The sequence below is a fragment of the Strix uralensis genome, chromosome 9 (assembly GCF_047716275.1).
Source record: "Strix uralensis isolate ZFMK-TIS-50842 chromosome 9, bStrUra1, whole genome shotgun sequence".
In the NCBI taxonomy this organism is placed as follows: Eukaryota; Metazoa; Chordata; class Aves; order Strigiformes; family Strigidae; genus Strix; species Strix uralensis.
Window position 1 is genome coordinate 21,087,844 of NC_133980.1, and position 72,089 is coordinate 21,159,932.

Below are 72,089 nucleotides of genomic sequence, written 5' to 3' on the forward strand. Positions count from 1 at the left end.
TCTCTCTCCTGGGAACATTTAGTAATTTCCCAGTTTTCACTGGCACCTCAGAAGGCAGGTGAAAATTACTCAACTATTTCATCCCAAAAAAGAAACATTTCTACCACTGGCTCCCCAGCACAAAGAAAAGGCTACCTATCACCTATCATCTGGTCCCCTAGATTGCTGAGTGCAGGCAAATCCACTTTATACCTATAATTTCCCAGGGAAAGACCTTTCATCCGCTCTTGCCTGCAGGAGAACTTTTAAAATGGGAGGGCAGCATGCCTCCCTCCCCCTGGTTACAGCTGGCTGGGGTGCCCCGCTGCAGCCACCTGCTCCATAAAGCAGCATCGAAACCACTATGATGTGATGGCACGCAAGAACAGGTACAGGCGTAGAGGTGTAGCACAGGCCTTGTTCTTGGTTTTAATGCCAAGATAGAAATTGTATATACACAGAAATATTAAATGATTTTCACAAATATTATTCCTAAGTATTATAATTTTTTTTTTTTAATCACTCACTTTTTCAGCTATTTGGGTACTCCCTTTCCCCGCTGGCTCCCCTAGGTTCTTCTAGTGTAGACAACAATAGCAACTCAGGACTTCACTTTTTATTTGTAATTTTATTGTATCTATTATTTTGGATCCTATGCCTCCCTAATGGTTTCCTTAACATATTTCCTGAAAACTAAGGCTTCTAAAATGGCTACGTTTATCCTTTCTGAAATTAGTTGCTATAATAAATTACCTACTATAATAGTTCAGAACTTGTTTACTTCTCTTTATTAAAGTGCCCCCCTAAAGACATTTTAGCAGCTGTGGATGCCTGGGGGGGTGGGGGGGGTGGGGGTGGTGAATCAATTAAAGTGTGTCATATTATCCTAAATGAATGTGAAATAAAAAGTTTTCAATCTTAAACAGTAGTTTTGAAGGAAAGAAAACAAACAACTACTTCAAATATAACTGAAAACCTGGAGGAAGTTGGAGCCTTCTCATGGCTGATTAAAGGGATAAAAATAAAGATCAGCTATGCAGCGGGGAAGGCTTGACATTTAGCCAGCACTATGGCCCTAGGCATCTGGGGAACCTGTAAATAGAGACCCCCAAAAAAGAAGAAAGAGGCATCTGTCAAGTTGAGATGTTTCCAGGTTGGATGGTTATTACCAGCAACGGTTTGTGAGCTTGTAATCAAACCCTGAAATTTAAGTGCTCAAGATCTCTTAAGAAGTCCAATTGCAAGCATCTAACATCTCTTTGGCATCTGACCCTTCAGCCCACAAACTTAAGTAAAATTAAGCACTAAATGTAAGTCCTAGAACACCTGGATGGTAAAAAAAAAAGTCAGAAGCTTAACAGTTTTACATCAGGTATTACCACAGCCAGTGCCCTTAAAAAAGGGTAAATGGCAGATCATATGCAAATAAAATACACAAAGCAGGATGGTAATTTTCCTATAGTGGAAAAGCAGACTTGCCGGATAACTAGTGTGCCTGCATTCACCTTGAAACTGTCACATTTGTTTTGACTATCTGACAAGACTTGAAATTACAGTTTCAAAGACGCAAGTTGGCTAAATTCTCACTACATTAGGTATCAATCACTTTTACTCCTGACCTGGCAAGCCTTGCACATAAGGGTGATATTCCAGATATATAAACTCACTACCAGCTATATTAACGTACAGAAAAAAATACATCAGCAGTATCTGTATAGCACAAATGGCTGAGCAGTCATCCAGAATATTCACTACCCTCAAAGCACAAGCACACGGCTATTAACATAGAAAACTGTCAAGATACCAAACACAAGCAATGCAGGGATGGAGCCTTTTGCACAAGGTTACCAGCAATGCAAGGCAGGGAGCAAAGTGAAAGGACGGGCCCACCACCAAATGGGTTTCCCTGGTACAAAACGTTTTGAACCATCCTAATCCACTACCCTTCTTTAACAGCCACATACTCAACTAACATGATTTAAGTTCACTAATTTACAACCATAAATTATCTAGGCTCAGACAGATAAAATTGAAATGCTACTTAAAAAACTGGACATACGGGGCCTGATTTGTGAAATTAATTTTATTTCTGAAACATGATATCCAATTACAAATAAATAATTCATACAATATAACTCAATTAGGATATACAATGTTCAGGCAGTTCAGAGTAACAACCAAGATCACATTGAAAATGAGCTTACATTAAATAACCAATTACAATAATATACAATTGGTCATTCAATTAACGTTTCAGCCTGGTCCTGGGTGTATGCAAGCTGAAGATTGTTCCTCTTACCAGTAAAGAAACAGATGTATGCAATTTTATACCGAGTCCGAAGTAGTTAATACATCACATTAATAAAAATTAAAAATGCTGCATTGCCTAAGTGTAGTTTTAGTACAGAATAAAAGCTTGTGAATTTTAGCAGGATAAAGGTTATTGCAAAGGAGTATTACGTCCTATAGCAATTTCTGCATAAACTTACAAGCTTTACAGGACATTTTTAATGCATGGTTTCAATTCCATAACCTTCTCTGCACACGATCTATAAAACTGGTAGGACATAGGTATGCATTATATTCTCAGTTTCAGTTGTACATTGTTCTTCATTTCAGCAAAATATTCTACTGCTAAGATACGGCTTCCCATTGAGGTATGGTCCTGCTTTGTGTAAACTGCAGTAGCAGCAGCAGCGAACTTACACTGTCTCTTCTGACATGTAATTTTTAAATTTCCTAGCCTACTCCAGAAACACCATTCTCTGCAAAGAACACTTATGACATCTAGATTGAATTTAGCCTAAAGTCCTGAAATATTTTTAAATAATGGTAGGAATTTAAAGGAGATTGACAGCATCCTTGGTATTTCTTGGTCAGTCATTTTTTATAATGAAATATGTAGATTTTCACAACAGAATAAGTAGTTACAATTTCCAATGAATCAGAGTCCTGGGCAGTTCATATTTACAAAGGCTTTGTTAAAAATCCCCCCCTTTTGGGGGCCCCTCAGGTGAGGTATATGCACCTTGTTCTCAGTTTGAACTCAGCAAGACTGTTTGAAAGTTACAGCTCTTTCCATTACAAAATTCCCCACATGGAAGCCGTTACTTCCAACCATGTGCTTTTCCTAATTTACTCTACAACTGTCCGCAGCCTTTAGGACATGCACAATACATTCCAGCAGGTACTTTTGTTCCTTCTTACACTGGGCATGGGAAGACAGAAAAAGAAAAAAAAAAAGAAAAAAAGATAAAGACCAGGTAAATTCCTGGCTGGCATGTAGTGCATCTACACAGGGTTTCAAACTCCCCTGGAGTTGTCTTTCTGCTCAGCAATGCAAGAGCACAGGGTGAGAACATGGTGGCAGCCAAAAGTATCTGACAGGCATAGGAGGCTACAGGGCTAAGACCTAAGACTGCCAGAGCAAGGAAGCCCTACACCTGAGCAGCAGCTGTGACTTACCATCCCATTACAGCCCTGCTCAACTAATGAAAAGCGTGGGCACCCACAGGCCAGGTGGCCTCAATAGGACATGGAAGTACTCAGAATCTAGCAGTATTAAAGTCTGTCTTTTGTTATAAATCAAAAGAAAAAAACACCATACTCATCACAAAGATTTTAAGCCCATACAAATATTTTAAAAGTCTTTCTATCTCCAATGCTGAGACTAAAATCAGTGAACTGCTTTTATTTTCACATTCTGTAGAAGAAATAAATGTGCACAATGAATCTGATGTCTAAAGGAGGAGGAACTATATATATCAACATCCATTTTAAATAAAAAAAAACCTGAACTGTAAAATCAAATCCAGTTACACTGCAACCCAATCTTGGGACTGGATTAGAAGAAAAATTAAAACTATTTCCAAACCATTTTAAGTTTCATTTATGCAATTTATCCAAAAGTGGATTTAAACCCTTAGCAGAACAAAATACTAACTTCAGATTTCTTCTGAATCAATCAAAAGCAGATTTTCTTAAATCTGCACAATGCACCAAGTGATATACATAGTACTTCAGCAACTTATTAATTTCCACTAAAAATCACAAAAAAATATTTGAGCAATGTACATCCTTTGCTGAGCACAAACTATTTAAGAACTTGTTGATGGAGCACAAATACATATTTAAGTATTAACAATATCTAATATATGGTGTGACACTTCCCTACAGACTTGGCAATTCCCACATTTGCCTTCTTCAGTCATTTTCCAACGTTAGTCTTATTTCTATTTGCCAGAAGGTTTTAATTTATGATCTAGATATCTGAAGGCATTAATCTCATAAATGCGGTTTTGATTTATTTTTGTTGCTTGTATTTCCATTTGACTAGATACACCAAAATTCAAATGGTAACAGGTTTTCATAGACACCAGCAAGGGAAGTCCATGAATAGTGGGAGAGATGGCAACATAACATAAAATACAGCACAAATCTTCTCACTGTTTCATCAAAACTCAAGTACAGAGAACCTACTTGATAACTTTCAGCTCCTATGAAACTGCTTTCTATAATCAATGGAAAGTGTTCATTTAAATAATATTTCAGATTTTTTTAAAATGAGAATTTGTATATCAAACATCTCCCAAAACTCCCATGTCACAAATGCTAACGATCAGGAACTCCCTCCCCCAAACAACGCTTCTGCCTTTCAGAACTGCTATATGCTACCATAGTAGGGTACCAAGTGAGCATCAGGACCTTGATTTTTAGTACTACAAGTAAATGATACACGAGAGAATGATCTCCAAATTAAAGCCATTTTAATATTTGCTCCATCACAAAGTTGACTGATTTATGTCTTTTCACATTCTCATGTAACCCTGATGAAAATACTCTTTCCAGAAATATTTTGAAAATAAAATTCACATCTGAAACAAATCTAAGCACTCCTGCTGAAGAAGAAAGGAGCCCCCATAGTTCTTCCAGCAATATTCACATATCTATAGTAAAACAGAAATTGAGTCTCCTTCCCAAAGTAAGAACTGGGTGTAACAAGCCAAGCAACATAAATAACTCTGGCTGAGAAATAATTCAAATATCTGTTTTTAAAGCAAAAAATGCTAAACAAAAGAACACAATTAATGGGAGATTTTTAACGGCACAAAGGGCAGCTAGGCACTGTGTGAGCTGAGAACATAACTGTCATCATGACTTTAAAAATCCCCTCTGTAAGATTTGGGTTGCAGCGAGGGCAGAACAGGGGTCTTGCCAGACTTTGACAAACAACTAAAGAGCAAACCCAGTGTAATGTCCAAACGTAATGAGAAAAGACAAAAGTTGTTACAGTCTCTCTGCTAAAAGGACACTGTCAAACTTACAAAGTTTTAAGTGAAATTAAAGCTGAGAGTTCTTATTAGCTCTACACAATTCAACTACTGGATGAAATGGTCATGAGCTATTTAAAAAAGGAGTTTCTGTATTTGAGAGATTATCCTTAGTTTTAACTTCTGCTGTGTTAATAGCATCTTTTCTATTAAATGAGCTTTAACTAACACCTGCAAGAGTACCTGCCTTTATGCAGAGCTGTGTCATGACCATCTTTTCATTTTCAGATAAAAATAAAAGTAACCATTAGGCACATATTGAAGGTGTATTACACAAGCTGGAATGTCAAACATTTTCTCCCTCAGATTTACACAGAAAAACAACACAGCAGCAAATAACCTGGTCCTCTGTTCAACAATGATCTTGTTACAAGCATTTTCAATGTACACAATGTCACAACATCAATACCTCCTTATCTTTAAATAATTAGGTAAAAAAAGGCCCCCAGTATAACCATTTCTTATATAGCCAAGTTCTCTCTATATACATCCAAATTTTAAAGATACAAATAAAACTATACAGAATTTATAAATGTTTAAAAACTTGAGGCTTCAGAATCATGGTTTCCCAAAAAGACTCTGGAAAATCCACAGACTGACAAGGTAGCAGAGAAAACTGGAAAAAAGGAGACAGACACAAGTTTGCTGCCATAACATTTTACTAAACTTGCCAGTCATCATGGTGATGTTATCAGAAATAACAGTTTAAGCTGCAAATGAGGAATGGTGGTTTTGTGTGTTGATCTCAAGTGTTGAGACAGGCAATTCAAGTATTTCCTATTTGATCCAAGCTCATTGTAGCAAAGTGGTGCAGAAAAAAGAATTATTTTACATTTTTTCCATACATTCGATCAATGTCCATTTGATAGTATGCCGTAAGCTCTTTGCGTTTTAGTTTGAATGCATCTGTCACTAGACCAGTCTCAGGGGTCCAAGGATCAGGGCTCAAACGAATTTTTACTGGTATTTCAAACTTCTCCAAATTAGCTGTAAAAATAAACATTTTCAATACAAAATGTAAATGTAACCATTTTTCTACAATTAAGCACAAAAGGAGAAACTGTATTCTCACACAGAAAAGCACATGACATAAATGAAGAAATGCTCCTCAAACCCCCCATATTTGCTTTGAAAACCAGAGTGACAGGATCCACCAGTAACTGTTCTTCAGTTTCCACAGAAACATGAAATAAGCCCCAGCTGTTTGGGTATCTGTGCTGCTCCCTAACTTCAGAAAAGCCTCAGTGCATGGAAGTGACATCCTCAAAGTATACACTGTTGTATCGGTGTTATGATACTCATCTGCTGGAGAGAAAGTCTTAAAATCCATACTACTTAAGCTTGAGAAACGGGGGGCGGGGGGTTGTGTTTTTTCCTGATAGTCCTAAATTGTTCAAGGGAAGTCAGTTCATATGGTAGCTGTTCCCCTTACTGAAACAGAACAGTGCTCTGCATGTTATACCTCTAGCACAAAACACTATCATTTGCAAGAGCTTCTGCTATGGTTTCAGGCATAAGAGAAGAAAAACAACTAAAAAAAGTAATCAACAGATGGGCAATGTTAAAAAAATTAATTTATTTTCAGGTTAAATAAAAAATAATACACAAATGTATAATTATGCTGCGCAACCTGCCATTTTTAGATTTTCCTGTGCCTTTTATTCCCCTTGACATTAAATCACTGGGTTTGGGTTGTTTTTGGGTTTTTTTGCAATTTAGCACTAAAAATCATAATATTACTTTAAAAGTAAAGCCTATGATACTAAAGTGAAAAACAAAAACAAATATAAAAATAACATCAAAATGTGTAGAAATGCCTCAGGATTAAATGAAATGTTCCATTTCATCAATTTTAACAGCATATTTAATTCTCTTTAGAACAGTTAGTGCTGCACAAAAAAGAAAAGCAACTTTCACATGCTCTCCATTGCAGCAGCTTCTTAGAATGACTTTGCCCCTATGCTCCAGGCAGTGAACAAAAATGGACTACGAGACATGGGGCAAGGAAAAATGTCTGCTGCAGTACTGAGACTGCACACATCCTAAGAGTATGCTCCTGTAACAGAAGTCTGCAAATCTACTAATCAGAGTTTAATATATTGACAAGTAATATGTAGAAGAGACAAAGATTAACAAGACAAAGATTGTCAGAAGCATAAAGTTATCCAGGGTAGAAAAGGCGAGGACAAATTGCAAAGATGTGTAGAAGGGACATCATGATACTAAGCAATTGCAAAACAGCAAAAAACATTAATTGCAGAAAAGTATAAAAGACAATGCTATGAAAAACAAATTTAACATCCACAAAGACCATTTAAAAAACATTCTGTTGTCATAACTGACAGCTTTATGAAAAAAGCTCATTGCTTAGTAATGGTCAAAAGCAAAAACAAGGCAGAAGTTATTATGGAAGAACAAAATATCACTGTGCCACTGTTTAATTCTGCACCAGAATAGCTAAATAGATTACAACCAATTAACACAAAAGGATACAGCTGAAGGGGAAGTATAATAGACACTGAAAAAAGTCATGACTGCCATTGTGAGCATTCACTGCCTCTTCCCATACAAGAGCTCGGCAGAACCAAACTGAACTAGCAGATGGCAGGGTAAAAACAAACGAGGCATTTCTTCATATGAACATAGCTGAGCTATGCAACTCTGCCACAAGATAGTATGGTTACTGAGGCAGAATATTTACATAACTTCAAAAGGCAACTAGAAGAGTTAATGGAAGAAAAGTCTACTGAAAATTATTAACTACAAAGACCCTGCTTTCATGTTTAGGAAATCCCTCAGGTGCAAGTCACTGGAAGCTAGGAGAGCCCCTGTCACCATGGGCTTATTTCAACTATGCATAGATATGCAGCACGGGAGACTGTATGATATCCAACACACATATCATGGATCTACAGATGACCCACATTCTTTTGGACCAGCAGCTAAGGCCAAAAGATGCTACAGGATATCATAAAGAGAGCCACACATACACAAATATATATAGGGAACTGAACTGAGTTTGTTAAGTTTGGCCTGGTTTTATATTCTTTCCTCAGCTCTTGGCCATGGTAAAAAAAAAGTTACGTGAACCAAAAGGACTGACCCAAGTCATGTTTTGTTGTTCGTTTTTTTTGCATGAAAATTTCACTTTCTACAGATTCTATGGAATATATACACTCAAGGGCATATTTTTATCTGTTTCACAGACATTACAGTCCACAAAGTTAGTACTATCTACCCAGCTACTTACCTGCCATGGCAGCCTCAGCTAGCACCTTCAGTACCTCTTTTTCCATCTCAGGACTATTACAGATCTCTTCCCAGGTTCCTTTAAATCCTTTCTTTCGAGCTAGGTCTGCGAGCTCCTTTTGATTTGGCACAACAAATCCAATGACATAAGAATGGAAACTGAGAAGTATAATGTACTTTAGTATGAATTTTGTAAAGTTAACAAGTCTTCAAAAATAACATTTCAAGTTGAGGGGTTTGCACTTCACACAGAGATATTGCTCTTAACAGTTGGCTTTTGTTCACCTGATAATCTTTCTGAAATAGTACACAAATTACATTTGCCTGCTTAAAAATAAGTAGAAAGAGAAGCTACTTACCTTACAGCAACTGGATTGCTTCAAGGTGTGCTGTCCATATGCATATTCCACTGTGTCTCATGCTCAAAGCTTTGGGGAAGCAGTACCCATACGATGTCAATGCGCCCTGCCTCTCCTCATGTTTTGCTTCCCGGTATGAAGACTGGTGTGCGGCTTCCCTACCTCAGTTTCCTCTCAACTGCAGAATCCAGTTACTGTAGAGGAGCAGAGGACTGCAGTGAAGAGGGGTTGGAGAGCAGGTTGTGGAATGAGCATATGCACAACACATCTCAAAGGACGCCTGCTTCTGTAAGGGAAGTGGCTTCTCTTTCTCTTTCAAGTGATTGTCCATACGCTCACTCTACTGCTGTCAATCTTTGTCTGCTCCTGATATGCCCAAAACATACGAAGCTGTGATCTCAAAGTCTTTGGAAAACACTGAAGCGCAATTCGCTCTGAAACAGCTATTGAAGATTTTTCAGATGGTGTAAACCTTAGGGAAAACATGAACAGAACCTCACGTGGCAACTCTACACATTCTAACAAAGCAGATCACAGCATCAGAGAGCTGAAAGCAATCTCAGATGATCATCTAATTCACTCACCTGCCTTGAAGCAAGGTCAGCTACATCTAACAGATGTTTGTCTAACCTGTTCTTAAACATTAGGCAAACGTTAATGCAAATGCTTCATTATTCTTAGCACTGGTAAGCTGTTTCTGACGACTATTCCTGACTCTTTCTCTCTGCAGTTTGCATTAGCTGTATTTTCATATAGCCATTAGTCAGATGTTCCTCTCCTTTCCACAGAAGCCATTGATTTGTTCACAGACTGTTACTATTTTTTTTTTCTTCTCACCTTTCTAGTCTTCCTTCCTTTCTTAAATTTCTTTAGGAATTTAAGCATTGTCCTTTCCTCCTAAGTCATGCGTCAGAGATCTCTGACCAGGTGTTCCCATTTTTCTCCTGGACTCTTCTGAAGAGGTCCACCTTTTCTGAGGCATTGCATGTGGAACTCAGACCCTTTAATGCTTGGTAGAGCAAAGAGATCACTGTGCATATCATAGGCTGTACATCTGACTATGCCATATTATTTACCTTCTTATAACAGCATGGCACTTGTTGACTCATGTCAGCTTCTACAGAACTGCTACCAGCTGGTGGTCCCCATCCTGTAGTTTTGCAGTTTATTTAGGTGTAATTCTATCTCCCCCCTTTAAACTGACTGCTGTTTTCAAGCAAATCTCTATCGAGTCAAGCTTGCTCTGAATTCTAATCCTGTCCTCCACTGTACCTTTGGTCCTGTACCACCTTAACCGTCCAGAGATTTATTAGATCTTTTCAACTCTCACCAGACAGATCAGTAATGCAAAAATATAGAACCTTAACCCTGGTATGGAGATAACTTTAGTTTATCCTTGAAAGTTTCCAAGATAATTTCAAAATACTAACTTTAAAATACCCTTTTGGTTACTGTACATCACAATTTTCTCCTTTGTTACTGGTATGAATTATAATGGGCATCTGACAGCAGCTGCAAAGACTGTCCATTACAAATACAGGCTCACCCGGCATCATCTGTCAACAAGCTTTGCCTATTGGCTGACTTGGAACCATTCTCATTTTCCTCTTACTAAGAATGTACGTACAGAAAGACTTCAGATCAACCCCAGTATCACTTACGGCTTGCATCTCACCCTCTGTCTTTGCCTCTCTCTGATATACAGCATATACAAGTAATCAGTTGGCTGGGTAAGCCTCAAACTTTTGATTCATCTAAAATTCAGCCTCTTGAGTAGAAGCATACTTCCTTTGGACAAAAGGGTTCATCCAACTATGTTTTTTTCCTAGAAAGAGCACCTTAGAACTTACAGCTCCTGGAACGTGTAGCTTTTCATTCTGTACCACTAAGTTATATCTTCACTTGTTGCAGTTCAAATGCTAAAGCACTGTTTGTCTTGAGAAGTATCTTGAAGACTGGATCTTCTCTCTGGAGCAGCTACTTCCCGTCGCTGCTACTATTTCTTCTGCAGATCTTCTGAACTTGCTAGCTTCTTCATAATAGCAGTAAGAAGGAAGACATTTTCAGAATTTGGACATGAGGACCTCTCCTTATTCATCTCCTCCATGCTAAGAAATATTGCTGAAATGTGTCTCTTGCACTAGGCATCCTCACTCCCTTGTTGTGCTTGAGATCCTACCCAAGTATGGCCCTCAGACCTATGGTAAGAGACACATATAGTGGCACTACATGTCTGTATCACCATTTCTATTCTGTAAAGCCTGGTCCTTATCAGCTCTCCTTGAGCCTCCTGCTGAGAACTCCCTTGGTTTCTTTGCCATGTTTGCTCATTCCTCAGGTAACTGAACTACTCATTTTCCTGATGTGATGCTTGAGACCCCCTGAATGCATTTTGGACGGGTGAAGTGCTGATAAAGCAGTAGGAGTCTCCTCTGAAGGAGCTCTGATCATGATTCCTTTCAGCAAACATTTTATTCCTTATCTCACTGAGCATTTTGTTTGAAGTGGTCAATTTAAATGGTTTTTGAAGCAGTGATATCGTTCAAACACTTTTGATTCCCTACTACCATGTTCAGAGGAGCTTTGCACCCCAAAATCTAAGCTCACAGATATAACCCCTTTGTAAAAGTCTTCCCTCCTTGTCCTTTTACACATGGAAGATAAAAAAGCTACGAACGAATGAAGGACTCCTCTTGCATATGAGACCACCAAGGCAAAATATAAGGAGAGACAGGATATAAGAAAGGTCATAGGCACTGCTAACAAAAAGTCTCCGAGCTCACGCTGCTGAGTACATACCCACAATGAAATGTGCATATGGACAATCATTCAGAGAATCTGTATTACATGGCTACTTATGTCAAATTACACACATGAAAGTATTAAGAAGAAATACAGCAGCAGCATAAAAACCAATCTGGATCGTACTTGGACTCTGTTTGTAAACTGCTCATAGGTTTTCCTATTTTTATGTAACAGACAAGACACAGACTATGAGAGTCAAGTGCCTGTCTGACAAGTGCATTTTAGCCTCCGATGTTATGCTGACCTGGCAAAATTAACACAGAATTTGATAGTACAATTCCAATAGTGAACTTCAATCCTAGAACAGCAGAAATCACCATCTGTAGGAACCTATTTTCTCCACAGACTACAGAGGGTGCTCAGAACAGGCACATAACCTCAGACAGTCAAAGCAAGCAAAGATGAGACTTGCCCAACAGGTCAAAACCACAAATAAAGCTTAATATAACGGAAGTTTTCTCAGCAGTGGCATACCCAATGCATGTTAGCCTATTAATCCAAAACTGTCAAAAGTGAAGCTACAGGATTACTACCATTAGTTAACACACAAAAATACCACAGAGAACCAGGTGAACAAACCAAAAGTTAACTTTTTATTTATTACCACTGAGCAATTCTCTGGTATGCTTGTCTTGGCCTTTTTCAAAGTTATCAAGTCGGGCTTTTTTTGGCTGTACTGGAAATCAGAGTATTTCTGATTGTTCAGAAGCTCCAAAATGACTTTCCAAACATCAAAAATGACAACAGGAAACAAAGACCACCGGAATTATATTTATACATGTAAGTCTATATTATGCATGGGTAAGAAATTCTAGAAATAGAAACTTAAGACACGTTTGAGCCCTGATATACCTAATTCACTAGTACATGTGGAAAGCTAATAAAAAGGACATTTGACCATCATTTATTAATTGTGTGTTTGCATAAAATTTACTCAGTGTTTTCTCTCAAGTTTCAAGGCTTCTGCTGGTGTACTTCAGGGGTTAAAGAAAAGTATTTGTAATGCGCAAGACAGCTTCTGGGCTGTTGGTGATTTTTTTCCCCCCACCTTTCTCTGAAGTATAACAGTACTTCCTCTGAACAACAACAGTACTTCCTCTGAAGAACAGGTCAGGTCAGAGCTAAAAACAGCAAGGAACAAGGTGTCCTAGGGCTTCTACAGGTAATAATCTCTAAAGTGCTTCAGTGATGTCTGTTATGAATGCAGTCAGCATTTAACTGCTTTTCAGACTGGGAAAAAGGGAATGGAAGAGTGTCATTCTTGGCATTTTCCAATGAATGATGAAAAAATGGGAAAGGAAAAATAAAAACATTTCAGCTGGTTTAATTTTGATAGAGAAAAATTATTCCATTGTATTATAAGTAAAATACTGTTTCAACTGGTTTATAAAATTCCACACACATTCAGCAACAAAAAATTTTGCTTATGGCTTCAGTAGGACAGACAAAGAATATAGCAATAACAAAGCATCAGCTGCCTCTTACCTGCTTGCATATGCACAAATATTATCTACCAGTGGAAGATTCTTTAGAGCTGCTTCTACTTTGCCAAGAGAAACATATTCTCCTGCCTGGAGTTTTACAAGATCTTTTTTACGATCTATTGAGGAAAAAAGGAATTAAATTTTAATTACAGAACACAAAACTTTAGACATTGATTTTATACTTTTCTGAAATGTATGTATAAGTGCCAAAAGCCAAGCTGACTCATGTTTGGTGAACGTACCAGAAACATTTAATACCAGGTTTCCAGGCCTTGCATTTAATCAATCTGTCCCTCACATAAAAACAAGACACATTTCAATTCTGTGCATTTTCTGCCTTTAGAACAGCACTTCATATATTATAGCACTGTCATGTGAATGGAAGACAACTAGGATTATGCAAAAAACAGTGTTTGGCTAGAAGCACACAATTTGTGCTGTCTGGTCCAGACGCTAAGGCAGGAGATGCACCATTTGGTGACATTTTGTTATTTATTCCCAGGCTAAATCTGTATTTAAAGAGCAACTGTCCACCTGTTATTTGAAATGCAACAATAGGAACCGCAAATTAAGCCCAAATTACCGGAGCTTATTGTACATAGCCCCAAAGAAGGCAAAGCTGACTACAAGGCCTTACCCACCCATCTGTGACAGCAGCCAGGAGTACCTCTCCTTTGTTATACACCTTCCTGCTGCTTTGTGCAACCAGACAAGGTAGTCTTGTAGCTGACATATTTGACCAGTGCAAGGCAGCTGCAATGGGACCTATGATTCTTCTCAAATAATAAGGCAGATAAGCTTAGTTTTCAGGATTAAAGAGCACCCTGAATCATCCACTGGCTTCAAGAGAGACACCTGGTAGTTTAGAGGGCACCTATTTTTGTGTCTGCAGGTGTCAAAGAATTATGAGCCTGTCACAGGGTTATGTATAACACCTTAATATATTTTTGCCCTAGTTCCTTTATGATAAAGGGATATTCTGATTATAAAGAATGGCAAGATTAAAAAAAGGCTTATTTAATCCTGAGCACGTTATTACCAAAAGAGCTCTTTCACTGAATCAAATTCTCTACTTACAAAATTATAAAATGTAGGGCAGCTTATCTAGCTCAATTAGCCTATATTTAACTGTCTAATTACTAACCAGTCTCACTAACAGAGTGGAGTCAATGTTAAGACTGTTTTAAAAGGAAGCAATTGTTTTAAAAATCAGCTTTTAAAACACACAATCAAATTGATATTAACATATCAGAATTTCCCTGGAATACATGTTAGTGCTTCAGACTGCAGGCCAAGATACAGAGATTTTTGGTTAATTACAGTATTTAGCAGCCCTGAAAAATGTATATATACGTTCACCTGAATTTATTAACTCACCAATAATTTTTAGACATCCATCTTGATGAAACTCTCCAATGTCTCCAGTATGGAGCCACCTCTGCCCATTCTCATCAACACTGAAATCCTTTTTGGTTCGTACTTCATTTTTGTAGTAGCCCACAGTCACATTTTGCCCTCCAATAAGAATCTCACCTCTAGGATATGGTTTATCACTGTTGTAATATCCACCTAAAAGTACGGGTTTTATTAACAAGAATTAAAATACATTCAAAGCAAGAATTCCTGTTATTTTTACTAGTTAAATATAGAACTAAACACTTCACTAAGTCCTTAGCCAAATCTACCACTTGTTACCAAATAGTTCAGTAAGAGAAGAGGTGGTTCCAATTCTTTTCAACATATAAACAGCTAATCAGCCTGTGTGTTTACAAACAGTGAAATTCACACACACACAAAGGGCAAATGACACCTCTATGCAATCTTTCTGCTAGGACTAACAAGCTCTCAGCTTCATACAGGCTCAAATAAAAAAATATATCAGTTTTGCCTCAAATTTAGGAAAGAAAAAAACCTACACGGTTTCATATTAGCCCAAAACATCCTAAGTATTATGTATTTCTACTGTACAATACATAAAAGCCTACACTGAAAGGAAATCGCTTAAATACATTTCAAGCTTCATTAAATATATGTTATATAGCACCCACTAAGTTTCTATTCCATATGCCAATTTTTAAATTATTTTCTTAATATTAAGACTATTTTAAAATATTTTTAAATGGCATACACTTCAGTTGAAGTCTCCTGAATCCAGCACCTGTAAGACAACACACAAGACCTGCACCCTGTCCTGCAAGAATACTGATCTAAAGCAGAAAGGGGTACAGTGCTGTATACATTTATACAATCAGAGCGACTGGAATAAAAGAGATAGTATAGCCAGAGTGTCATAATACAACCTAGTCAAAATGTCACTTGCCTTGATAGTTTCCATCTAGATATTTGTACGTTTAAAAACCACTGAGGGATTTATTTTACCATTTTTCTCCTCCAAGATCAAACTTTTACAGGCAGAAGTAGCATTTAAAATGTAAAAAGCCAAGAAATAGTCTTCTAATTACTACCACCGAGCAAAGCCCAATAGAAAAATAGCTATATAAAGTTCTTACAAACACAGTATACTTTAATCACATAAATTCTCACCTTCTTCCCAGTTCATTAACTTGATTTCACAACAGACCAAAGGTGCTCCCACTCTCCCTGTAGTGTAGTCCCAAACTAGAATTTAAAAAATAGCACTTTTCAGAAAAAAAATTTACCAAAACTGATTAGAAAAATCTTTCTTGCCATTCATCTTATTTAGTGAAAATTAACTGTTATTTATTTCTGAACTTTAATTCATAGAATATAACTTCCAAGAGAACCAATGGATCTATCAAGGTAATACAGGTAAAATCCTTATCCTGCAAAGAGAATAGATGGCTGTATTTAGTCGTATCGACACAGCTTTGATAGTAAACTGTCCATGTGGATCACGCTTCGAAAGTGGCACAACAGTTTTAGTGTTTGCTGAACTCTGAAATAAGTAGCAATATTTCATAACCATTCAGATATTCTATATTTTGATTCACCTTCCTGAACTCTCAATCCCAAACACTTCTGCATCTGGGCACCTTCCCAAAAGAGCCTTACTGGAGACTACATCACCTGTATTACAGTTCCACTTTTTTTTTCCCCCAAGCTACTGAAGAAGCCATTTCCAAAGACTTCTTGGAATAAAAACCACATCACAGCAGTTTGTGTATCACAAAGGAACATAATACATGTTCTACAATTCAGCATAATCTAGCAATGAACCTTAGATACTCCTCATACAACTCCTAGGTAGATCACACCATTGCCAAAAAATAGCAGCTCTGACCATTTCTGCCACCACTGAATACGAGTGACATTTTAGGACTAAAAGGCAAGTGAAACCATTAAGTTCTCCTATATGAAATTAAAATCTGGTGCAGGCTTTTGCATTCCATTTTTTATTTTCCTAACGTCTCAATATACTCACCAAAATTAGAAATAATTTATTCAGTTCAACTGGTAACTGCAATAATGCCAAATCCCATTCACACTATTACAGGTTTCTCTATTGCAAATGAGAACATTCATTTTATACATAGGTCACCAGCTTTAGCACAATGTGTCAAACTTAGTACTCCTACTGTTTTATACATTTATGATTACAAGTAATTCTCTGGATTCCTCAATTATGTTTGGTGGCATACACCAAACAAAGAGACTGTCAAAGATGGTACATGCAGAGCGCTCTGCACAGACCACAGCACACAGTGGGATGTACCGACACCAACCTTCCGTGATTGTGCCAGCTCCAGCTGATTCAGTTAATCCATACCCCTGTCCTACAGGGCAACAGAAACAAATGTTCATAAACCGCTGAGTTGCTGCAGAGAGCGGAGCTCCTCCACAAAGCAGGATGCGAATTTTTCCACCTAGCAGCATTCGTACTTTCCGGAAAATAAGGCTAAAATACAAATATAAGAGTATGTATTTGTTGCTTAAAACCAAAACAAGAGTGTACTGAATTTTGTATCTGAACTGAAAGTTTTCACCATCTTCATGGCATTCAAGGAAAACTTTGAAGGAGCACATTTAAGTTTTCAAAAACACAAGCAGAGATTTCTAAGCTTTCTTCCACATTCTAATTTGAAGATGGATTAAATGTCTTGAGAACGTAGATTTAGTAAGACAGTAAAGTTCTGTGATTTTCTCTTCAAAAATACTTTAAACAAGCTGTATAAATTTTGCAGTTATATTATCCTTTAGTCTCACTAAAGTTGGGAGTTGGACTCAGTGATCCTTAGGGTTCCTTCCAACTTGAGATATTACATGATTCACTTCTGTGAAAACGTGAAATCTACAGCCATCTATAGTAGACTTCCCATCTTACACAAGAACTGCATAAATCCATTATTAAAGTCCTGATTAAAATAACCCAATGAATATAAATCTCCAATCAGTTTCAAGTTATAACACTTGGTTTTATATATTTACTGATATAATTTATCACACAAACTTTTTTGTTGTTTCGATTAATTAGAGACTTGTTCATGTTCAAAGTGTCAACATTAAAACAAAGAAAAGCAACAAAAAAGTCAGATACTGCTCATATGGTAAGACTCTGATAAGCATTTTTTTTGGTGCCAGTGAAAATACAATTAAAATTACCTATCGCAGAGTGGGGTAGTGTAGCCTTTGGAAATCTGTTCCATTTTGTAGTTGTAGGCCAGTATAAATAGATTCCGCTGAAAACTAGTCATTTCATTCACTTTATTCATGACATTTTTGTAGATACGATCCATAATTTCCTAGTTACATAAATAGATAAACTTTAACTCAAAGAAACAGAAATCCTAAGTTTAGTACGACAAAAAGGAAACATGATCTTGAAATTTTAGTACATTTCAGATGACAACCCACTCCCAGGTTGTCTCCTCTTCTATTGCTAAGAGATAGCAAGATGTTCACAGAAAGAAGGAAATAAAACATCTGAGCAGGAGCACTAGTTAACGCCAAGCTGCCTGCTGCCAACTATCTTTACTCCATTTATTTACGATGATGAGCAATAGATGACTAATTAAAATGGCAATCTAATCCCCACAGCTATTTAAACTTTGAAAAGGTTGACACTCATATGAGTAGTTTATCCCTAACAAATAAACATCCAAAATATTATTTGAAGCTAGTTTAACATTAAAGGTTCTACCTTCTTTATTTAAATGAACATTGCATTAATTTTGTTGTTAAAAATGTGAATTATATTTAAAAAATAATTTTTAAAATTCAGTTACTTACCGGGACAGCTGCCATTAGGGTTGGCTTAAGTGTGGTAACATCACCTTTGCTTCCTTTCTTTATTTTAGAGGACTAAAGTGAAGAACAAGTTTACTAGCAGACACATTCAAGATTTTTAACATGAGAAATTAAGTGACATAGCACATCTTTCAAACAATCATTTTCATTTAAATTATATTTTAACAATTAAAACTAGTCCAGAGTACCAGTCATAACCACCAATACCCTGTTTCATGAATTGTAGAAAAGATTTGTTGTACTATTTTTAAAGAAATGCTACAAAGATCTGGTGTGAGTAATTAAGTATTTTTTTTTAACATAAGGGCTTACATCTACAACATACCTGGTCGGCTAATGTCTGAGGTGAAGAGTAACCAATGCGGCATCCATGAGACAGACACACAAGTTCAGCACTCAGCTCCAGAACATGGGCAAGAGGCAAATAGCCAATATAGACATCTTTTTCCCTGTTAAGAGTTTTTAAAAGATAGGTTTGTGTTGTACCATTAGAGTCCTCAGATGAGTCATTAAGCTAAATTTACACAAAGCTTACTGCAGAACAGTGAAAAAATGCCTTTGAGCTTGAGAACATATTTCAAATAATATGGGTTTTGTTTCAAAAGTTGTACAGTACATACTGCAGGTTTAAGGCATGAACAAAGTGTGATTGTTACTCATCCCAAGACAATTAACCATGTGTTGCAAAGGCATCTCTGTGTACAAGATTAAAAACTGCACCAAACAGAAAGAAACCACAGAATTTAATACTAACCAAAGTATTACTTAGTACTGCTTAGGAAAGCTTTCAACCACTCCAGTGCAAGGTGGCCTCACAGGCTTTTGTGTCCCAGTCTTCCCCACATACGGAAGACAAGAGACAAACTGCACATGTAGCAGTCACATCATTTAATGCAGTACTGGAAGAGGCTCAGACATCAGCGCATAGTATGATTTGTCACAGACAAAGCAAAATAAAACAGTTAATATTTTACACAGTAATTAATCTAAAATCATACGCAACTACACAATTCTTTATTTGCCAGTAAGTAACTGCTGGTACGTACCCCAGATTTGGAATCCTCTCAGCCATTCCAGTTATCCCAGCAATTATGTTGCAATGGGAGATCATAACTCCTTTGGGAACTCCTGTGGATCCACTTGTGTACATGATCACTGCAATATCCGATGGCAGAGGCCTGGCCTGCGGTTTGTTTCCTGTAATTTGTGTTAAAAAAAGAGAATGTATAACATGTGGAGAGCCTATCAGGCTGGGAGATCTGATATACTAACATATTTCAGCTGTCATTCCAATATAACACTACATGACTATTTCTATTACATTTTGCTTTCAGTTGAAAAGCTTGTGGTCAAGCTTAAGTGCCTTCACAAAGAGTAGGAACTTCTTTGTATTAGCTGAGCAATACTTGAAGTGATTGTCCTAGTCTACCATGACAACACTTCTTCTATTATGTTTCCCATATTCCTGCAGAGGAGAGAAAGATGGACAGAGCTTTTGCTCCTCCAAAATGCCACTGAGTTTCACACCCCTAGGAAGGTACGCTGCACTGGTTCCATGATGCCGCAGGGTCAGTCCCCGTTAGCAAAGGTACTGGTCTCATGTGCTCCCTGGCAGGGGAACAACACGCTGCCTCATTTGCAACACCTGCAGCAAGACACTGGTGAGCAAACATGAGGTCTAATTTCTATAAGTATTTAAGAAAGTTCAGTAGTTTTAAAGTGGTTTTTTTAATACTTGCTCTGAGAGCAAGATGACACAAAACCAATTGTGTTTATTCAGAGGAAAAACTGCATAATGTGCAACACATGTGGCACAACATACACGTGGAATGAGAAGAGTGAAAGCATATTTAATAATTTCCCACTCACTGAATCCTGTCCATCCTGCACAATAAACAGAGGAAAAAAACGTAAGCAGTCTAATACTTAATATAATATTAATTGAACATGCTTGACCATAAACAATTCATTGTAGTATTCCACAATTTATGAATGGTTAACTTGACAAAGATAATGATGTTCTCTTACTATAGTGTATATTTAAAAATATATACATGTGATATTTAAAAGACTGACAAAAGGATTAGACATCTTTTCACATAGCACATAGATTAACAAATCTCAAGAAGCTAATGAATTATAGCCCTATTTTTTTGTTTGTGTTGTCTGAAACAGTTTTAATAGTACATAAGACTGGTACATCAAAACCGTCAAACCACCTTTTAAAGAAATTGAGAGGTCGCGATGTGGGGAGCAAACCTGTCATTCCCCTAAACATCAACAGCAGATGGATTAGTCACCCACCCTACTCCTAAAATAAAATCCAATCCAACATTCATGTATGTCTTCAGTGGTTAAAAGATTCTGAAAACACAAAGAATGAGAACAGAAGGAAGCGACTACTGAATATAATGAAATCTTAAGATACTATGTTTAGCAGCTTTTCAGAGCCAAGAATAAAAATTTGTTATGATAAAAGTTAAAACACCTTCTGAAATTCTGAATTTTAATTCTAAAAGTGTTACAGAGACTGGAAATAGATTTCAAGAAATTTACACACTAGATTGATACTTTCAGCAATGCAATAAAAGTGACTAAGTTCTATCGGATTTAACTGGTTATTTAAATACCACAACCAAACCAAAAAACCCCACAGATTTTATTTAAAGAAAAAGCAGATGATAAAAGGTTAATCACTGCATAATTTCTTGAGATCTGCGATTTTCACAAGTCTATTCAACAGGGTCAAAGTAGGACAACAAATGAGATGAGATGATCCAAATAGAAAGAAGAGATAACCTACCAGTATCTGCCTTGGCCCCCATAGCTTGCACAGAAGCCATAGTATGAACAATGACACCCTTGGGAAACTCTGACCATGTTGTTGGTTTGCCATCCACTGTAATAATATGTCGCAGCAGTGGAACTTGAGAAACAATTTCCTGTGGAAATGAACAAGTGTTCAGAAATCTGGTTGTTCCAACAAGAGAAACAAACAAAAAACCCAACAATAAAACCCCATCTATTGTATGATGCATTGACATAAAATACCTGAGATTTTAAAACATCAGAGGATAAACCTGTCTACCTCAAACAGCTGCAAAACTTGAAACTTTCCACATGTAGATCTGCAGGACTGATTGAACTTTCCACTTAGAAGTCCAAAAACTTTTCTAACCATTTACTGATCTGGGTCTTATTTCAAGAAAAGCCCACAAATAAGACTGCAATGATTTGTAGAGATAATTGACTTTCCACTCTCATAGAACACTGAGAGAAACTGGCGATGCTGAGCTCACAGTAATTCTTATGTTGCTCCTTGACTATTACTATGCTATTTAAAATAAACAACAGCTAGCAAAAAATACAGAAAATTATTCGTTAAGCATTTCAAGCAAAAATGTGAGTTCTAAAACATTTATCAATATTCTAGTGGAAGAAGTAGTAATTATCATCTCTAACAGAAGAAATTCTCTTACTCCAAGCTGACATAAATGTGCATTGTATATATACTCTCATCCCAGTAACCTGAAAAAAAACGTTTGGGAAATTCTCATTCAAAATTCAGCAACAGTCAGTTTTTAATTGAAACAATCCCTTATGTGAAAGGTCTAGTTCCCCCAGAACACATGATGATGAAACTCATGCAGATTAGTTGTTGCACTTATGCATCCAATCTGGGTCAGAAGTCAAAAAGGTTTTTTGACTGTTCTAATGTTTAATAAGCTTTCCCCCGCACTGGAGAACAACTCTAACTCATCGAGCACCCACCTGTAGATTTAAGAGCCATTCTCTGCTGGGAAAACATCCAACAATAAATCAGGAGGATGATCACGTTTAGCTATTCATATACAGTTTATACATTTCTCTGTTCTTCCCATTTGCTTCAACTGTTAAATTTATAGGTACTAAACCTACTCAGAAACCATAGCAGTTTCTTGTAAAGATGTTGTTCCAGGCAGCACTGCAGCTCTTCAATAGGGCAAATTGCTCATCCTGTTCTCCAGAGTCATTGAGGAGCCTAATCCCACTGAAGGCTAACTATTGTTTTTTCTGTACATTAAGACAGATACATAAATCTTATTCTAAAAAGACATGTCTGCCCTACAGAAAGGCAATAAATCATTGTTCCATACAATGGAACCAGGCTTTTTAACAACAATGAACAGGTACACTGGAAAGAGATAGACAAGTTTTCTGACCTTCAATTTTGTTTGCATCAATTCTTTACTAGTAATGATGGTGGTGACCTCCGTTTCATTTAGCCCATGTACTATTGCTGGGCCTCCCAGAGTAGCATACAGAGTAACAACTGAAACACAAAATAGAGAAAAAAAAAAAGGGGTGAATCTCTGTTACACTTTCAAGTTTAGTTTACAATAAAGGGCTGAGATTAACCTGTTCTGTTAGGCAACACAGCAAAAGTATTTGTCAACCAATATAAAGGTGGTATAGTTTTATGTTTTGAAAAATACATATTACATGGATTTAAACACAGCATAATCTTCAGCTACTCCCAGAAGGAATAAAGAACCACTATGTGACTGTTTACTTTTTTCCAAGGTCTAACTAGAAGCACCAAAACCACATTACCCTATGTAATTCTCTTCTAGATCCACTCTCACACCTTCATAGGTTTTACCATTTTAAAAGTAGGCATCTGTTCTTAGTTTAATACACCGTTTAACAGTCCTGTTGTACACAGGAAAGAAAAGAGCTTTCATTTACATGACCTCTCTTTTCAGAATTTACATGCTCTGTTACTAGCCTTTTACAATTGACTGCTAATAAGAAATTATTATAACATTGTAATACATGTCATCAGCAGATTAATTCTCACACTCTCTAATAAAGCTGTGACTATCATATTCTCCCATCTATTTAAAACAACATAATAAAGGTGTACTGGGCTTGCGTGGCAAGGTTTTGGTAGTGGGGGGACTATAGGGGCAGCTTCTGTGAGAAGCTGCTGGAAGCTTCCCCCATGTCCCACAGAGCCAATGCCAGCCGGCTCCAGGACGGACCCGCCGCTGGCCCAGGCCAAGCCCATCAGCCACCGTGGTAGCGTCTCTGGGATAATGTATTTGAGAGAAAAAAAACAACTGAGCAATTGCAGCCAGGAGAGAGGAGTCAGAATATGTGAGAAACAACTCTGCAGACCCCAAGGTCAGTGCAGCAGGAGGGGCAGGAGGTGCTCCAGGCGCAGGAGCAGAGATTCCCCCGCAGCCCGTGGTGCAGCCCATGGTGAGGCAGCTGTGCCCTGCACCCAGGGAGGTCCACGGGGGAGCAGAGACCCACCTGCAGCCCCTGGGGGACCCCACACCAGAGCAGGTGGGTGCCCGAAGGAGGCTGTGACCCTGTGGGAAGCCCGCGTGGAGCAGGCTCCTGGCAGGACCTGTGGCCCCTTGGACAGAGGAGCCCATGCTGGATCAGGTTTGCTGGCAGGACTGGTGACCCCGTGGGGGACCCACGATGGAGCAGCCTGTGCCTGAAGGGCTGCACCCCATGGGAGGGACCCACGCTGGAGCAGTTCATGGAGGACTGCAGCCCATGGGAAGGACTCATATTGGAGAAATTCCTGGAGAACTGTCTCCGGTGGGAGAGACCCCACACTGGAACAGGGGAAGGGTGTGAGGAGTCCTCCCCCTGAGGAGGAAGGAGCAGCAGAAACAACATGTGATGAGCTGACCACAACCCCCATTCCCTGTCCCCCTGCGCCACTGGTGGGGAGGAGGTAGAGAAAGTCAGGAGTGAAGTTAAGCCTGGGAAGAAGGGAGGGGTGGGGGGAAGGTGTCTTAAGATTTAGTTTTATTTCTAACTATCCTACTCTGATTTGATTGGTAATAAATTAAACTAATTTCCCCAAGTCGAGTCTGTTTTGCCTGTGACACTAATTGGTGAGTGATCTCTCCCTGTCCTTACCTCAACCCATAAGCCTTTCGTTATATTTTCTCTCCCCTGTACTGCTGAGGAGGGGAGTGACAGAGAAGCTTTGGTGGGCACCTGGTGTCCAGCCAGGATCAACCCACCACAAAAGTTTTAATCATCACAATCATTAGACAATGAACTTACATCATGAGAATACAGAATAACAAGGAAAGAAAATATTTAGGAAGTTATTAGAAACACCATTTCCTGTATTTAACAACAGCTCATTAGGAATAGAGTGTTAAAACACAATTATTTCATATTAACAATTTTTAAATCATATTTAATTTCCTGCCATTTTAATGGGAACTGCATGAGAAAAGACAGGAAGAGATTGGGGAAGAAAAAGGCAGCTCAAAAAGGAAGAAAGGTATTGCTCTCAAAAAATAATCATTTCCTGTTTTCCAAGCAGAATGCTAAACAGGAATATCTCAAAAAAGCTGTAAGGTCAATCAATACAATCATTAATAATTACATCAGTGCTGGAAGTTTTGTCACATTAGGTATCTGAATTTCTTTTGTATTTTAGTCTGCATTTAGCTGAATATTTAAACAACAATTATTAAAACAAGACACCCCACTGTACATTATGGCTGTAACTATACTATGTTCACTGCAGCCAAAATAAAAAATAAAATAAAAATCAAACTCTGTTTTATGTTAAGATTTGAAATCCAGGCAGTTACTAACCCAGTGTAGCGTACTAAGGAAGAACTCAAAAGCAGTCTTCTTACACAAGAAAGTAAATAGTTGACCTCTACTTATTTTTTCCTTGTTAAAACAGTCCATCATAGTTCAGAACCATTGCAGGGCAAATGCACATGCACTGTGTTTTCTTTAATTTGGTGGGAGCAAAGTCCAGAAGAGTGCCTCTACTAGTTCCCACGAGCTCTCTCTACTTACTGCGGTGACCCCTGTTATATAAACATCTAGCAGAAATTCAGTTTCCCCAAGCCAACAAGTAAAACCAAAACGACACACCGCCTGGAAAGAAAAGTATAATCTCTGAAATAATCATTTATGTAGTTAATTACTCATCTACAAATAAGTCCCTCAAGGACAACTTAGAGCTATATGATAGAGCTAACGAGAGAGATACCATTTATATGATGGTGTACTAATACCATGGAGAGAAAAAAACCTGAGCAATGACTCTGATCTATGAAATTCTCACTTCTCCACACTGGCACCTAGAACTTTTTCAGGCAAGTCTGAAACTTTAGGTAACTTTTTTCTCTCCTTGTTCTCGTGAAAACATACTGAGAAGGGATTATCTTTTGTGTTCATCTTTACACATGCAATAGTAAAAGTGAGTCTTTGATATCTGAACTACTGCTTCTAGAAGTCTGACAAACAAAAAATTTCAACACCACTAAACTTGCCAGCTAATATACAAGAACAAAGCCTTGCCCTAAAGAAACAAATAGAACGTTTGCCATTTATTTCAATGTAACTAAAATGTTAAACTGAGTAATTTCGGCATCCCTCATACATCAAAAATAAAAAGCAAAATATACCTTTAAAGGCTTCAGCCAAATCAATTCTGACAAAACCACTTCTGTTCAAGCTTCAGGAAGGCGTGATTGAAAAATGAAACATAGCCTTTCCTATTTATTTCATTATTTGGTTATACACTCAGGTGTTTTATTTGCCCACACTGGTGAAGAGCTCTTCAGACAGATTAAGAGGAGATACTTTGGAAGAAAACCTGTTTTCATGTTAGTGCTTTTTTTTTCCATTTTTAAACTAGCAATCCCACTCTACCTCCTGCAAATACAAGACTTTGATAACTTCAAACAATGTAAAATTTACAATCAAGTAAATATTTCTAATCATAAAACTACTAGTTTGTGCAAGTACTCCATAACATAAACATTACTTTCTCCATTTTAATTCTTTAGTACAAAAGGCATTCTCTCCAACACTATGTATGAAGCAGATGAACCTGCTCTCTTGACAGCAGTTCTGGGCACATACCATCAGATTTAATACATTTCACATTCGGAAAGAATGTCACAACACTACCACAGCAGTTAGTTGTTGTGAAACTTACATTAGTGTTTTTCAGTTTACAAGTCACTCAGCAATGTCTTGCCACACTTCTTCAACATCACCTGAATTTTATAACTCATTCAGCAAACCGACCATGAATACTGCATGATAATATCATCATCTGCTAACACACAAGTCAGCCAAGTTCACATAAGATGACATACAGCTTCGATGCTAAATACCACGTCAGACAGTGTGCCGAAGCACGTCTCAGTAAGGGAATTTGAAACATTAATCCAACAAAACTAAAAACACATGCATACCATTCTGCACACGACATCCATACACTATCTCAGATAAATTTTTTTTTCCTCAAATTATGAAATCTTCCTAGGATTTGTAAGCGTACTTCACTTCCAAAGAAAAAATAAGTGATACAAGCCTTTGCATTTTATTCTCAGAATAGTCACTAGGAATCTAACATCTCAAAAGCGATAGAAGGGAACTGACATGGCATATTACGAGACATGTAGTTTAAAGGCAACACAGGCATCTCATCTGAGAACAGCCTGTGCAGATCTCTGCTCTGGTAGGCAAGTCAGCAGCAGTCACTCACTGAAGAAAGGACCAAAAATATCACTGAATTTAGGTTGGAAGGTACCTGGGAAGATCACCGGCACAAAACGATTCATTACAGCAGAGTGCTCAGGGCCAGTTCAGTTTCAAGTATCTCCAAGGATCAAAATTTCACAATCACTCCAGGCTCCTGTTCTGGCATTTAACCACCCTCACAACGAAGAGGTTTGTCCTAATATCTCATCAACTTTTCATATGTTTCAACTTGTGCCTGTTGTCTCCAGTCTTATCAAAACACACCTCTGAGCAGTCTGGCTTCATCTTCTCTGTACGCTCCCATTAGATAGTTTTAGACAGCAACAAGATCTCAACTCACTCAATCTTAATGCTGAACAGACCCCGCTCTGTCAGCCTCTCCTCATATGTCACGTTCTCCAACCCCTTCAGCATCTTGGCAGCCCTCCACTGGACTTGCTCCAGTATGTCAATGTCTTTCTCTTCCTACTGGGAAGCCACAAACTGGACACAGTACTCTAGATGTGGTCTCACTAGTGTCCAAAAGGGGGGGGGGGGGAGGATCACTTCCCTGCACCTGCCTGTTACACTCAAGCCACTACCACCCAGGATGCTGTTGGCCTTCACTGCAAGAAGGCACTACACATACCCATGGTTGACTCATTGTTCACCAGGACCTTCAAGTCCTTTTCTGCAAAGCTGCTCTCTACCCAGTTGCCCCCCAGCCTACACTGGTGCATGAGATATTCCAGCACAGGAATTTGTAATTGTCTTCATTGAACTCCACAAGGTACCTGCCAGCCAACTTTTCCTGCTTACAGGCCCCTCTGTACATCAGCTCTGCCCTCCAGTGTACTGGCTGCTCCCCCCAACTTGCTACAGGCTATGACCTCCTGTGTTTGCACTGTCCCATCATCCAGGCCTTCAATAAAGACATTAAACAGTATTGGACTCTGTATCAATCCCTGAGGGCTGGCAACTAACTTCATGCTACTGATTACAATCCTTTCAGCCAATGTCCAATGAATTTTCCATCCATCTTACCATTTACTTATCCAGTCTTTATCTGAATAGTTTGGCTGTACAGATCTATGGGAGATCATGTTAAAGGCCTTGCTCGAGTCACAGTATACAACATCCACTTTCTCCTTGTCCGCAGACCCAGTTATCATACAAGGCAAGGAAGGTGATTTTGAAAGGGTAGGGTCTAAGGCAATACATCCTGTAACCAACCCCACCCTTAAACTGAGGGAACAATACAGCATAAGGGTATACATAAAATAACCACTCAGACCCGCAGTAAAGACTTAATTAAATGAAAACTGCTTTATACTCATGAACATATGGCTTCTCAAACTGAAACAGACTCGTGCTTAGAGCAGAAAGGGACCATTTAAGATACAATTTGCTTGTTAGGCTTGCTTCCAAATTCTGAAAAAAGTCTAACTGATACATATCTTTAGTGCAGGTAGGTAGCAAATCAGGAATTTCTGCACATCTGGCTTTTACAGCCCATCTCTTATCGAAGGAGATAAAATCTGGCATGGGAGAGAAGAGGCCAAAGCATGTGAGGAAAAGCAGCTTCTAGAGTGCCTGGTGGGAAAATGAGAAACGTCCGCCTGAGAGCATCACAGAACCCAGCCAGGCTGAGCTTACAGTTAGGCAAATGACATATTATGAAGTGATGATGAAACAGACATTTGCAAACAACTCCTATACCGAGTTGAGATCAGCACTCAATAGGTTTCTCAGGCCTAGAGCTCTTACACTTATCCTTGTGCCTATGCTCAGACTGGGTTAGGGTATACAGCAGGTTTCCCACTGTGGCAGAGAGCCCTCTACATGGTTTGAGTGAAAGGGGAGTAAACTTGGCCTTGCATCTGTCTCTACCCTGTACAGTGAAGCTGTGCAAGGACACCTCCAGCCAGTCTGTCCTGTTCTGCTACTCCTCAAAGGCACCTCCAACACAGCCTGCAACTGCCCAGCACACACATTCTGCCAAGAAAGCACCTCCTCCTCCTTGAGCAGACTCAGCTCTGCCCCAACATAGTTTGTGGTCTCCACAATGAAACAGCAGAAGACTAAAGGATAAGTAACTAGAAATTACAGAATAGGACTAAGACTGTCATCAGACAGCAGAGCCCAAAAAGCACTTCTCTTATGATCACTCCATGAGAAAATGAGGAGTATCGCCCAGGGCAGAGAATCTAGCCTCAGTCTACTGCCAGGGTTAAGGATTCAGTTAGTGTATGATTAAAACAGATACTATGAATGAGACAGAGACTGACTTTAAATAGCTCACCAAAACTAAACATAGAGAGGTTTCTGAAATAATAACTTGGACTCAAGCTTGCCCTTGAGCATAATCTCAAATCAGCACCCAGGTTAAATCAGGATGCATTAAATGACATTCAATGGACTATGAGAAAGTCAAGAGGCAGAGAGAATTAAGGAAAATGTATCAGCTCAGCCTAAGGTTTGAGTTAAGGAACGACTTACAGTTTAGAAAAGGAGTTACTAAGCAACTTTTTAATTAGAAAGAGGTCTCCAAAATAAGGTCAGGACTTACTCCTTTTCACTTTTTAGAGATAACAAATACGATAAACTCTAACCAAAATCAAAATTGAAGAACTGACAAAACATGGAGTTAAAACAAAACTTACAGGCACAGATGAAGGTTTGACATCAACTCCTGAAACCAAGTCAATGAATTAATGTGTGATTTTTGTTTGTTTGTTTTTAGAAACTTAGAAATCTGGACTGATTTGAGATTAAAAGGAAATAAATCTCTCAAATTCACTGAGCAAGCTATACTTACTGAAACCATACTCCATCTGCAAACAGATACACGTTTCTCTATTCAATAAAGAAAAACACTACAAAGTGCACAGACTCTACCTTATGCAGTATTTTTTATTTGTAACTTTATGTTCTATATACTAAGAAAGCTTTATATAAAGTGAAGTAAGAAAAAAAGTTTATTTCAGACTGTGTTGCAAGATCAAAAGACATAAAAATGTTAGAAAAGGCGCATACTTACGCTGGTAGTTGCACATAAAGCAGGCCTGTGCTGCAATCATCCACTCAGCTCTAGTCTCACAAAAGATAGCAATGTTAGTCTTTGGTTGCTGACCCAATACTGCTAAGCCATTTCCAAAATTAACAGCTTTAATGTATACATCTTCATATGAAAGCCAGGTGTATTTGCCAAGGATGACCTAATAAGAATAATAAATTCAATTTAGAAAATGAAAATCCTTAACACATGCCATACTATATCTTCATCCACATGAAGAAACCACAGATGTTTGAAGTAATATTTGCTTGAATTATAACAGCAGTTTACTCAAGATAATGAATAATATTCGTGCCAAAAACTACAGGGACTATGGAAGTTCCAACACAAATACTGCAATATCTCCGTGCATGTTATCACCTCAGTTTCTACATTCACATTAGAAGAGCACATGATTCCCATCATATTTCACAGCTTCAGAAGCCCTCTGAAAGGCCATGGTTATCTGACCCATATACCTTTAGTTTTTACAAAGTTTTATTTTATGCTAAGTAAAGGGTGACAACACCAGCTAGTACAATACATTCTTTGTATTTGCTTTCTTGGATATTTGGGCTACAAGTCTCCTACACAAATATGATATTTAGGCATTCATTCTTAGTTTAAAAAAACAAGGAAAAAAAAGGGAAACTAGAATCCAGAAAGTAGTATATCAATGTGTCCTCAGTCAGAAATTGTGAAATCCCTTTCCCTTTGTTTGTTCCAAAACAAATGTCAGGAGGAAGAGGAGTAATCTTTTTGCCCCTTTTTTACTGTTAAACAAAAGTGAACAGAAGACTAGACTGGAAACTATTGGCAAATCACAGTACTGAAAAGTCATGTGGAAAACATTAAGCAATCTCACTTTTCTTCCGTATGGGAAAGCTGGTGCCCAGTAAAATCGGATTTACGTTTACAGGTCACTATCTACCATAGATTTCTGTGTGTGCACTTGTACCTTGCAATACTATTTTCTCACAGAGTGATAGAATACTTCTTTGAGGATATCCTAGATATTTTCTTATACAGATGTACTATGAGGATGTTTCATATTGAAAACCCAGACTCTAAATTATACCTTACCCATCTATTTATACAAGCACCTTGACAATTTTGAAAAATATAATTTTTCTTCGTCAAGTATTTCAGATATTTCCTTTGACTACATGGCATTAGTAATAAATGCAAGCAAACACTAAAAATAAAGCTTGAAAAGCAAATTTCTCCCTCCTCCCCCCCATTTCATTTATCAACTTTAAATTTCAAACTTGTGGGCTGTAAAATCTAACAACTTTTTGGCATGTAACGACATTTCTAATGAGTCTGTATCTCAACATCCACCTCCCTAATAAAATGAATTTGAAAATCTCTCATCCTCTACTAGGGCATTGAAATCTAAATATTTCTTTTATCAAAACACTTTTTCAAGCTGCTGAAGTTTACTATTGGGTAACTGAGTTGTACCTACTACAGCCTTGCTACATATTGCTCACTAATCTACTTGTTCAGCAGGACAAACCTTTCTTAACTCAGGACAGGAATACGTGCAGCTGCTTGGAAATGTCACAAATGTCTATTAGGAAAATATTTCACAAAAACAAAAAACAATACTCGCCAACAACAGCAATACTTAGCAATTTCACCAGAAGAAAAGAAACATTTCTTACACAAATATCTGCACAGGTTTTCCCGTTTTATTTACAGCAACTCAGCTTCAATGGCAAATACGCTGTTTCAGAGCCAAAAAACTTACTGGAGAAGAAACATCACACTGAATTTCTCTGCTGTAACTGGCAAGAGAATCACAGCAGAACTGCTGCCTGACCATATTCGCAGGACGGTGGGGCAGAGGACTCGCACCACTGCCAGCGCGCACAGCTACAGCCCCCCAAGGACAAGGGCCGGGGAGTTCCTTTCGGTTTCAATACATCAAGGTATTTCTGGTGTGGAAAACTTTTACTGCTTCCAAAGAAAATATTGTACTTCTTCCTGTCCATCCAAATTTCAGTAATTTGGAATTTTTATTCCAATTGGGGACATTTTTCCCCCAAAGGCAGTATTTTTGGCAAATCTGGAAATTCCTGACAAGCTCATCAGCTGAAAACAATTTATAGCAGTGAATTGCGCAACACCCTTTCCACCACTGTACTCTACCTAGTGTGGCCTCAGGGATACTGCTCTCAAATAATTAGGTCAAGAAATACAAGCAGATTCTCATTACTGTTTCTGGTAAGTTTGCCAATCCATAAATGGACAGGTTTTGGTAATTTTCAACATTACATAACTCACTGAAGTTAGAATAAGAAATCATTAAAGGGTCAAAAATGGACCTTTCTGAATAACACTTGTGATTCTGCTTTTTTTCCCCTTTTTTTATTCACTTAAATTATTTTTCCTCATTGCTTAAACAAGTCTGATATAAAGTAGTGAAAGAAGGCCTTATCGGTGCTTTTCTTTCTTAAAAGTTTAGAAGTCGCACAGAAAGTATAGCACTGTGAGTTATAGCTATTTTTCTATATATAGAAATATAGTTGTATCTCTGAAGAATGCTGACGGGTGAAAATAGATGAGAAGACCTTTTCCAATGCACCTGTTTTGACTCTTACTCTTCCTGCTGCCTTCCATGTATTTAAATTCCCGTGTTCCCTTCCTCCCCGTGCCCAGCATTTCTTCTCTGTTCCCTCCCTATGACACATTAATATACTGCCTCTGTCCGTATGTCCCTTTCTTCTGCATTTCCCTGTATGCTTCTTTTGCAGGACACAGAGCAGGTTATGGTTTCTCTAATCCTTCCTTATGTTTGAGTATGTCTCCAAGTCCATCTCCCTTCCCGGCCCTTCCCTCAGTAGCTTTCGCTAATATTTTCCAATGTACAGTTTCTATTGTAAACAGCTGTTAAGACTGATGTTAACTGCCACAATCTTTTAAACATTCATAAAGGTTTTACAGCTTTCAGAACTTATTTCTGCTAGATAACTACTTACACACGTAAAGAAAGTAACTGTCCAAGAGTTTGCAAGAGAAGGGCCCAAGAAGTCAAGATTATCGAGAACTGATTAAACAGACACATAAAACCAAACACTGAATCAGAAGAGACAGCACCTCTGAATGTTCACTTCAAAATACCACATTAAATAGAAAAATACTGCCCTCTAGTGCAACAGCTTTTAAACATACTTAAACTGCAAGTTATTAAAAATATTTGAGTTACTTAATGCATTGAAAAATATTTACTGTATTAATATTTGGAAATCCAACAAAGTATAGAGACTAAATACTTGCTGCACAGTAACCATTTCTTTATTCTTGATTTTACGGAAGCCACATTCAAATTTTCAGTGTGAAGGTATCGCAAAATGTTCCCAAAAAAGCTGCAGGCACACATAGAGTCATTAAACTACCTGACCTCAGTTACCTTTCATGGTTTTCCTAAAAGTAGCTTATAAGGCTTGAAGAACCTTGACTACAATTTGGAAACCAGCAATCATGAATTAAATATATTTTCTTGTAGAAAGTATATTAAAAGTAATACAAAGGAGGTTATTTGAAATGTCCATTTTTGACCTTTCACATGAAATCATGAATTGCAGCTGAACACTTCTGAAAAACCCCACCCTAATATATTATTTACATAGCACCCTAGATTTTTCAACATCATAAGCTACTCTTCCCGCTCAATGACTTGGCATGGCAAGAACCTTCCTGCAACTTCACAGTAAGTTTCAGTATCAGCAATAATGAGTAACATTTTGAATTCTCAAGTGCTTGCCAATGTTCTGTTTCACATAAGTCTCACAGGCTTTAGATGCATCACTTTCCCCTACCAAAATCCAGTTTACTTTTCCCCACTAGGTCTTATTTATTATGTTTTCATAAATTCTGGTTTTGGTTACAAACCCTTCTTAGAACAAAACAAACAACTCCCCCCCCAAACCAACAAAAGAACACACACACAAAGCAAAATCCACACACCAACATATATAAAAGCAAGCACATGACAACATAACCTGTAACTAAGATGACATAAAATAATCAACCAGCAGAAAAAAGCTCATCTTTTGGGCATAGTTAAATTTAAACTCTGCTTAAATTAATTAATTTTTCCAATTAATTACATCTTAATCTCTAAAGTATTTTCAACATTATTTTATCCTGAATTAAATACATATTTTATGAAATTAGTATTAGGTATGCTTTCCAATCCATGTATTAAAAGACACTACAGAAGGAAACAGAAAAACTAACTACATATGAAATATTATAAAATGTAAAGTGGGCAGAAGCAAGTTTTTCTATTTTATTAACATCCATGAATTTCTGCTACTTTGGCAACTACACAGGAATAAATAAATCTTTTGAACAATATAATATCATAAATATTCAAGAAATTACAGATTATCTGGGATATCACTGTTCTCGGAATAAATTAATGTAGCACCTGATCTTAAAGATGTTAAATATCTAGCTTTAAATAATTTTAGCTAGAAGGGTGAGTACACTTAGTTCTCCTAAGAATCAGAAGGTTAATATTTTACTCTGAGATATACATTTATCCCATTAATGAATCATTAATTAGGCTAATCTAGCCCGTTTCAATTTGCACAGACATCTTCTAATAGGTAGTGCAACTCGTACACAGACCCATGATCTACATTCACATCTGCCCGACTTGCAGCTGACCTCAGAAAAATGCATCAATCATTCCCACCACTGTGTTCAATTTCTGAAAGGGAAAAAACAATGAACGAGTTTTGCAACTCCTCTAAGTATAGAATTTATATGCATTATATTTAAGAATTAAAATTGTCATAAACCTTTCCAAAAAGCTGCACCAAATAAGCCTCAACAAGTTGCCTTTACTAAGGGGAACCAGGCAATAAAAAGATGCATGGTATGAAAGACAAAAAGGAAAAGAACTCGGACATTTAGAATCAACAAGCTATCTTGTGAAATTTTCTGATTTTCCTCACTTGCTAAAACATGTTACAAGGTATTAAGAAACACTGTATTCCTTAATAGAAAAAAAAAAATTAAAAGTAGACTTATGCGATAATGCCACAACTTGGCCAAAATAACACGAGGGCAAGTATGGCAATCAAGCATAATGAACTGTTGTGTCAAGCTTAGACAAAATTACCTAATTTATGTAATTCCTAAATCTAAATGCTTAGAAACAAGTAATTTAAGTAGGTCAACACCAACATTCTTCAGCTTTCCAATATTCAGAACACTTTGCTTGCATAACGGAAAAGGCTAACACTCCTAAATTCTTACACCCTACATTACTAATTGTGTTTAAAAAAACAGATTACGGGCAGCCAAAATTCTGATTTGTGCTCGGAAGTCCACTTTGTATAACATTAACTTTCCATTTCTTTATGGGACAATGAGGCAGCACCAAAAAAGATCATATGTACCCATTTCTCCCAGCATTTCCTTCATACTGAAAAGTGAACTCCACAGGAAGTTTCACTAACAATTAAAGCTTCTATAAAGATTTTAACAGAACTAAATTTTACCATGTATTGTGATATTAACCAAATTCTACTTTAAACATTATACTCCTATATCAGAATTAAAACTAGCCATATTTAAGGAATCCTTTACTATATGAAGAGATAAATTTTTCTTCTGCAGGAAAACTAATCTGAACTAAAAATTGTCTTTATAGTGTGTAGTTAACAACTTCTGGATTAGAACTGCAGACCTTTAACACATATCCACACATATCCATGTTAATGGTCTCCTGACTTGCTTCTTCAGGCAAAACTGCATTTTTAATGCCTCTGAAGAAATACAAAGCTGCAAGTGACAACACAGGCCTGAATGCAAAAGACTATAAAAAGGCAGTCCCTTGAAACAACAGAGATTTATACTGAAATTATATCTCCCCCATACACCATGATTACAGATTAGCAGAGAAGTAGTTCACCTTAAAGGAGATTGGGGGGGGGGGGGGGGAAGACTCCTCCAATTAAAGTCTGTGCAATCCTTTTCCAAACGAAATTTCATTGAAGCCCTGAATTCACAGGGCAAAACAGTAAATCTTTAAGTTACAATTAAGTTTACAGGAAAGACACAACTGAGTATAGGCATCTAGTAATTCTTCTACATTTATCTGATGATAGTTCAGAATAACACAAAGGGAGACTTTTTTTAGTTCACCTAAAAGGAAAACTTTAAAGCCAGTTACATCATTAACTGAATATTAAAAACAAATACCTAAAATACATTTGCATTTTTTCTTTGACTGAAACCAAAAAAAGGTTATCTACTCCAGAATGCAAAACAAAGGTTTAGATTTGTTTTAAACACCGAGTAACGAAAGATTGGGAATTAGATAAGTTAACTCTTCTCATGATGTTTAAGGAGAGAAACTTAGTTTTTCCCCTGATTTGCTTTACTGGACTAGAAGTGTGCAAAAGAGAGTAAACACACTTTGAAAAAATTCTTCAAGGTAGACTGCAAAAAAGGACTTACCTTTTTAAAAACTTTTCCTGATGGCTGGATTTCATCTTCCTCTTTTAGGATTTCACGTGTTCCCAAGAGTTTTTTGTCCTTAAATTTAGTTTTAGCATATTTAAAAACTTTGTCGAGTGTATCACACCCAGGATATAAAACTGAAGCTAAGCAATGCAGACTGTTAACAGATCTGTACGCACCCCCAGGCTTGTTATTCACAGGTTTAGCTTTAACCTGCTTGGCTTTTGCTATAGCGTGCCTTGATCCTGAAAATATGTACCACGGAATGTATGTTACAAAGGAGTACACCAAGATTATAAAGTTTATAAAGTGTAAAAGAACAGGGTTGATGTTATGCTTCAACTTCATTTTGGCTGCTTGCAAAGGTTACAAGGAAGAGTTCGGCAACACGGATCAATTAGGGATCCAAAAAGATCTGAAAAGAGAAAACAAAAGGTTAGTGGTAAACTCTATAGCTGTTGGCAGGAGGGTAATTTTCAGACATATTATTACAATCCATATCCCAATAGGTCTTTTTATGCAGAAATTAGGCTAGAAGTCTTAACTCCTTACACAAACGAAACAAGACACCAATCCACAAGGAAAAATTCATCCATTCCCATTTAACAGACTGCAGTACTTACTAATATTTTTATTTCTTTGGACACTACACAACACAAACAGAACCTAGAGGAATTCAGGACCTGGATTTTTAATTAAATGACATGTGAATGGCATATATTTATCTGAAAATGCTATGTGATTATACAACTTACAGCATTGTCTCCAACCACATCAGAATACCTATATGTGCATCTTCACTAGTAGTCTTCATGACCTTTGACTGTAAATCATCAACCTCCATGAGAGCCTTAACAATTCAGTAATGCCACTGCTCTGTATGTGGAAACCCCAACCACTAAGTATGTTGAAATGCTTTCCAAACATTATACAGACTGGGAGACCTACGTAAGAGAAAGAAACTAACCTTCCTCCCTCAAGTCCCTGTATGCAACAGAACTTTGCTGGCTCTTTTATTCCTAGGACTTTCCATCAGTCCTATGATTTCAGCCTCAGTACTAGTATGCAGTGGGCACACTTTATAGAAATAAATATGACAATAAGTAATATTTGGTAAATATTGGAAAATGGCTTAGAAATATCCCCAAAATCCTAGCTACGGCACTATGAAGAGATGTGTAACTTTTTCCAGGATCCCTAATGATGCCAAGGTATTCACTCTGACTTTTTTTAAAACATCATTTATCATATCTAAAGAACACAATGATGCAACTTTTTAATGGTTTCTACTGTGGAGACAAGAAATTATGCCATCTATCTTAAAGATCAAAAAAATCCAACAGAATAATTAAAATCGTTATGGAAAACAGGGACACTTTCATAACGGCTGAAGATTAATTTCTGCAACAGTGAATAAGCTACCAGTTACAAAAATCAGTGTTTTGCACATAAAAGCAAAATGAACTATAAATACACTTCACTCAGTTAACTTTTCAAATGCATTGCTACAACTGTATTAAAAGCAATACTATAAATCAAGCAACTAATAATGATGTGTATAGAAGATGCATGACTTTGATAATTCTTTCTAAATTAAGTTTTCATTCATAAGATACATTGCCAATACCCTATTATTCTTTGCTGATGTCTTATGTTCATTGACTCTTTGAAAACCCTAATGAAAAAAATTTTAGTTGAAAAAGTAACATTTAAATCATATAAGATCTTTCAGTAGTAATGGAAGGAAACCATGCTTCATGAATCTTAGATTTCTAGATCCTTTTGGGAACAGATCAACCCAATATCCTTCGTCGGATGAGATTAATTCCATCTTTCTCTAAACTGTACAATTTCTTAAAACTCCAAGCAAAAAGATCAGCTTCTTCCCTAACAAGCTGCTGCAACCTCATTGTTAACGGTGCATAGTGCATCGTTACAGGCAGTTTGAAGGAACCAAGCAACATCAGGGTCTATTCTGGAAAGCACCCAGACACATATTCAAATAAAGCGCAGGAGCTCTTCAAAGTAGGGACTTACTGAATCAAGCTGCAGAGGGAGAAAGGGACTTAAAAACCTAAAAAAAATATGGAAGCGTATTATGTTTTCATATTCAGATCAAAGATATTCAGGCCAAGTAAGACTCCATTTTTCTTTCTTTAAAAATCTTAGAAGTAGGAGACAGCAAACTTTACCAAGAGAGAATGCTCCTGTGCCAGTGTCTAACAACTTGGCAACTGATTTCTGACTGTGATATTTACAGAGCATCTATGCTTGTAACTAATTATAATTACCACTGTACTTGGGAGCAGGAAAAGTGCAGTCCCTTTTTGAACAAGCAAGAAAAGTATATGCTAGTATTCTCATTAGAAAGGTAAGTTCCAATATCTTTGTAGGGTGACAGTTCTAAACAGAGCTGAGCCACAACACAAAGGAAGTTCCTTGGTGGCAATGTAAAGGTTCCACCTCTTTCCTTGTATAACTGAAGACCATAAGATGATTTTAACAAGTCATTTCATTTATTGGTTTGCTATGCTGGTGGAGAGAAAAGTTCCAGGTAAACAGGAGGTGCAGTTTAAAATGCCTTCATCCAACAGATTTATCATTGCCATTGCTGGCAGAAGAACACTGAAGTCAGCTAAAGGGATCACTATGCATCCAATAAAAAAATCATTTTGATGACAATGTAGAAGCAAAACTTTCCCCTAACTTGAGGCTAGAGTGCTAGCAGTACAACAGTTATCTTTTCCTGCAAGCAAAGCCAATGCAGCTGAACATGACAGTACGCTTTTCGGGGGGTTTTTTTGTTTGTTGGGGTTTTTTAAAAATAAAAGGTCATTTAACCTCCAAAAAAAAAGTTTTAATGACATTGTAAAAGAAAATGTTTGTTTTCATTAAGATACAATGTTTGGACATGCATTTTTGTCTATAACAATTGCTGTTTTGAACCTTTAATGTATGGTATTTTAAAAACTCAACATGAAAATACATAATTAATAACCAATTTGTAGAACTGATTTGAAAATTAGAAGTCTTAGGGAAATCTTCAATGTTATATAAAATTTGAAAGGCTTGAAAGGGATGCACTGTTTGCTGTTTAATATTCTACCTTAAAAAAAAAACAAAACAAAAAAAAGCCCTCTGAAAGACTTAGTGAAATACTATACCTGGGCTTTACAATTTCATAAAATACAATTTGTGGTCACATCGTTAATTCTGGAAGTATAAGACTGCTTTTCACTGTAAAGAGAGGGTAAATAAACACATTTTGGGGCTGGAAATGGAAAGCAGAAGACAACAGGATCCTAAGCAGTTTCTAGTTAAACTATGACACTGCAAGAAAGTCCACTGCCTTTACAATACTGTTCTTAAGTAACTCCTGCTTAATCACTGACAAATAAAAATACATGATGCAAATAAACGGACAAATAAAAATACATGACGTGAAAATATTTTAATTTAGTGGTTCAGTCTGCAGATTAGCTGTAAACACTCAGGTTCTTACAGAACATGCACCCATTCTGGTTTCACATAATCCTGCTGGGGTTCTGAGAAATCAGTGTTCAAACCACGACTAGTGATGCAGGAAAGGTTGGCAGGTTAAATCCTGGAGGAAAGAGCTGCTAATATATGCAAGAATATAAATTATAGAAAAACTGTGCAAGCCAATGTTTCTGCACGCACATAATAGCTCTTCAGCTTATATGTAATTCCATTTCACAAAGTAGTCACCAAACGGGAAAGAGTAAGACCACAAGTTAAAACTTACACACTTTTTTCAACAGCAAAGAGAAGCAGCAACCAACACACTCATTCATGAGTCTGGAAAAGTAAACCGGCAGTTCTCAGGACTGATCCTGCTTAATACATAATCCGTGATTTGGCCTGATATACTACTTATACTAATACTGTTATACCCTTTAGTTTTAGAACAACACTTTTGTTAAATGAGAAAAAAAATCCTTAAAGGAATGTGTTTACTAATTGAACTGCTTATAATAATTACACTACAATAAAAGCATAAATTAACAAGAAAAAGAAACCTTATGCAACTTCTCATCATGGCAGGTACAGGTACAACAGCCGATACGAGATGTTCCCGTCTCAGTTTACTCAACAGGAGCTGTCACAGGCAACTGCACAAAATCTAAAAATGGAAAATCCCCATTAAATATAGCAATCATAAAACACATCCTCCATTCTTTCACTTGTCTTTTACAGTAAATAAAACCTTTTGCTCATCTAATACTGCACTATATCACCTTGGAGAGTCTAGGCCCACTACATCGAAGTTAAAATAAAACAAACTGTTAACGCACAACATAGTTACTCATGGTTCATACTCAAGTCCAGTATAATCAAGGTGCCTGGAAGAGCATTAAATTCAGTAACTCATGCTACTTGCCTCCCTGACTAACTCCCCAGTGTCTTTCAGTGTGCCATGGTTTAACCCCAGCTGGCAATTAAGCACCACACAGCCGCTCGCTCACTCCCCACCCCGAAGTGGGACAGGGGAGACAACTTGGAATAAAAAAACTCATGGGTTGAGATAAAGACAGTTTAATAGGACAGAAAAGGAAAGGAAAATAATAATAACAGAATATACAAAACAAGTGATGCACAACGCAATTGCTCACCACCCGCTGACGGATGCCCAGCCAATCCCCGAGCTGCGGTGCCCCCTGGCCAGCTCCCCCCAGTTTATGTACTGGGCATGATGCCGTATGGTATGGAACAGCCCTTTGGCTCGTCCTGGCTGTGTCCCCTCCCAGCTTCTTGTGCACCCCAGCCTCCCCTGGCCAGGCAGTATGAGAAGCTGAAAAGTCCTTGACTTAGTATAAACACTGCTTAGCAACAACTAAAACTTCAGTGTGTTATCAACATTCTCATCCTAAATCCAAAACACAGCACTGTACCAGCTACTAGGAAGAAAATTAACTTTATTCCAGTTGAAACCAGAACACAATATAACATTGGTTCTACTGTTTGGGGTGAAAAAAATGTACATAACTTTGTATATCTATCTACGCAGAGAATACATTTCAGTTTGAGTAATAAATATTCCTGGACACTTTATAAAAAGACTCCATAAAACAGTAATCATTAAATTTATCGACTTCTATTATACGTCAAGGTTTTATTTATTGCTGTTTGCAGAATGAAGTCTTTCTTAAAAACCTGTGCAAGCAATGCCCATTTAAAATACATAGCAAATGTAAACATTCCATAGCTATTACCCATCAGCAAACGTTATTATTTACACAGCTATTCAGCTTGCATGCAGATAATCTTTTCCAGAAAAGAGTTTCAGTGGATTGACTATTTAATGCTTGAGGTAAGTACCTAGCGTGCTCACTGCCCCATTTCTTGACTTCCATGATTTCATGCATACTAATTAAACAAAACCAAACTCAAACTCGGAGATTCCAAGATACCCTTACAAAAAACCATTATGTCAACAATTTATAGTTGCAGGAACACACATTAGATTTCTCTTACCAGTGAAATCTTGCAAAAAGACTGATTTGTTAACATTCACAGAGAGGATAAAAAGGTTATTTACAGGGTTAGGCTTTACTGGACAAAATAACTGAGTATCTTCATGTACTGCCTGACAGCTTCATTATAAAAACTCACAATCTGAGTACTCAAGACAATATAACAAAGCCCATAATATAGAATTTTACCTGTATTGGAAATTAGCCTCTACTAGTTTACATCTGGACTTAAAAAGCAACATTAACAACCCTAAGCAATCCTACATCTGGAATTCACTATTAGAGCTGCCAGTGAAAAAATTTCTTTGCTAGCATTCAGCAAGTGAGCTTTTCTTTTACAAAGAGGTCTAAAAAAACCCAAATTACTATTATTCATTTATCAATACTCATGCACTCATCTATATAAAATAGAAAAGAAAGCTAAACGTACACAGAAGCAACAGCCTATGCTTTAGAAGGAAGTTCCCTTCACTATGAAGTGAGGTAAAGCCTGAGGTAACAAATGGTGCTGAGGAAGGCATCCTACATGTACACCCATCTGTCCTGGTTTAACCCCAGCCGGCAACTAAGCACCACACAGCCGCTCACTCACTTCCCCCACAGCAGGATAGTGGAGAGAACTGGAAGAGTAAAAGTGAGAAAACTCATGGGCTAAAATAAAGACAGCTTAATATGTAAAGCGAAAGCCGCATGCACGAGCAAAGCAAACCAAGGAATTCATTCCCCACCCCCCATCGGCAGGCGGGTGCTCAGCCACCTCCAGGACAGCAGGGCTCCATCACACCTAACAGTGACTTGGGAAGACAAATGCCACCACTCCAAACATCCTCCCCTTCCTCCTCCAAACATCCTCGCCTTTCTCCTCCTCCCCTCAGCTTTACATGCTGAGCATGACGCCACATGGTCTGGGATACCCCTGGGCTCGGCTGTCCTGGCTGTGCCCCCTCTCAGCTTCTTGTGCACCCGCAGCCTCCTCGCTGGCGGGGCAGGGTGAGAGGCAGAAAAGGCCTTGACTCGGTGTAAGCCCTGCTCAGCAATAGCTAAAACATTCCTGTGTTACAAACACTATTTCCAGCACAAATCCAAACCATAGCCCCATAATAGCTACTGTGAAGAAAACTCGATCCCAGCCAAAACCAGCACACCATCTAAGCAGAAGATCTGCTTTGCAATATGGATTTAAGACATAGTTATATCTGAAAACAGATGTTCCTCACAGCTACAGCATAAGTGTTTCCACACATTTCTTGAAACAGCAGAGGACGGAAATCCCAACAAGCCCTAGAGAACGGTGGAAATGGATGCCTTGGGTCCCCAGAGAAGAGTTGGTGCTCAGCACATTTTCCCAAATTTGAAGTGACAACAGAGCAAGCACAAGGACCCACCTCAGCTCCCTGACTCACTCCCTGCTGCTTTCCACAGCAAGGCTCTCCTCCCCACTGCCTCCCGCATCCCCAGAGGGCCACTGCCCTGGGAGTGTTTGCAGGACCTGTGTCACTCCCCAGGGCCCAGCTCCCTCTAAGCCATCCTGGTGGTCTCTTCTCTCCCAGACCCAGTGGTTTCCATATAATCGCAAATACTGTCCTTGTCCCCTGCTTGCTTATCTTTCAACCTCCCTACCCCTCCCATGTCACCCTTCTCCAGATTTCTGCCTGCATCTCATCATCGCTTCTAGAGCAAGAGAGACCTTCCACACACCTCTCAAACATCCACAAAACCCTTCACCAGGCAGACCTGAAACCCTGTTCCAAAATGGACTACCTCTATTGAGTCAAGTTGGGAACAGATCCACATCTCTATCCGAAAGGCCATCTGCTTGCAACAGGGAGGAAAAAGAGATGCTTGGTGCACCAAGCCTTCAGTGACCACCACCCAACTGCAAACAAAGCTAGCAGCAGTACCTTCCTCAACAACTCTACCTGACCACACAGGGCTTGTTAGTTATTAAATAGCCCTTACTAAAGATCTAGGAGAACAAGACTGCATGGCTCTAGCAGTCTGACCTACACTCAGCAGGAAGTTTTCATGGAAATTTTTCAAGCAGGCAGACCCAGAATGAAATTAATTGCCACATCACCTCCAGTCCTTGATTTCTCACTCCAAGTCCTGAACAAAAGATAATCTGTCTCCCCCTGTACTTTGCCATCCTTCCCTCTATACTATTTGTGAACTGCTATTAGCTTGCACAGAAAGAGGTATAGTGAGAGATCAAAATTACTACTGATTATGGCTTTTCTCTCAAAAGGATGCAGATTTTCTGGATGTGAGGGGAATCACTACTGCCTGCAAGCACATCTAGGGTAACTTTGAGCTACCTTGTTCAGATCGCCCTGTAGCATCCAGCTGTGACCCACCTCTCACACAACCCTGGGTGAACATTCAGGCTCTTTAAATGCTTCCAGTCACTCTGCTGGGGATCACAAACCCACGCAGGCGGATTGCCAGAGCCACCTCAGCACTCCCACTCCTGCTCACACAACTCACCCCCCATGAGGCTTCAGCATAAGCAAATCCACAACTGAACTCCAGTCCTGATGGCAACTCAAGCGTACGAGTGTGTTTCTGCAAAATACACGAGGGCACACAGAGACCATCAGGAAAGACACATCATGACCTGGAACAAACCATTTTCCAAGGTAAGTGTTTAACAGAGCACTGGGGCAGCTGAGGTTGCTCATGAAGCGTACAGCCTGAGGGTATGGTTTCAGTTTGGCTCAAGCAGATTTAGCACTGGGCTGGTAATAAAAACAAGACTGTTCATCTCCAAAACATAATCCAGCTCTTTCCCTCCATTGTACCAACACACAAGTGCCTGCATGGCTAGAAATGAGTCAGATTAGCTTGCTGATCCAGTTTAAACCCTCCCCTTCTCAGGGCAGAAGGGTGGATTTTCCTTTGTATCAGTTTCGGTTCTTACTTGAGCCTAGGGTGAGTCACTGCAGGCACCTAAATCAACAGAAAATTAGCACTACAAAAGATGTTATTCTTCTGCTACCTCAAACTGGGTACCCATGAATAGACAGGCATCAGTGCCACCAAAAAGAGGGAACACACAGCTGGAGGAGGAGAGGGAAGAAGCCATGCTGTAAATCAAACCTCTACTCAGCTGTAGGAGAACCAAAATCAGCGTAGACCAATATGCAAAATGCCGTGACTTGGTCGTCACCAGTACACTGTGGGATCAGAGAAGAGCTGTGGTCTGGAGGATTAACCTTCTGCTCTCACTACTAATGATCTCACTACTTACTTTTTTTGGAGCTCACCTTGGTGGTTTCAAGTGCCACAGCCTAAATAAATACCTTTGAACTTTGGATGTCAGCTATTCAACATTCTTATAAATACAAAGGGGTTTAATGTATGTCCTTCACATCTCAATGCTACATTTGTAAAATGATACTCCTATTTCCTTAGGAGGCAGCCAGAAGACATGTTATTAGGATTAATATATCATGCGCTTGTTAGACACCAAGATACTATAATGGTAGGAATTACATGAACCGAACAAGTCCTTTACCCTAAGGAGAGACTTTCTACTATATTAACTAAATCTTGAGACAAAGGAAACAGTTTTATTGTCTAGAAAAGTTTGCAAAACGTTTTCTTTTCCTTTTAGTAGGCCCATTTACACGGGGGGGGGATAAAAAAAAAAAATCACAGTGGTAGCAGACAACAGGTAGACAAATGTGGTCACACAGAACTAAATTAGATAGAAGCAGTTGACATTTCTTGAGGGCAAAGACCTGTGCTTTCTCTTAAATGGATCCTTGGTATATTCAGTTACTTCTAAAAAAGGTAATAGTAAATGGTTGTTAAAAACGTCCATTTGTCATCAACCTCTTCTAGGTACTTCCATGCCCCACTTGTACAAAATATCACTGCGTGTTGCAGGAGAGTGAGAGGGTCTGGTTCGTAAATCTATCCTCTGCTTTCTAACGAAACAAAGATATTTATGAGGACCTGAAAGCTAAAGTGACAAAGTAGACAAACAGCTTTATTTTTCCCAAAAAAATTATGGGACTTTCAATGCACAGTTTGACTGCATGAGCTACAAACTGAAGTTTAAACCTTTGTTACAGGTGAAAAGTAAAACTAAATCAAAATCAGCACTAATTCAGGAACAACACTTAAACAGACATCCTAAAGCTACCATTACCTATGACACAAATACCCCTCCAAGATAGTAAAAATCAGCTGAAAATGCAAACCCCATTGCAATTCTGCATCTCAGAAATGTTCCTATTTAAAACATTTTAAAATTTATTTTCCTTAAATAAGTTATTTTTTTTAACTTATAAAAAACAGATTAAATATTTAACAGATTGATGAATACACCTTCATTAACAAGAGTAATAAAACACAGCTCTAAGGTAACAAATGTCAGCAAAACTGAAAGCATTTCCCAAGAAGTTAACATCACTGTTACTAGGAATACGGAGAAGAAAACAGTGTGATAAAAACATTTATTCAAAGTCATTCAGCAAAGTAATGGCTATGCCAGGAACACAATCCAGTACTGCTACACCTTTTGTCTCCTTTCCTTCCCACTATATAATACTACTTCATGGCAAACAAGTGTCTTAACTCATTTCAGGCACTTGGATTTATCAGATATCATCAATACATTGCTTCCATTCCTTCTCATAAGCCATTACTACAGCATTTAAGAGAGGTATTTCATGCCAAACTAAATGTTTTCACATTTGTGTCAGAGAAACAAAGAAATTAATGGATAAAGTACCTTACTATTGCAGAAGACCTCAGAGTGACTTCAGTATCTGCAAATTAACTGTCGAAGAGAGACAAAAACACCAATTTCCCAAGTATTCTGCTAGATTTTTAAACCAGAGGCACAAATTAAACATGGAAGAGCACTTAAACAAAAACACCAACACCACTACACATGCAGTATAAAAAAAGCCTGCATAAAAATAAACCAGAAGCTTCATCATTACCCCCAACCTTTGGCTACTGGAGGGGTGGAGTAACAGCCCAGTTATCACTACCAGTTTATCACTCTCCGAATTCCTACAGTCATTTTCCAATTAAGACAATCCTCCCAAGTACTTCCACTGGGAGGCAGACTCTGCTTTCCATTTGAATGGAAGGGAACCACTAGAATGGTTCAATATGCCATTTTCTACTACAAAATACAGCCTTAGATCAGTTCTCTAATTTCTGGGAAATCTGAAATAAGGAGTGAACTGGTCTGTTTGTTTGTTTCTTAAAAAACAAAACAGAAATAGATGTTCTGTTGCCACATAGTCAATCTGGTTGCGTGCTGTATTCTAGTCATTATTTGTCAGATCAGAACAAAAATCTAACATAACAATACCAGAGATTTTTAGCAGTAAAGGTGCTTATGTTTTTTTCTCTAGCAGAAGCTATACCTGCATAAAAATGTTCTCATTTACTTTTAGATGAATTAGAGCTCATGTAGTGTGACAGCAAAAATTATTACCTATTATCCTATATTCATTTTTTGAAGAATACCAGATGACCAGCTCCAAAATCTGGGTAAGCCCACGTATTCTGTCTTTACCTTCTTTCTGTAACATTTCTTCTTTCTTTGATGGGCTTTTGTTAGGGATAACCTTAAGCCAGAACCTCTTTAAAGAACAAGCAGCAGATAAATACACTGACGCAACAAAGCAAATCTCAGAGAACAAAATGATGATGCAGGCTTCAGAAGAAAAAGTAAACTATTTATTCCAAGTCTTTAGAGAAGTTCCTCACAAGAAAAACGTCAGAGGAACAATACTTTCAAGAGGAATTTTACAATACATTTCAAAGGAATAAGAACATCCACAGCATGATCAAAGCTATCAAAGTGATAAAGTGGGATGTTTCACCACTTAATTTGAAAGGCCAAGCTGTTAACATTTTCAATACACTTTCTCTTTTGAAGGATAAATACATTTTCAGGTTCCAATTGCTTAGGTTTTGGTGTGTTTGGTTTCGGGTTTTTTTTAACAACATCATTGTGTCCAGTCATCTACAGGGATTTACTACCAAAAAATACTTAATGCAGAGGTTCCCACAGGAACATCTGCTTTTCTTCCCCCTCACTTTCCACTGTGGTGACTGCATCTCCAGAACAGGAACAAACCCCCTCTGGCCAGCGATGGAAGTCACAAGTCTCTCAGAGGGGACCACTACCTTTTCAGGTAAAGACTACGGCTCCCAACTCCACGTGCATGCTTCACACTGTTTTTTTTAACATTCACTCTCAATATAATGAAGAGATCCCTCCCAGGCCACACAGCAGGAAAAAAGCAACAGGAACGCTATTTATAAAAAAAAAAAAAAAAAAAAAAAAAAATCACAGACCCCAGGAAGTGTTGCCTCAAGCCAACACTTGCACAAGACTCACTGGGCGTTTCATACCTCATGAAGTGAAGTCCTCTCTGCAAGGACTAAGCAAGACATACCAAAAGCAGTACTTCACTGCAAACAACTATATAAAAACAGAAAATAACTTATGAAGCTTTTCCTGAGCACAAATAGAAAGGGAGAAATGAAATTTTCTCTAAGTTCTGTGAATATGCAATTTTCAAGTACAGTTTTAATAATCTTACCCCTGCCACAAATTGTAAATCTATTCTCAAAAACATAGTCTTCTGTTTCTTAGACTGTTTACATTAGTATCTGTGAAATGTCATCTCCTAAACACACAAGTTTACAGATGATTACCCTTGACTCAAGTTGTTTTAATAGAAATACTTCAAGATGTTCATTTGAACATATACCCCAATTATATTGCAATGCACGGGAACTGCCTCTCTCCTAGCATTTTTCAGAACCTGACTAAAAAATGACTCATCTAACTCCAAATTTCAAAAAGGCTCAAACTAAACCAAACCGTGATTTATGACACTAAAAATGCTGCACACAGAGTCAATCAATAGAAATAGGACTTAAACAAATGTTTCCTATGGATATAAGCATGACACTACAAACACCAAGTTGCCAAAAAGAACATCACCTGGAAGCCACTCAGGAACTTTTCCGCCTTTGCCACAGATGCAGGGTCCTGCTCTCTGCAACATCAAAGCTGGCCAAAGTGGTTCCTGAACTAAGTCCAGGGAAGGCTACCACAGAAGCAGGTTTCAGCTGCTACTGCTTCAACCTCACTCCCCCATGTATTTGTGGGCAGACAGCACTCTTTCTTTGCACTCAGAAAGTGTGGGGTGACCCATGGGGCATTGCACAAAAGCTTAAGTTACAGAAAGACTAGCAGGCTGTTTTACTGCAAACCACTTTACAAGGTTTGTATTTCTCTTGACTGCTCTGACATTCTACAGACAGTGGGGAATACAATATTACAAAATAAAAAAATAGCGAAAGAAAATACTTCAAATTCAGTGTTTTCCTAAAGAGTTACTTCATCTAGGTTTTATATCTATACTGCTTGGGGAAATGACTCCTTTGTTCAAAATCCAGCACTGGAATTTATTTAAGTACAGCATAAGGATGCCTACCCTGCTCATTTGAGATATCATCCTATTTTCTGACATTAGAAGTAACAGTGTATCAGGACAACCTGATAAGCAAGCAAAGCAAGGCAGGATCAGTTATGAACATGCCCAACAACTGCGTAACATGAAACAAACACAAAACAAGGATTCATTAAATTAGAGGCCATTTTATTCTATGTGAAGAAACATGGTCCTCAGATCCAATCCTTATGTGTCACTCTTAAAAATAAAACTTACAAATGAAGGTGTTGAAAAATCAGAGGACAACATCCAGTGCCCACAGATATGGACTGGAAGGGATGAAGGTGAGCAGGTAATTAAGTCCTCACAGGAGGTAATTCAAGTCAGTAGTTCAGAATGAATATACAAATACTATGCAGGTAGGTGGGAGTTTTTAGCAGAAGGGAATCATGTTTTTCTATTCAGGATAAACAAACACACCCTTAGACTCTGATTATGTTAACATGACCAAATTATTGAAGCGCCTGGCTGCGTAGAGCCTTCACCACTAAGTTTTTAAAACAAGAACATCAACTTTTTCGAAAAAGAAAGGTGCCATAGCACCAACAGCATTTGCAGGACTTTTTTTGCCTGTGTTACACAGATGGGCAGATTAGAGTAACACATTCACAAACTGGAAGTCCTGAATAAACAGTTAAATATTTCTAGAGGAAGAATATAAATAACATATTTCATCTGTTTCATGAGCCACTGACATTTCAAAAACCAAAATAATTACATCCTGCATCTAAAAAAATTCCAAAAAGAAACATGAAAGATTAAGCTCATGATGTAATTAAAACATATACAATTTCAACCACTGTACTCTTAGGCTCTGTTATCTTAGATGTATGCACATCTACAGATGCATAGAAAGAAAAAGTCAAGCCAGCAGACCTCTCCATTCTTTCAAACCCTGGACCTGGCCACAACTGCGTATGTGAACGCATAACACTGGATGTGGACAGAGTTTAAATAAAACTTATGTTATTGGTAAATGACAGATTTTTGAAAACAAAAGTTGTCACAAGTTTCTTTATGAATGTCAATTTTAGTTAACATTCCTGATTAAAAACCCTCACACCACCTTCCAACACCCACGAACAGCCTTGGTTTTGTGTCTAGGACACACACACTAGCTCACAGCCCTGCTACACTTGATTGAGAAGTGGATTTGTACCTTGTTCTTCAAAATATTGCATGTTATCAGGTTAAGCTATTTGTGCAAATTGTAAGAGAACTAGATAAAAATCTCCATAAGCATCTTCTCCCTCAAAGGGGGTGGGGTGGGGCAGAAATCTACATAGTTCTCAGCACTGCAGAGCCGGAAAATATTTTCTAGGCATCTCAAAACTGTCTATTAGGAAAATAATTTCTCTATTTGCAGTTTCCCTAGAACAATACCGTGCAGCAGTACTTCAGAACAATTAAACTTCACTTATAAATGACTGACAAGCCCTGGCAACAGAATTTTCCAAGTAGTTTGTGGATTTACTGCTGCAGAACAGACTGAACCTACATTTTGCCACACAGACAATCAAGCTCCCTGCCCGAGCATTACTGGGACCACTGTGTCCCTCCTACACCTGTTGCCTTACCTCCCTCCTCTTCAGCATTCACCAAACATATAAATCCTTACAATATCTGCAGACAAAAAAAGCAGATGCATCTCTCTACATAACCACTTAAATCCTCCTGCAAAGCTGTCACCTCCTGCTTCTCCTGTTCCCGTCTGCCTTCCTCCATACCCACATACTTAAAACACAGGCTACAGACATCCTCTTTACCAAACACAAATTACACATACATCTAACTTTTAAAAAACTAACCACAGATGCTCCCTTTTCCACATTTTTCATAAGTTCTCACAGAATGAGCCCATAAACTTTGATTTTAATAACGGTTTGGTGAAATAACCACAGACCATGCTCTACTGTTTTGATGTCAGATTATTAAAAGAAATGTTGAAAGGTTAGAGGTCAGTTTTGTTAGAAACACTGTAAAACCAAATGATTAGCTGTTAGGATAATGGTAGAAACAAGTGATTAACCTTGAAACAATCCACTAGCGTATATGCACGTCAGAAAGTAGAAGCCTAGGTAGGATCAATAGGAAGTACAGACAGCGAGCTGTGTCAACCTGCCTACATCTGCCAAACTATGAGGACACTGTGTAGAAGGTAATTCTGGCAGGGGGAGATGGTGACCACCGACCCATGGACCACCAACTCTGATTACACCCCAGACTCAAAAGAAAAAGGTGGAGAAGGCAAACTAGGCACGCGTGCTAACTGACATGTTAAGCATAGAGATTATAACCAATCACTTGGTAGATATGTACCAGAGTACTGAATATGTATAAATTGTGTGTATAAATAGTCATAGTTTTCAGGACCACAGCGTGCTGTCTTGGGACAGGCACCCGTGCATGTGCATTCACATAACCAAGGAAAATACCTCCATCCTGTGTGTGAATCGGGCATCTGCACACTGGGTGATGAACCCCGTTTTGGGACAACAGTTTCACAGACTATATTCTGATACTGTCTTAAAACTTTGGTTGGTAGAAATCATACTGTATGTCTGAGCCAATAAACCTTACATCATCATGTACACTGATGCATGACACTGCACCAATTGCTCTGAAGTCTTCTGGTCAAGAAGCAAAGAACCCATGCAAAACCTTCCTGCGGATGTTTGAGGTCTCTTGCACATCTCAGTAGTCAACCTGAACAAAATGAGGCACACTACATACCCAGCAGTAAGGGAAAGGCAGAAAAGTCTTCCCTCTAAGGATGCAGAAAAACTGTTTTTATATAGTTTTCAGTTCACAGTATCCTTATGAGTTTACCACAGGAGAATGTTCTACACAGACAATAATGTAACACAGCAAATAGATGGGGAACGGGATCTGGCAGTGCAGCACTACTGCTATTCTGCTGCTCCATCTTCAGCAAGTCACTTCTAATCTTTATTATTGCTTCTCCCCTTCCAGGTCTCATATTGGTTTCATCTAGTAGATACATGCCTTCAGGGTAAAGATGATATTTACACAGTACCTAAAAAACCAAAGCACTAGGTTTCCAATTTTTAAGTGAAATAGGAAAAGGCTTGCAGTTTGTTATTGCTGTTTTCCACTATCAACAGTGAAAATCCGTAAATCAGTAACTTTCAATAATCCTATCTTCCCTGCCTTCCAGGAAACCCATAAGACTGAGAAGCCAGCTTGTCCCATTTCAGATATTGTAATTAACTGGCACATCTTCGTAATTAACAGGACTCACGAACACCAAGGGAAACATGACTTCCCAATGCACGTGTGTTGACAAACTGCCACCACCGCCGCCTCCTATGGCATTACAAACACTAAGTGACTTCCCATGAGCTGCAGGCTCACTTCGGGAACGAGGGAACATGTGTGAGTAATTCCTTCCTAAGGAGCAGTAAAGACTCTTGCAAGTTTTGAAACGGGCTGATTCTAAAACCATTCTGAATTTTGAAGAACTTTTCTCTAATCGATTTAGAAGGTCATACAAAATTAGATTTGAGCTTCCTTCAGAGAGCTGCACTTTTTCCCTCTATAGTTCTGGATTTAGTAATAGCCATTCAGGAGGTGTGATTAGGATATGGCCTCAGCCAGGTGATTTCCTTCAACATTTTCAAAATTGTTAGATCCCAAACTGTATCTCAAAGCAGAGTACTGAAACCTTCGAGAGCCCTTTGGGCCTTAGTACATGGCAAACCCTGATGTAGATCAGGATCTCAGGATGAAGAGCAGTTCTTCCAACTCTAACTGCATAATTAAACAAATAAAGTCCTGCCATTTGAGAGCTGCTTAAGATTGGCTTGAGTGCTTGCACTCAAACCTGCACTGCCAGACCACATGCAGTCCTAAATAAGATTGCTCAGAAACTTCTACTGCGACTGCTCTGTGGGCAGAAACTAAATAGAGCCACAGGATAATTCAGGTGGGAAAGGACCTCAGGGGACCTCTGGTTCAACCTCCAGCTCAAAGCAGGGTCACCCATGAGATCACACCTGCTTTGTCAGGGCTTTATGCAGTTGGATTTTGAAGGAGGCCGCCCAACCTCTCCAGGCAGCAAGTCCCACTGCTTGACTGACTTCAGGGTGAAAAATGCCTTATAGACACAGACCTCTAACTCCCAATTCACACCTGCTGTCTCTTGTCCTCCCACCACGCACCACTGTGAAGAACCTGACTTCACTCTCTTGAAAACCTCCCCACAGGTGCTGGAAGGGCCCCCCAAACTGTCTCTTCTCCAGGCTCAACAACAGGCACAGTTCTTCTGCCTCTCCTCACAAGGCAAAAAGCTCACATCTCCAGACAATCTTGGTAGCTCTCCACTGAACTCACCCCAGTTTATCATCATTCCCCTTGTCCTGAGGAGCACAACAACTGGATGCTGTATTCTGAATGTGGCCTAATGAGCACTGAGGGGAAGAGGATAATTGCTTCACTTGACCTACTGTCTGTGCTCCTTTTAGTACAGGGCACATGGCTGCCCCACACTCAGTTTGCTGTCTACCATGAGCCCCAGGGCCTTCCCAGAAGAGCTACTCCCTGAGCAGGCTGGCCCCAGGCTGTGCTGGTGCAAGGGGTTACTCCTGCCAGGAAACAAAGCCAGGAAGCCCCCACGCTTAAATAACTGTTTAAATGGTAAATTTGCTTAGTAATCGGCAGCAGATGAAATGGATAGAAATCGAAGCCAAGTCTTCTTAGTGTTAATACAACTTACTTAGTAGTACTAAGTCGCATCTTAGGGCCATATTCAGATGGCCTAAATTCCACATAAATCCTTCTGCCTCCTATTTCTTATTAGCTGGCTTTCAGGCAGCTCCCCATTCATCGTCTTATGTAAATTCTCTGAATTGCTCTCCAAAACCACCTAGATTTCTCCATTGACTGAGAAAAGGGGCTTGAGTGGAATTGAGGCCACCTGAACTTAGTCTTTAAGGTCTGGGAACACTGCGGCATCAGACCGCATTATTCCTTTGGTTTTGTCACTGTGGCAGTAAGTAACAGCTCGTTTGTCAGAACAGGTTTTAGTTTAGTTACTCTTCCACTGGAACATAAATTTTTAAGAAAATGTAGATTTCTAACCAATTCAGTTCTTCCTACTACTTTCCAGCAATTTACTCCATAGCTGGATCTCCATAAACAAGAATGCTTTATCAGTAGTTCTCTCACATTTTTGTCCTGAGCTGTGTGTGCTACTTTGTTCCAGATGTCTTGACATTTCACTGATAAAAAATTTGGTCTTTAGTATGATTGTGGCTCAAACCATTTACTGGTCTACAGAAAGGAAAAATAAAAGCCCTACATCAGCACTAAATGTGGGCTGAGGGAATCAGTGGCTTAAATGCTCAACAGTTTAGCAAGAGCACACCATGCTTCAAGTCAAGCATGAAGACATTTCCTCTAGTTCTTCAAAGACTCAGTTTTTCAATAAATACCATTCCAATTTTCTTAGGCTCCAGGCTGAACCAGATCTCTCTATTTGAGAAATTATTTCTCATAAGCAATATGGTTTTATAACAGTGTCATAAATTGAAAAGTTACACATATCAGCATACTCAGCCCAACATGCTCTACTTGGTGGTCTTATGTAATCAGGATCCTCCAAGCAAGAGAGATGGAGCAGGGAAGATGGGAACTGACCATAACACTTCTGAAAAAAAGAACCAGATTCCACACGCCTTGCTTCAGGATATTAGTAGTGCTTTTTGCAAAGCCCCACAGCACTGCAGATGCACAGGTATGGACAGCCTACCCTTGTCCACAGCTAGATCTCTCTCAAAATATCACAGAACACCAACAGATACATGACTGTGAAATATACAGAATAATGCTGAGGTTTATTATCTGCACGATTACTTTGAGTGGAATGGGACACTTGGAGATGGCACAACTTTCATAACCAGAGACAGCTTGCTGAGGATCAAACAAGCTGTTTTAGAATAAACTAGGTAGGTCTGCTTCTCTCCAAGGGATTCTGTTTCCATTAGTAAGAAGCTTGCCTTCCTGACCAGTCAAAAGGGATTGGATCCATACCACAAGCTGAGCATGTTATGTGGTTCGGAATTCTCAACCACATAGATCAGCAGATCCAACAGATTCACCCAAGTTTGTCAGCCAGCCATCAAAACTGCACAAAGCATGAAATCTGAACATGCCTCCTGTTCCTAGGGACTAACAATTACAAGGAAAATGAAGTCTTTCAGTCACAATATGCTTCAGCCATTCCTGAAGCATAAATCCACAGGACAAGGAGGAATTATCAGGCCTAACAATGTATTTCCTTAATTTTTCAAAGCACGCAGGACAGGCAAATACAATGAGATGTGCTTGCTCTCTCAGTGGTGCAGATGGTTACGAGTATAAATTCTTATGAGTGTGCCTAGACAATTATCTTTCTCTTAGGACATAATTAAGACCTGATAATGCAGCTACCATTTCTGACTTTTACTTTTTATCCCCAGGAAAAGCAAAAAAAGTTATATGCTGTAGTGAATTTTTGCACAATAAGATGCTAAGTCCCTCTGGAGAAAGACTATTTCTACAGCAGAACATAACCAGACAAAAATCCCTTTAAGTGTTTTTGGTTTCATTTTGTGCTTTTTCTGTAAATGATGCTTAGAACAAAATAATAAAAAAACTTCATGTCCACTCAAATACTCTTTAAGACTTCTGTAAGTCTAAAATATTGTTAGCAAAAATGAGTGCCCTTACCCTTAATAGGCTCTTAAAAGTACTCAAAATCATTTATCATTGATTTTGCTCTTTTTCAGAAATTCTATATTGGTAACAGCACTTTTAAAGTTAGAGAATGAGGCTATTTAAGTACAAGAATTTCACATTCAGTGTTACCAAATCCATTTCATAGGCCAAAAAAAGCCATGTTCATCTGGTACTTCTAAACAAAATGCAGTACTTCTCATTTAAAAAAAAAATATATACCAGTTGTACATAATTATTACATGTTTTGTGGGAGTTATTTCTTCAGCAAGTTAAAAAAAAAAATCTAGCAGTGCTCAAACTACCTTATAACTATTTTTATTCAGGTCACCGTTTCAGTTTTTCTGAGGGTTACTGTTTGCTTATTTCCCAAAGATGTGGCTGAGTCCCACAAACTGAACTTGAAGCTGTTGATGGAACTATCTGAAATAATCTTTTAACGCCCGCTTCTCTCCCGTCCCTTCGAGTGAAGAATGTTCCTCTGCTATCTTTCCCGAGCGAGTCCACGGAAGGGAGGTAGCTCAGCACTAAATCTAGTATCAAAGCCCTAGAAATCAGAATGAAAACAGTAAAATATGACTGGAAACTCTGATTCATACCTCCTTCAACCGTGCTGGTTTCACATTACACGCACGTACAGACCACAAGCTGCACGCCGAGAGTGAAGAGTACACGCAGACGCACTTTCGGTACCGACCCCCGCGGTTTGGGATACACCAGGCAAGCGGCCGGGACACGGCGTCCCCCCGCGCCGCACCGGCGGGCGGTCACCTGCCGGGCGGGCCGAGGCGGCGGCGGGCCGCCCTCTCCCCCCGGCCCCGGCCGGCTCGGTGACTCACGGCGTGCCTCCTCCACCTCCTCGTACGTAAGAGCCGAAACACAAAGAAAAGCATTAGAATAAAGCGCCTATTATTGCCTATTATTTCACTAATTAGCCGGCAAGCCGCTCCAGCGCGCTCCGGCGCCCTGCGCGGGCGCTGCTCCCCTCTCAGCGGCGGGAAGGCCGCCCGGTCGCCGCAGGGGGCCCCGCCGGGCCGCCCCTCACCGCCGGCCGGGCCGCGGGCGGCTCTCGCCGCGCCCCCTCCCCTCCCCACCGAGCCGCTTCAGCACCACCGCGGCCCGGATGGCCGCCGCGCCCGCGCTCGCCCCCGCGGAGGCGGCGGGAGGCTGCGCCGCCCCGCCCCGCGTCGCGGCCCCGGGAGGCCCGGCGGGGCGCCGCCCGCCCGTTCCGGCGGCCCCGCACCACGGCGGGGCTGGGCGCGCTGCCGGCGGCGCAGGGCCACGCAGCATCCCCCCGCCCCCGCGCCGGCCTCCCACAGCCCCGCACTCACCGGGCCCCGGCCCCGCGGACGCCCGCACGCTGCGGGCCGCCTACCGCCCGCTGCGGCCCGAGTGCGCGCCCCCGGCCGCGCCGCGCCAGTGGCTGGGCCAGCGGCTGGGCTCAGCGGCGGCTCGGCAGCCCGCCGCCGCCGGGCGCCCTCATCCCGTATGCGGCACGGCGCCTCCTGGTTGGCCGGAGCGCGGTGGCGCGCGGGGCCGGGCTCCCCAGGAATGGCGAGGGGCGGGGCCCGCCCCGGCGCGGGGTTACTACAGGTCACCGCGGCGGGGGGCGGGGCAGGGGGAGGGGCCGGCCGCTGGGGCGGGGCCGCGTCGGCCCTTCCGCGCTTCGGCCGCACTGCGCGTGCGCGCCCGCCGAGCGCGGGGCGGGGGCTGCGGGGTCACCGCGATGGGGAATTGCCGGGTCTCCTGCCTGAATCTGAATGTTTTTCGTCTCTATTAAAATTCCTGTTAATTATCTCTAGTCCGCCGTTAATTTCATTACTTTGACAGGAGCTCCCCCAGGGAGCGGTAACGCCGTAAATGTGTGGATGATGTAAAATGTGAAGTTTGCGGGGGGTGCAGGGCTATCAGAAGGACATGGACCTGCTCGAGTGGGTCCAGAGGAGGCCATGAAGATGATCAGGGGCTGGAGCACCTCCCCTGTGAGGACAGGCTGAGAGAGTTGGGGGTGTTCAGCCTGGAGAAGAGAAGGCTCTGGGGAGACCTTCTAGTGGCCTTCCAGTACTTAAAGGGGGCTACAGGAAAGGTGGGGAGGGACTCTTCATCAGGGGGTGTAGGGATAGGATGAGGGGTAATGGTTTTAAACTGAAAGAGGGTAGATTCAGATTAGATCTAAGGAAGAAATTCTTCCTGTGAGGGTGGTGAGACCCTGGAACAGGTTGCCCAGAGAAGCTGTGGCTGCCCCCTCCCTGGCAGTGTTCAAGGCCAGGTTGGACGGGGCTTTGGGCAACCTGGTCTAGTGGAAGGTGTCTCTGCCCATGGCAGGGGGTTGGAACGAGAGGATCTTTAAGGTCCCTTCCAACCCAAACCATTCTAGGATATGATTCTATGATAATATGCACTGTTACCTGATTCTGGCTGGAGCCCTGATGCATGTTAATACGTGGTTTTTTAACAAGTCTCCTGAACGAAGTAACTTACATACAGTGTTGAACTTCCAAAGCTCCTTCTGAGGAGTCTGTCAGAGCTGCAGCAGCAGCAGCCAGCCAGAGGTGTACACCTGGGCCGGACCGCATCCACACCACCGGCGGTGGGCAGCGCCGGGGAGCTCTGCAGGACACGGGCCACAACACACCAGAGATGGTCCCTACCCCAGCGAGCTGGGGAGACGTGGCCTCCTCCGCTTGCCCAGCTGCTTGGGTAGTTGTAAAATCCAGAGCTGCTGCAAGAACTTCAGGGTTTGAGGTTGCCATTAAGATTTTACGGAGTTTGAGGTTTTAAATGAAGGTGTCATTAGTGGCAGTTGCTGCAGAGGTTTGTGACGTGGATCTCTGCTGACAGAAGTGAACTCATTTCACATCGACTGTCATCAAAGCTGGCGTTACTTGGAGCAAGTTTAGGTTAGTACCGCTCGAGGCTAGGTTCCTATTTAACAGTTACTGAGAACCTCTTTTATCGACTCATCCAGATCCTGCAAATGTTCCTTCAGAATTAAAGGTTTAAATTTGACCGGCGTAATACAATACTGAAAGACAAAATAAATGAGCATCTGCCAAAGATAAGCAAAATGAAAACAACAAATGGGAAGAAGGTCTCAAAGCCCAGAAGAAAGATTTAATGACAGCGGGTTGTGTGGTTGTGTCTGCAGTGGTGGCAGCCACCGTTGCCGCAAGGGTTAAGTTTGTTTTCCTCCATTCGTGCAGGTCTAGTGCTCCTGCCACACTGTCCTCAGGGCTGAACAGCCCAGCGAGCTGAGCAGCACAGCACAAGGAAGGGAAGAGTAGAATTGCAATGCAAAGGGCAGTAGTCTGAATGCAACCTTACCTACAGATCATCAGGCAGTGAGTTACTTTGTACCATTTGTAGCATGTGCAGCTGACCAAGGCACAGGCGTATGTCCCACAAACAGACCTTTCTCCTTTCCCCTCACAGATAAGAACGTTTCTAAGGAAGAAGCATTGTTTGCATCTGTGGTCATCTGCAGAGTCCTTGAGTGGCAGGGAATATTCCAACTCTTACTAAAAGCAAATGAACAAGGTACATACTTCTAATCCAAAGACCAACTAAGTCAGTCACCTCAGTTACTGGAAAAAGTGCTTCCAAGCATTTAGAACTGGAACAGAAGAGATGGCCACTGACAGTTCTAAAAAGCAGGAAAACATTATTCACAAGACTTATCTGAGCTATAAAGGTCATTATGCTAACTGAAATATGGGTAGGAGTATGGAGAGGTTATATTTAAAACAGTTTCACACTCACTGGAAAAAGTGAAAAAGGATAAGCAGACTTGGAAGGAGAAGAAACGCATTTTTCAAAGGTGGAAAATGTGGGCATTTCTGCAACAGGAGGGAATTCAGGTGGCTTTCTGCCAAAGGATTCACTTACATTGGTAGAGACAGAGTAAACTTAATAAATACAATGTGAATATTAGCACAAGGAAAGAAGTCCTAGATTTGTGTCATGCAATCTTTCACATTTCATTCAAGGCAAGGAGGTTCAGGATAAAATTACAAAAGCAATTTTACACAAAGGAAGATGGGAGATAAAGCACTGGACAGCGCAGAGCTCACCTGCTCAGCATCAGATCTCACGTTGAACTCCCTGTTCTCATGTTTGCTCCCAGGTAATCACCAGCAACTCCGCAGTAAAATAGCTGGGCAAAAGCCTCACTTTGAGAAATGCATGGAATCCACAACTTCAGATTCAGCGTGACCCTTACTAAACTGTCAGATCTGGACACTATCAAGTTTTATGAGCAGGAGATTCCAAAGAAACTTTAACTCCAAATATGGATTTGTTGTAAACTTTGTATTTCAGCCTTACCTTTATTACAAGGGTGCATCAATGTGCATGTTTCAAGTCTACCTGAACTTTTGAGTTATTCGAAATCGAAAAGCTAACTGTGTAACTAGTTATACTTATTCCAAATCGACACAGCTATTGGCTGTATCCCTAATAGTCTTCATGGTAGATGAGGAGTTCATGATGACATACCACCCCAGCAAGATGTTTTTTGAAAAATTGTAAGGCCTTTGGTGTTGAATTCCCCCAGTTCTTACCAGCTTTGTCTGAAGTGAGATAACAGCTACATTACCCAAACTAGTACTCCTTGCCTGTTACTGAGGAGCTTGCAAGCTTGTTACAGACACCAAAGAAGCTGGTACTTTCATTGCCCTGCAAATACCAACCATCCAAACCCTCCAGGATCATCCTGTGTGTTGGACCATGAGTCAGACATTCATCACAGAGCATTTGTTATGTCCCAAAAAGCTGTCCAGTGCATTCCATATCTTAAGATAATTTAGGTAGGAGTGAGCCATTCAAATAACAACAAAAATACTGAGAGCTAACAGGTAAATCCTAAAAGGTTTTGAAGCTTTCATTCATTAGTGTTTAAACCAATTTCTAAGGAGTTATGATTAAAAGACTAAACTGTGTCCAATCCATTAATCTACAATAGTATTTATTGAATTTTCCCCTGCACCGTTTGGTGCTGGTGGCTGCTGGAGACGGTACCCCAGGCTGGATCGCCTGGTCCCTGGCAATCCCTGTGGCCCCTAATTCAGCTCAGCAACAGAGGTGAAAGATTATCTGCAGCCCACACTGATTAAGCAACTTCAAATTTAGAGACACCTAAGGTTTAAAAATATATACATATATACAAACAACAACATACTGATTTAAACAGATTCCTACATGTATTCAGCATTTTCTTGAGCTTCTTTATAGATTCCTGATGTTTACATGTAGCATAGGCAAAGCTTTTGATGACATCAGGGATTTTACCACAACTTTTTGCTTAAATGTAGTTTTTTACAGAGCAGGGCTTTTGAAGATACTGGTGTAATGTGTCACATACACTGTAACACTTTGCTTGTATGAGTCTATGCTGAGTATCCTGTAAGGAAACCAAAGAATTTGGGGGTTTATAGTAGACACAATAGTCACCTATAAAATGATTGATAACCTATGTTTATAACCGGAGATTTACACTGCAGAAGACACATACACCAGTGACTGTGGGAGACAGTGACCTTTCCTATATAAGCTACACACAATGATAGGAAATAACAAGTTAAAATAGCTGATTTATACTTTAAATAAAAAGGCACAATAGCACAATTAAAGGCAGGAAAGAAGTTCTTCTGTCACCTAGAGCATTCAGATAGGGAAGGAATATCTGTGAAAACATTCATGGCTCCTACTAACCACATTCATGTATTCACAAATTCTTGGTTTTGTTTTGGCTTTTTTTTTTAATTTCAAGAAGGAAAGGTTCACTGACTGTTCTCACTTTCCCCTTTAAAAATTTCAGGCATCCAGTCAAGGGGAAAAAAACCCACTGCCATATGTTTTGATCAGCAACAGAGAATGAATAGCAAGTAGTAAATAGCAGGGAAGATTGCAAGTGATCTTATGAAAATACTGATTTGGAAGTACAGTCAACTGACTCATCAGGAAAGAGAACAGAAAGCCAATGTTATATTTGGCCAATTCTAACTAATATCCAGGGGGAATTAATAAAAACAAAACCACGAGCCGCACTGAAAGAGGAGAGTCTATGAATGGGTAAATATGTGTGGAAGGTTGGCATTAATCTTTGATGAGCAGGCTGCTGCCTACTGATACTCTGGTAGAAGCTAGAGGGGGAAGAAAACAACAGTGTCACAGATAAAACAGATGTGAGAGCTTTTAGCTAAAAATCCCTGGAGGGACACAAACAATTAAGTACTTCAAGAAGGTACATATGGTTAAACTAAAACCAAATTGACTTCTTATGTGAAATAACAGAGACAATTAAGGAGCTTGGGTAGGACAAAGCTCATGGTCTGGATAGAGTTTATTTCATTGTAGACTTCGAACTCGTGAAAAATAAATGACTCTATAATTAGCAAACTTTCTTCATGACTCATTAAATAATTGAACACTACAAATTAATACAGTATTGCTCTAAAATTAATTTTAACTAAAAAGAAGAGAACGTTTTTAAACTGTTTGCTTAGAACTTATTTTGCTTTAGCTACAAACAATAACCAGTTCAACAAAGGGACTCATACCCCTTGACATTTTTAATTAAACAGTCAAACTGGAATGATAATGTTCTATTTCTAAAGATATCCTGGTAGTGTGGCATTTTGAATGTCCTCTTAAAATGTAGAGAGGGCTGAGCTAATACCGAAGGGGCAGGGAGAGCCAGCTGGGATGCGGGTGCTGGCAGTAGAAACAGCTTGTGTTCCTGAAATGATCATTCCCAAAACTGTTAATTTTGGGGTGTTGTTTTAAAAGACGGAAAAACATTTCTAGAGCAAGCAGCATGAGGTTTCAATGCTAAATAGCCTCCACGTATATATCAGTACATTTGACTCATTTTTATCTGCGAAGCTTTTTGTTTCCAAATAAAGGAACAAATGAGTAAGTTGCTAAGATTAAACGGGAAAGCAGCAAACTCTGGCAACATGCCCCAAATGATTAATTATTTAGTAGAACATTTGGTAATATGGGCATGCCCAGAGCCACTTTTCACAGACAGAGATTGATGACATTAATAATAAGGTGATCAAGTGTAGAGTGTAAAATTTATCACCACTTGACACAGTTCAGCTTTGTTAATGCTTGAGTACTTCTTTAAATTCCTCGCTTGTATTTTCTCATACCACAGATACATTGCCAACCTACTGCAATAAATCAGAGTGCCATTCAGGTATTAATAGTATGATAACCCTCCAAAACTGAAATTTCCAACTAGGGGAAAACATGTAAATAGGTTAGGATCTGTAAAACAAGCTGCAAGGCATGCTCTGCAACACTGCCGCACCCTGGAACTACCACGCTATGAGAAATTGTGCCGCCCACGGAAAATCAGAGGCAGGATTAAAAATAGAATTTATTTATGCTCTTGAACTTTCTTGCTCAAAAGCTGCCTGTCATTTTCTAGGCCAACGAAACGTTACAGTGGAGCTGACAGCATCAAAGGCAGCCAAGAGGAATCAAAAGCATCCAACAATGAACAGTGGCTCGAGCCTGCAGAAAAGAAGTGATCCTTATGGGCTACAGCGTCTTACAGTACAATTTAATCATCAAATAGACCATAAAAATATCCATGCCCAGGTCCAAGTCCATGTCTGAGCCCTCCACACTGCTTGTACACCAGCGGCCACCGAGGCCGGGCTCCCTGGCACCTCGCTGTGCCCCTGGGCTTTGCTCCGTGGGCACAGATGCTTTGGGCACACTGCAGCCCAGTCCACCAACACTCCTTCCAGCCTTGGCTCTCCTGGGCACAGCACAGATTTAAGATTGCTCCTTCATTAAAGCAGCACTGGCACAGAGCCCTTTTGCTTTTTAAGACCACCCTAGTAAGACTCACCAGCTTGTCTGGAATACCCTGTGTCCACCTGATATTTGAGAAGGAAGAAGGAAAAAAGCCACTTCCCAGGACAAACTTGCTTTCTTATGCAGTTCTGAATAAATAAACATGGTAAAGTAGCGTTACAGATAGAGACAGTAGTTATAAACCCTGTAACGCGTCAGTGAGTGGCTAAAACAATCCAAGAGTGCTTTCCTGCTGTAGCAGGTGAACGCTGCAAATGCTTCTGATAGTTTGTTTTCATTTAATGGGTTTTGTTTAGTCAACTACTGTGCAATGTTTTCATAAAACAAAACCATTTTACAGTCTAAGACTTCAAGCAGGAAACGAATGTGGCCAAGGGTTTCCAAAACAGAAGCTTAAATTTGGGCTTTTGTGCAAGTCAGATGTTTGGAGTTATTTGAGAAAAATGAGGGAAACTACCAAGTATTTGGCAGTTTGGGAAACACCTGACTTAATCAGGTGCGTGAATGTACCCCAGATGTGTTCTGGGAAAAGGTCCCCCCATTTACCTGTCTCCTGTGCAAACCCATTTATGGTGGAACTTCTCCCTCACATCTGCAATGCACTTTTTTGTCATGAGAGGGTCTAAGGCTGTTTGTTTCATTTATTTTAATTCAGTTCATGAAGTCACTACTACCCCATCATATTTGTGTAACATTACTTCCAAGATTTAAATCTGAGAATCCTAACCAACAGGAGAAGTTCCAAGCTGAGAAGCAGAAAGAGGCTGAATGAATGCATTTTAGGTGGAGAGTAACAAAGATGCTTCAGAACAAACCAAATTTCAGACACAAAGTTGTGACTAAGTGTAACAGCACTGAATTAATTTATACTGAACTTGATTATACTGGAAATTAATACAGAATTATAAAGGTAGGAGTGAAAGGATTTAGAGTCCTGCCTAAACTATGAAGAATGCTGTGAAATCATTCAAGCATCAATCAATCGATGCACACAGTGCAGGTTCCTTAGAAGATGAACCTCTAACTATAGAGGAGTTATTCCTGGAAATAAACAAAGGCAACTTCTGTACACAAACAGATGGTTGCACTGTCTATCTTGGGATGTGTAAGAACCAAAAGTATAGTATATATTTTGAAAAAAAAAGCTATTGTGGTAAGTCCCAGGTCTGCTGTGTACAAATCGTGTTTTGTGACTCACACCAAGGTGCTGTCAATCAATACACTCAAGAGTCTGATTATTCAAACTGCGTTATGAATTCATACATGAAATTGATTTTGAATCTGGGGCTGTTTGAATCCTAACACCTGCATCTGATTTCATTTTGGCATAACAAATCAATCATTTTAATACCCATGAAATTTAGTCCACAAGAATCAAGTTCACTGAACACACTTGGATTTCCTTTGTAGTGCAGTACAGTAATGCCTCGATAAAACTGTGAAACTTCAAAAGAATGGCTTTCAGTGTGCTTTGTATGGGAGGGAGCAACCCCTTTCCCCCTGCCAGAGATATGGAAAGGAAGCCATCCCACTGATTTCACTAAACTGAAATAGTGATCCTTCAAGAAGTTAGGGATATAGCAGAGGTGTCCCGTTTTTCAGGCCATGCTCATCACTGCCAGGCTGCCTGCAGCTTGACACCTGCAAGGCAATGGTTTGTCATATTTAGTGCAGTTTGTCCATCATGCTTCTGTAGAGCACTTTGGAGACCCTGCAGCAGTGGAGTAGTAGACCTGAGACACGGTGACAGCAGATGGGAGGGGGGGAAAAAGTTAACTATTTCCTTAATGCCTCATTTATGACATCTGTACATGTGTAAAACCAGGGATTATTCAGGAGCTTATATGTCCATGGGTTCTTCTGGGCAATGCTGAGCAGAATGTCAGATCTGCTCAATTATACATTTACATTGTTCCTTACTGATTGCATCAGACAATCCATACAACTTACTGCTTAAGGGAACCTTCACTCTTCAAGTTACTCCTCAGTAATGGTAAGAGGAGGTTTGTTTAAGTTTTGACTGATGGACATACTCCTTTGTTGCATGGCAGTTACTTAGATATCAAAACTCTGGTATCAGAAACAGCAGGCAATGAAATAGAACTTCACTAGCAGCTGGATGTTATATGCCTAATAAAGAGTAATTGCAAAATTCAATACATTTTAAGGCTATCTCACTGCAATACCAGAGAAAGGGATCACTGGTTTAAAAACAAAGAAAAATAAATTCTAAATCAAATACTAATGTACTGAAATATACACTAACATTCCATTCTGTATTATAAAAGCATATTAGAAAACATATTAAAAAGCATATAAAAAGCATTAGGAAACACTTAAAACAGCACTCACGGTAACAAGTAAAATCAGAAAATATACAGAGAATGAAAGAAATATGCAGAGAATAAAGACAGGAGGATTTAAGAGAAAGGTCTCATTCAAGAATTCATAGCTGAAGGTGCAAGAATCAAAGTATGATTTTAAAATCTCCCTACATCTTGGCATTATTCTGAAGCAAATCTAAGAAGGCATAAATAACTGAAGACAGTGTGATCTCTTTGACGATTAAAGTGATACAAAACTCTGAGTTCAGATATAGGGTAGTTTGGTTTTAAGGAAAATAGGTCGGTAATATCTGGGAGCACATGGAGCATTCATCCTCACCTGACACAGGAAAGGTCTAAGGATTAGAAGGATTAAGATTAAGGAAGACAGTTCATGCGTGAGGAAGACTACAGCTGTGCTTGCTTAACAGCACATAAAGAGGACATCTGTGTACCATGATCTGCATCACTGCAAAATGTTTGCTTGATCAGCTAATGGATCACATGCGTGTTCTTCAAAACACTGCATTCTGTACCTCATCTCTCCTCTGATATTTCTAAAGACACGAGCATTTCTAAGAAATTAAAGTAGAATATATGCAAATGTCTATAAAAATTAGAAACAACAAATACTCTGTATGCGCAGTGAACACTTTTAAGGGATTGTTCTCCTAAATCTTTCCCTTAGGAGACCAAAACTCTGTTGCAGAGTTTTGCAGGAGAACGTCATGATTCAAAGAAGTCTTATATCCTGAAAGGGTGATCCAGTTTAAACACGAGCAGCATTTCCTCCTGAATACTGTATGCTGGACCTTTCTGGAGGCAGCCCATGCCAAGAAGTTCTAACCCCAATCTGAATATCCATCACCTTTGGCAAGAAGACAACGAACATGAATTTATCCTCTCAAACTATAAATAACTCACAAAATACATTTTGGGCTGGTCTTTGCTAGCCAGTTAAGCATGGGAAGGACACAATATGCTCAGTACTCAGTGCAGACAAGGACCATTGTGTTCCTGTGCAGCCAGCTGTCAACTGGCAACACGATAGTGCAGGTATTCACAGACACCTCCTATAAACAAAAAATTGCATGTTTTTAATATATTAAGTTTTCACGCTTATGTCAGCATGGGAAAGAATGGACATACTTTATCTAGTGATCACCTAGTTACCGTAAAATTTTTAAACTGTATCTGCACTTTGTTTAGTTATTACTTGGGTTGTTTTTAAAGGCATTTTTGTCTCATCTTTTCTCTAGTTGAGGCAAAAGCCTTCATTAGTCATTAGCACAGCTCACCAAGGTCATGTTCTCACATAACCTGTTTTGTTCCTGGGAGATGGTTCTGAGAGCTCACTTGCATGTACTGAGTCATCTCCCTTTTCTTCCAGAGCAGGACATTAACACAGGGCAACAGCATTATTTTTTCTTGTAGCAAGGTATTGCTGTTTACCGTGGCAGGGTTTGGCAATATTTGCCTCTTACATAAACAAGTAGAAATGCACTGTGCTTTCTGGAGGCCTAAATAAATTTATTAATTCCTTGAAAATATGCGTAAATGTAAATATTAAGTCATTACACACCTAAAGTTCTACTTCACCTCTTACGTTAAAGTAATAAGAGCAATAGATTTGTAGTACACTGATGTGTTACAAATGTCTGCAAACTATAGGGCTGGTTTAGTATACAGTATTCTTAGAATAAATTAGAGCACCATTTTTTAAAGATTTTAAGTGTGTAATAGACAACCAGACTACTCTAGTGATACTGTAATTAACAGTGATGTAAATATAACAGTGAATAATGAATGTAGTTACTGAAATCATGGAATATCTAATCAATGTGTGAAATCTGAATGCCTTTAGGATATGATCAGCTAGAAGAAATGTCATTAGGTGTCATTTGCTTTGTTCCTGCTGAGGCAAAGAAAGAATGATACAAACAATTGAGAACTAATATTTATTAAGAAAGTCATTTTAAAAAGCTTTAAACTCTCCTCATTACCTCCTTATTTTTCTTGTGCAAGGCATACCAGATTTTATAGCAATATTAAGTTTCCTCTGACTATCTCAAAGAACAAAACTCCTTGAAAAAAAGATGCCTAACTAATCCATCTTTATTTCTATCTTTAACAGTTTTCAACACCAATTCATGAAGCCCTTTATACTTTTTTATTACTCCATCCATCTCCTCCTCAGTACACAGCACGGAAGTTAACGATCAACATCATAGTCATTACACCATGAAAATAGCTGTTATTTTTTAAGTGAGAAAAAAATCCAACTTGCAGTTTGATTTTAGAAGTTGATTAGTACTATTCTGCAAATATACAAAGAATCATGCACTGTGGAACAGATTACATCCCATCACACTTATTTAATAGTTTGATATTATATTTAGTAATATCTTTTGCCTAGAGGAATACTAAATAGCTACACTCTTCATCCTAAGGCACCAAATGATCTCCCAATCTGCTGCAAAGCAGTGCTCCCAAAGCGGTTCTAGCCCTCACAGGCAGCCTGTGGTTTTCCTACGTTTCCTTTACCAGAGTCAAGTACAAAAGAAAAACTAATCTTCATCTAAAAAAACCCAGAAAATAAGACATCCATGCTTGTGTAAACAAAGCCTGAAATCTTGACAGGCCCTGAATCCAGAATGGAAAGGATACAATCTTAGATTTGCTGTTAACAGTTTTTAGATTTTCTGTGGTGCAAGTAAGGATTTTTTTAAAAAAATTAAGCTTACAATGTGGCTTTCGAGAGACACTTATTGCCTACAGAACCCAGTTCCTGACTTAGGAAATATATATATGCTGTGATATCATGGGAATTGGCTAACATAAGTCCCAAAGAAGTCATGTTTGGAGTGCCAGCTGCGGAGCAGCCCAGCTGTACCCGGCTGGAAACCCAGGCAGGAAAACTGCTACTGGCATTTCAAGAAGAAGGCGTTAGATTTAAACAACACCTCTTTTAAAAGAGCACAACAAAACTGGTGCCAGGGAAGGAGAGGCCAATACACAGGTAATCCTCCTGTTGAACTAAACTTTTGGGTCCCCTGAAAATTCTGATTTTTCCCTTCCTGGAAGAACTGTAGTCCTCATGTACAACTTTATCTGGAGCAGGCTGTTCCCAGGACACTACACATGCTCTGACTCAGCTGCCGTAACCCCTGCTCTCCATCACCTTTGCCCTTTTTCTTCACCTTCAGTGCTTGTTGTGGTACATGGAACACAGTCCTTGATCTTACAGCAGTTGCACTAGACTAGGATCAAAGTTTAGAGGCTGGCAAATTAGCATGGGAGACTCCAGCCACAAGGAAAAGGCCTCTTCATACTTGAAAAACAACATGCATATTTCTGCTGCCATGCAACTAAAAACATAGTTATGGTTAGACACATGATGATGAGTAACAAGGATACAGATTACTAGCCCTTGAGTGCATGGAGATGCGTTCACGCCATCCAAAATGCTGACAGTGCCAGGATTCATCACTTGCTTTTAGTGACACCTCCCCCTACATGCTTTTATTCATGAGCTAAAATTTCAAAATGTGACAGTAAGAGCTAGTTATGGATGTCCTGAACTGACAAACAAGTGGTTATCCACAGAAAGCTGGATATATTTAAAAAACAATGGGAAGTTCATGCATCTGTATCCCATCTCATTGGCACTAATTGTGGTAATAGCCCCTCTTCATGACAGGTTTAAGGATCATGTCTCAACAGCTGCATTCCCTGCCCCTTAGCTCGGCTAACCCTTGGCTGACCGCTTGTGCTGAAATGAGACAGGGAGGGGAGTTAAAACCGAGTCCGGTTCTCCAACTCGTGGTGGCTCAGAGCAGCTCGTGCTGTTGGTTTTCATTCAGTCCTTTAATGGGTGATGGAAAAGACAGGGTAGTGGGCCTTTGATGTCATTCTCAGTGGTAATTCTGGGACCTGCAGCCGGTGTTGGCAGGAGAACAATTCTCACTGGGATCAGTGGATGCACTGCTGCTCCCCAAAGCCAGTTATTTTAAGTGACATCTAAACAAGGAATTATCAGCTTAAGATCAGCCTTTCTCCCCTGCAGCAGGTTCAATTAGATGCAATACTTGATAACTAAAAAGCAAAATTACATGCCTCTCACCTGAGCCAGACTCCTGTTGGCTTTGGTGGGTGTTGGCTCCTACTGAACTGAAGAATTCACAGCCTGGCTGTAGGTATGTGGGTAAATACCTGGGAGGGTGACGTGCCCTGTGTGTCTGTTTGCGTAGCTGGATACCAGCCACAGAGGCACAGCCACCTCATTTCAGACACTAGTCTGCGTGCTAATTACTGACATCCTTGCCTGCAGGAGGGTAAGTGACTCGGCACCTTTTCTTGTACCACCTGCCTGGCATCACCTTGCTTTTTGTGGTAGTTATTTGCGTTCTCTCTAGCTCATCCCCTGAGCAAAAATACATAAACGCACCAACAGAAACTATCTCCAGACTCTTTACACTTCACAGCCTGTCCCATGCACGCTCATTTCCCTCCTCACTGTCCATACCCTGCATTTTCAACGGGTATTTTCTGCTCCAGCCATTGTGTACTTAGTGGCAGCATATCTGCACCAGAGGTTTGCATCAGGTATACTGCTATAATCCAAACAGAGGCTAAAAGCCCATTGCAGACAAGGTCTTAGAAACATGAAGAGGCTTGCAATAAGGAAAACAAATCAAAAATGCTCTTAACAGATCTGTGCTTTTTTCTATGAAGTTATGGGGGTTTTTTAATCCATCACTAGGTCACCTATACAGTATTATTGCCCATTAAATAAAAATATTACATGCCAAAACAAAAACCATAGAATCAGAATCACAGAATCACAGAATACCAGGTTGGAAGAGACCTCAAGGATCATCTTGTCCAACCTTTCTTGGCAAATGCACGGTCTAGACAAGACGGCTCAGCACCCTGTCTAGCTGAATCTTAAAAGTTTCCAGTGTTGGGGAATCTACCACTTCCCTGGGGAGATTATTCCAATGCCTGATTGTTCTCACTGTGAAAAACTTTCCTCTTGTGTCCAAAGGGAATGTCCCCAGGAATAACTTGTACCCATTACCATCTTTTCCATGTGACTCCTTGTAAAATAGGAGTCTCCATCTTTGTAGATAGATTGTAGACCCTTTAATACTGGAACATGGTGATAAGGTCTCCCCTAAGCCTTCTTTTCTCAAGGCTGAGCAAACCCATATTGACATACTGTATCTGCTAACAACCAAATCCCAACATCTTTATTTCTGCCACGCCCAGCTCAGGAAACCTCTTGCTGCGCTGAACAACTAAGCACCAACCAGGGCCCCAACAGACATTTATATTGGAGATACCACTGGACGGTGACAGCAAGCTCCAAAGAGTGAAGCTAGGCCCTCCTTTTCTCACCGCTGAATTAAAAAAAGCATGGGTAAATTCCCTTCCCCCACAAGTCAATGCATTTCTATTAACACAAGTTGGGTGAAGACTTCACTCTATATCCAAATACCTCTGGAGTTCGGGTGGGTGCAGATCCAGGGTGACACTCATGCCTTATTGACATCCATGATATTGCTCCTCAGTTCCTTGCAGCTTTACCGCCCACATGTAAGGCTGCGGCTCCACCGAGCATCTCCTCTGGCAAGGGGTGCTCACCCGGAGCCTCCTTCTCAGCTGTGCCCACAGCCCGGTCAGCCCCTCAGCTCCTCCAGCTCACTGGGTATGTCCGTCTTCTTGG

The 72,089-nt window shown here is 39.5% G+C and overlaps 1 protein-coding gene across 7 annotated transcripts; it reads right to left on the bottom strand.

Annotated features, from left to right (window-relative positions):
• Window positions 1–2,047: 2,047 nt before the first annotated feature.
• On the bottom strand, window positions 2,048–57,677 carry ACSL3 (acyl-CoA synthetase long chain family member 3). Of its 7 annotated transcripts, XM_074877710.1 has the most exons (17): window positions 57,539–57,677; window positions 40,522–40,625; window positions 39,646–39,718; window positions 36,479–36,896; window positions 29,984–30,161; window positions 22,635–22,744; window positions 21,236–21,374; window positions 19,479–19,629; window positions 18,758–18,881; window positions 18,415–18,486; window positions 17,788–17,927; window positions 16,911–17,083; window positions 15,751–15,825; window positions 14,584–14,775; window positions 13,208–13,322; window positions 8,560–8,717; window positions 2,048–6,296 (listed from the first exon to the last, which is right to left on the bottom strand). In XM_074877710.1, the coding sequence occupies exons 4-17, from the start codon at window positions 36,827–36,829 to the stop codon at window positions 6,133–6,135; spliced, it is 2,142 nt and encodes a 713-aa protein (XP_074733811.1). In that variant the 5' UTR covers window positions 36,830–36,896; window positions 39,646–39,718; window positions 40,522–40,625; window positions 57,539–57,677; the 3' UTR covers window positions 2,048–6,132. The 7 variants fall into 7 exon arrangements, 5 of the variants coding, with proteins under 5 accessions (XP_074733811.1, XP_074733808.1, XP_074733810.1 ...); XR_012630013.1 differs by lacking the exon at window positions 39,646–39,718 and having other exon boundaries at window positions 8,560–8,674; XM_074877707.1 differs by lacking the exon at window positions 39,646–39,718.
• Between the last annotated feature and the right edge of the window lie 14,412 nt (window positions 57,678–72,089).

Coding starts and splice junctions, on each gene's coding strand:
- ACSL3 (XM_074877707.1), bottom strand. CDS start 36,829: ATGAAGTTGAAGCATAACATCAACCCTGTTCTTTTACACTTTATAAAC. Junction 30,162..36,478: donor CAGGAAAAGTTTTTAAAAAG/GTAAGTCCTTTT, acceptor TATTCTTATTAG/GTCATCCTTGGCAAATACAC. Junction 8,718..13,207: donor ATTTGTGCATATGCAAGCAG/GTAAGAGGCAGC, acceptor TATACTTCTCAG/TTTCCATTCTTATGTCATTG.